The following is a 72,089-nucleotide window of genomic DNA, read 5'->3' as shown; positions in this document are numbered from 1 at the left end:
TATAGTCCGACGGGGCAAATACGTGCCGTGTTGGTTAGGTCCACCTTGCAAGGTTAAATCGGATCGATTCGCCGTGTCTCGCGGTTATGAGGGCCTTGGTCTCTTTGTCACACCGTAGCAAAAATATAGAATGTGAGTTAGGTATGTTTATATAAAATATTGATCTCATTGAATTATTTTGCTTGCATCACCATGATTGCTATAGTAGGTCTATGCAAATATTAGATGAGGGTTAATTTATATAGAACCTGAAGCTAAAATAATGAAAGTAAGGAATTACTTTAGTTGCTTTTTCTGCAAAATAAACCACCAGCCAAATGCCTTGCATGTCTAGATATGTGGGCTAAGTATACCCAAACGTCGGGTAAGTCTTGCTGAGTATTAGTTGCTCAGGGTTTGTTGTTTACCCTATTTCAGGTTTATGAGCTAACTAGGTGTCATATCGGTGGGCTCGATGTGGCGCCTTGTCTTCACGTCTCGGTAGTTCTAGAATTATTTAGTTCGTTTTATTGGTCCTCTAGCAAAAATACTCTGTAGGTTAGATTCTCTTCCGCTGCTATCTTTTCTATTGTAAATTTTAAATTTAAGCTGCTTTGTAAAAGTCTTGCTATTATTTTCTATTTTTGTAATATTGTTATTTTTGCTGGTACCTTCTGCGCTCGCCTTCGTGCGGGACTTCTGGTGTGTTTCGATCGGCCTGTGGGTTGGAAACAGCCTGTCAAGTTACACTTAATTAAGCTAATGCGCCAGTGATGGCGGTTACGCTTAATTAAGCGCTTTAACTCGGCGGGTCTGTCACATCATCAGCTTTAGTTGCAACCAAGGATCTACCTAATCTAATGACTAATGATCTATTAGTATCCAACAAGACATGTTAGTAGCATTAGCACGGGCACACTTACTAGTGTGGGTATAATGTATGTGTGTACGTATGTAGGGAACGTATCTGGTGGAAACCACAACTTTCATGAAAACCCGTGCAAACTACGACAAAAAAATCATCTAAATTCACGAAAAAAATCACATATGTAGATGTTTAATTACATTAGCAGAGTATCCTTGCGTTGCTACGGATAATATAAATAATACATATGTGTGACACAATCACACAACCTTTGCCCCTGATGGTGTAAGAGGTATTAATTGTACGGTTGTTGGTTGAGATTCGGATTGATTTGATTGGATTCCGGTTAGAATTTTGACTGATTTATCTGGATTTCTATAAGTATTTGGCTGACGGATCTTGCTTTAAAAATAGTAGAGATATTATTTGACTTATATAGATGCTTATAATTTGGAGCGGAGTGTATTTTCTTTCGATTTTCATACAAATAGAATTGGCCAGGAAGGGTAACAACCGCGAATCGAGAAAGAGATTCAAGTGAATGGAATATTCTTAGAATAATTGACATCTTTGACTGTTACTTGAGAAACATTGACAAAATTGTTAAGTGAGAAAAGTACCACTACTTCTGTTAGGGCATGCACAACGCTGAGTTTTGAGTTGTTTGCAAGCCGTACATTTTGCAGAAAACACCCCACCGACACGCTCGTGCGGCGTAGGCGTGGGTTCGTTCCCCGACACGAGAAGACAATCTCGGCGCCCCGTTGTACGCTGTGCTGTGGCTCATCGACGACGACCATGAATCGAGTGTGGATGACCACGATTTGGGCGGGAAGGGCGTATCGGCGGGATGGGTGTATGAAGCGTCCCCCTCATAAGAGAAGACTTAAATGTAATACAATATCAGTCCCAGAAGGCTACTAACACATTTATTACATCAGATGGTACATCACCGTACAACTCTACGTGGTAATGGGTAGTGAAGCGCCACTATCGCGAGGATAACAACTAAAACCCACACAATGATATTAACTACGAAGAGGTCATCAGAGTCTTGCGCCATACGGAGCTTCCTGCGGGCGACCCTATCCACAGGCAAGGTTGGGTGCAGAACGGAACCCCTATTCAACGTCTTTGGGAACGAAGTCTGGATCTTCCTCTATAAAAATTTGGACAGGGGTGAGTACATATGTACTCAGCAAGTCCAACCACACCCACGGAGCGGGTATAAACAGAATATAATGCACAGGATAAATCAAGGATAAGGCTAGGGCTTAATTTGCAGAAAGCTAATTTTTATGCATGGGTTCATTTGAGAGAAAAGGATTTTCATAGCAACTTTCTCGCACCGAGTAACACGTAGGGTTGATCCACACATGATACAAGTTTTAAATTTGCTACCGGACTCCTCATCCACCGTAGCACACGGCACAACTGCCGGACACTTTTCCAAAACAACTCACGCCAACCCATCCATTCCCAGAAGAAACACTAGTTGTGTGACCAAACCGTAACTCGCCCCAGTACCGTGGGCACGACTATTTGAATAGATTTTAACTCTGCAGAGGTGTGCAACTTTACCCACAAACGGGGTACCACAGCACGATCACTTTAGTGTCGGTGCAGATCCCAACAAAGCCATTACCCACATTAGTTAGACCTGACTAGCCAACACGGGATCCACCAAGGGGCCATTGACCCATCACTGAGGTTTAACCAGGGCATAAGTCACACAGAGCTTATCCCTTTTCCTTGATCACCCGCTGCTCTCAGCTCTCCTGATGTCTATCAGACTAACTAGTGGGATTTATGCTAAGCCGTTGCCACATACAACGGTCGAGTGGTTTGCACGATAGTGGAGTTAGGCAAGATGACACACCAACTCGGTCCTTAATTGTGACAAGATGGATATCTCCCAACCTTGCTCAACCACACAGGTACGAGCACACCATTCGGCAATTCACACAGAAGTGCCATCCATCCCGTCCAAACTCATCTTTCAAAAATTCCACATTTTCCCTTCCCACACACTCACATATTTTCTTTTTATAAAACAAGTGGTACCGTGTTCGAGGTCCTAAGCGTTCTAGCAGCGATTAACATCCAAATAGAATAAATCATATTCAGACATTAATCTAGGTGGTCAAGGAATGGTTATAATAAATCAAGGGGTGGCTATCCAAACCATGTTTTTGGCAGCAAAACAATATGCAGTTTTGTAAAATAGGCCAATAGGTTGTGTTTATAACACTGGGACAAAATATGCATCAAAGGATGAGATTGAACTTGCCGTTCTCAAAGCCTTCTGGGAAGTCTTGATCGAGGTACTGTCCTTCGGGTTCGGGGTCGCGGAACTGGTCCTCATTCCCTTGCTCGCGGTACTGCTCGTTGACGGGTTCTCCTTCGTTCACACCGTGATCTACGGCGCACACAAGCAAGCACACAATCAAGAAAAAAGAATAAAGGTTTTATCGTTGAGCTCGAATCGGGAACAATTAAGATATGAAGATAGGAGTGATATTTTTGGACGGTTTTCTAATGGTACGGCCAAATTTATGTTGGGAATGGCGTGGTAAAGTTTCGGGGTGATTGGAAGATTTTTGGTGCATGAAATGATAGGTTAACGGGGGGTCTAGGGTCTAAACAAGGATCCAAGGGCCTATTTGTAAATAGTTTTTGAAAGAAAAGGACTTGATTATAATATTTGGAAATATCAGGGTTACTCTTGGAAAGGGTAAGGATCTATTCATAATTATTTCTATATGGCAGAGGGACTAATCCTTAATTAGGGAGAACATGGGGGGTTCATTTGAAAAAACATAAAAGGGGGCCGTGGCGGGCAGGAGGCGGCCGTGGGTGGCGTGGCAGGGGCGGCCAGGGGCAAGCGCCTGTGGGGGAAAAGGGAGGGGGAGGGCCAGGGCGCCTACATCGATCCTTGGCTCGAGTGGGGAGGTGGCAGGGCGGGCCGGCCACGGGATGTAGGTGCGGCGGGCGGAGGCGCTAGCGGCGGCGACGATGCATGGCCGGGAATGGGGCGTGTGGTGGCTTAGCGGCTTGCGGAGCTCGGGGGCATCACGGAGGGCCTACTTATAGGCGAGGAAAGGCGGTGGAGGAGGGGGCACGATGGCCGACAGGGTAAGCTCCGAGGGCGGCATTAATGGTGTGGGGGCGGGTGCTGCCAGAACGGTCGCGTCATCGGGGTGGTGCAGCACTGACACAGCGAGTGTGCCGAGGCAGCAACAGGGCGTCAGGACAGCTCGGGCAGGCGTGGCTGCACGACGGGTGGCGCGGCGAGGAGCGCGGCTGCGTGGTGCACGTGGGAGCAGTGCGCGTGTGTGCGGCCGGCGGCGATGGCGGGGCGCTGTGCGCGGCTCTGCTCTCGCGAGCTCTTGCGCCAAGGCGGCACTGACGGCAGCGGCGAGCGGTGCGGCGGGCGTCGTGGCCGCGTGGAGCGCGTGGGGCGGTGGTGAGCAGGGGCGCGCGGCGCCGAGCAGCACGCGGGAGGTCGTGGCAGAGAAGAGAGGGAGGAAGGAGAGAGAGAGGGGGGGGGGAAGAAAAAAGAAAAGTGAAAAAGAAAAGAAGAAAAAAGGGAAGAGAAAAAAAAAGAGAGAGAGAAAGGGAGATTGCGCCGGCGGATTTCGCGGCGGCGACCGCGGCCGATGTTGCGCGGAACGAGGGAAAGAAAAGGATGGGACGGCAATTGAAATCGGGTGTCAGGACAGAGATTCGATGGGAAAGGTTTCGGAAAATTTGGGGAGCTCAGCGACGAACCAAAATTTTGAAATTCAATTTTAGCGAGCAATTTATTCGGGTGAATTTTTTGGATGTCACAAACCTACCCCACTTAAAATGAATCTCGTCCTTGAGATTCGGCTGGCTTCTAAAGAGGTGGGGAAACTCCTTCCTCAGAGCATCTTCGCGTTCCCACATAGCTTCCTCTACTCCGTGTCTGCTCCATTGCACTCTGCAAATCCGTACTTCTGAGTTCTTTGTTCTCTTAGTGACAGTGTCCAGAATTTTGACCGGTATCTCCTGATATCGCAGGTCTGGCTGCAAATCTATTGCCTCGACTGGCACATGCTCTGTCTCGGGTACCCTCAAACACCTTCTTAACTGTGAGACATGGAACACCGGGTGTATGTCTGACATTCCTTCTGGTAGCTCCAAACGGTATGCTACGGCTCCGACTTTCTTCAGAACTTGGTACGGTCCAATGTACCGAGGGGCCAACTTTCCTTGTACCTGAAATCTTCGAGTTCCCTGAATAGGGAAAACCTTAAGATAGACGAACTCTCCCGGGTTGAAGCTTATTTCTCGTCTCTTGTTGTCTGCGTAGCTCTTCTGTCGAGACTGGGCGGCCTTCAGTTTTTCTCTGATCTCGACCACTCTTTCTTCCGCTTCCTTTATGAGTGCGGGTCTAACCAGGGCATGTTCTCCAACTTCTGACCACATCAGAGGAGTTCTGTATTTTCTCCCATAAAGAGCTTCGAATGGTGACATGCCCAAGCTTGCTTGATAACCATTGTTGTATGAAAATTCCGCATAGGGCAAACTCTGCTCCCAATCCTTGCCATAGGTAAAGACACATGCTCTCAACATATCCTCCATAATCTGATTTACCCTTTCTATTTGGCCATCCGTTTGTGGGTGATAGGCGGAGTTGAAATTCAATTTGGTGCCCATGGCTTTATGCAAACTTTTCCAGAACCTAGAGGTGAATTGGGTCCCTCTATCTGAAACAATTATGCTAGGCACAACATGCAACTTTACTATATTTTCCGCATAAAGCTTAGCTAGCTTTTCTCCACCGTAATTGGTCCGCACGGGTATGAAATGAGCCGCTTTAGTGAGTCGGTCCACTATTACCCATATGGAGTCATGTCCTTTCTATGTTCTGGGTAAACCCACAACTAAGTCCATTCCTGTCTCATCCCATTTCCAAACTGGGATAGGTAGGGGTTGTAACAATCCTGTTGGCTTCTGATTTTCGGCCTTGATCCTTTGACAAGTATCACAATGGGCGACAAACCGTGCAATATCCGCCTTCATTCCCTTCCATCAATATTTTTGTTTTAAATCCATATGCATCTTGGTGGATCCTGGGTGGATGGAGTAGGCCGAGTTATGGGCTTCATCCATAATTTTCTGCCAGAAGTCTCCTTCCTCGGGCACACAAATCCTATTTTTATACCATAAAGTTCCCTCATTATCCACTCTAAAGTCCGGTGCCTTATTTTCTCCAGTATGCATTCGGATTTTCATCAAGTCCTTGTCCGAACTTTGGGCCTTTCTGATTTTATCCTCCAGAGTGGGTTGAATGCTCATCTTGCGAATGGAACCTCGAGGGACAATGTGCACATTCAATCGTGCCATTTCTTTCTACAGATGGGCATCCTTGGGTCCATAAGATTTTCGGCTTAAGGCATCAGCTACCACATTAGCTTTGCCAGGGTGGTAATGAATTTCCACATTATAATCTTTAACCAGTTCTAACCACCTTCTTTGCCTTAAGTTCAAATTTGGCTGGGTGAAAATATACTTCAAACTCTTATGGTCGGTGTAGATCTCACACTTATTTCCAATTAAATAATGTCTCCAAATCTTGAGAGCATGCACTACGGCTGCAAACTCCAGATCATGTGTTGGGTAATTCCGCTCATGAGGCCTGAGTTGGCGGGAAGCATAAGCTACTACCTTCCCGTCTTGCATGAGGACTGTTCACGGTGCTTAAGTGCCATTTTCAACCGTCAACTATACTCGATAATAAAGGAAAACTACATGCCTTACTCACATATTTGTATCACTAACCTCGCTCCATAGTTGTTTTCGAGTTTTGTACATTTCAGATGAGCAAGAGCGGAATATGACGAAAACACGCGGCAGACGCCACACAACTACGTAGAATATCGCATTCGGCGTCACACCCTTACAAAGAGGGCCCACATGTCAGAGGAAATGGGGCCTCCACGCAAGATGCACTAGAGGATAAGGATAAGGATCAAAGAATATACCATCCAGCAGAAGATCAGGCCGAGAGGCTGCCAGGTGGGGTCGGCCGACCCCTGGGTCGGCCGAACCTGGCCTGGTTCCCGTCTAGGTGCACTTCGAGGAGGAGTGGCTGCCAAGGCACCTGATCACCTTCCATATGTGCGTTGGTGGGAAACCGACCTCTAGAGCTATAAATAGGGCCTCTCTCCACCCCCCTCAACACACACACACACACACACACACACACACACACACACACACACACTTCATTCCATTCTCTCCAAGAAGGCTCTCCTCTCTCTTGCTCTCTTAGCTAGGTAGTGGACCTAGGCTTGTTTTCTTTAGCGAGCAAGTCGTCCTCGGGGTCGTTGAGCAATCCTCGGCTCCTGGTATGGCTTTGTATCCAACTTATCAGACTTCTATTCATAATATAGAGTTCTGCCATGGTTGCTTTACTATCTTGATAGTTTATCAATCCATGCTTAGATCATTCATAAGTTATGCTACGGTCTTGGTTAGGCCAGATGATCCGGGTACGGATAAAGGTTTGTTGTGCTTTTGGGCTTGCTCTACTATTTTACTCGTCCATCCGAAGGGTGGGAGACCTGGGGGCACTAGAGTAGTGACTTCATACACGAGCGTGGTGCTCGGGTATGCGGGATCCTTCGGATATGACCGTGCTCCACGGTGTGACTGGGGTAGATGGCAGGTGGTGACAGCTTTGTTTGTCCGGCATAACAGAGGTGTTGCGTTTAGCGTACTCCCCGATGTTCGGGATCGGTGTAGGAGTTCATGCAAAGAGGTGATGGAACTGGACATTCTCCAGTGCGGGACCTTCTCCCCGTTATCCCATTTTCCTGGCACCTGTAGTCCTAACCATGATCTAACATGACCCCAGCTTTGGATAGAAGCACTAGGACACCTAACCTAGCCTAAGCTCCAGCTGACTTGACGTAGGATAGAGTAGTTCCTTGTTTTATAGTTTCTCTCCTTTATTCCTTCCTCTTGGAGTGTGGATGTGTGCTGTGTCACATTACCCTTGCTTATTCTTTATCTGGACTTACCCCTGTTAGAGCATTGCCTATTACCTGAGGCACAATGTCATGGTTAATGTTGAGTACAATACCTTTGCCACTGCCGTCCTTTGGGACACAAATAAATGACGATACCCTTACTCTCCGAGTGAAATGCTACAACGGTATATCCGTGTGCTTGCGGATCCATCTGTAATCGTATTGATTATACCACGAGAGTGGCACCCCTTGGGTGCTGTTGCTAGGATGGGTTCGGCGCCCTCATTTTTAGTGATTGCACTAAGGACCGCCAGCAGGCATTTCTGGTGCCGTTGCTGGGAATTAACCATTCCTAGTGATTGCGCTAAGAAATGTCAACAAGCATTTCTGGCGCCGTTGCCGGGGATTAACCATTTCTAGTGATTGCGCTAAGAAATGTCAACAAGCATTTCTGGCGTCGTTGCCGGGGACGACATGTGAACAAAGATATTGTATTGATTTTAACTTAGGCCTTGTACTCAGGATATAGTCTTTACTCTTTCAGGCTAATGTCACTTTATGTCTTCTTCTATTTTTGATTTGAAAGAAGGCAGGATTATTGTATGACCGGTTTCTCCCTGCCGGAAAACTACACAGACAATCCAGAGAGGCTCATGAGAAGGGCACGACCTCGCGTCATTCCTCCTGTCGCTATCCTCGCGGCATAGGAACCCATTTCGGAAGCAGCACTCATTCTTGAGGCTATGGCTGAAAAGACTCTCTGCGAGTTCTCCGTCCCTTCCACCGACAATGTGGCCACTGGCCCCAACATCAATGTCGGGGACATGAACTTCGAGCTCAAATCAAGCCTCATCAACATGGTGCAAGCTAGCCCATTCTATGGCAAGCCGAACGAGGACACAAATGCACATTTGCAGAACTTTTTGGAGCTCTGCGACACCATTGTCATACGGGGTGTCGCCGCCGACGTTGTCAAGCTTCGTCTGTTTCCCTTTTCCCTCTTGGGAAAGGCGAAACAATGGTTTTATAAAGAAAATGACATCGACACTTGGGCCAAATGCTCCAAGGCGTTCCTCGCAAAATTCTTCCCGCTGAGCAAAACAAATGCCCTGCGCGGGAAAATTTCAAGTTTCCAGCAGACGGGGATGGAATCCATCCCAGAAGCTTGGGAGAGGCTGCAGGATTGCAGGAATACATCCTGGCCTGTCCACATCACGGCATGGACGAGTGGCTCGTCCTGCAAAGCTTCTACAACGGGCTCACAACGACATCTCGAGCCAATATTGATGCAGCTGCTGGAGGAGCCTTCCTCGACCTGACCATAGCCAAATCCAAAGCATTGGTCGAGAAGATGGTCTCCAATCAAGGGTGGAGCGATGAACGAATCCAACCCCGCACCAAAGGCATGCATACCATCAAAGAGGCGGATATGATTGCCGCGAAGCTGGACCTCCTAATCAAGAAGATGGAGGAAGGGAGCAAACAACCGATCCATGCTCCCGTTTACGCCATGGGTTCGCCCTCCACGTGCGAAGTCTGTGGTAATGATGGACACTCAGGGAACGACTGCCCCGAAACCCGTGAAGATTGCGCCTACCTCAGCAACAACAACGGGTATTGTCCACAACAAGGAGGCCAGGGGTGGAACCAGCCACGTCCACCTTTTCAGGGAGGTAATAACTACAATCCTTCTTTTAATTCGAATTTCAATTCAAACCAACCTCCCTTGAGAGAACTTGTTCTTGGCCAAGTTAAAATCAATGAAAATATAAATAAAAAGCTCTTGGCCAATGACAAAACCCTGGAAAGTTTAAATGTCAAGCTTGAAACTTTGTCTTCAACTCTTAAAAACCAGTTAAGTTTCAACAAAATGATCGAAACCCAGCTTGCGCAAATTGTTGCTGCTTTACCTGCTGTTGAGAGCGGGAAGATCCCGGGGCAACCCGAGTCTCCCGTTGAAAATGTCAGCATGGTGTCTACCGGATGAGGTAACTCGTCCCGGAGGCCACCACGCAATAACCATGCAGGTAGGTACTATCCCCCAAGGAACGATGTTTGGGATGGCATGGTGGCAGCGGTGCAAGAGGATCCAGGGGTCCCCATGACCAGCTGCTCGATCTACATCAAACACTTCGAGCGATGCCTATGCGATCTGGGGGCAAGCATGAATATAATGCCCAAGGTAATATATGAAGCATTTGAATATCCTTTTTTTTCCCCAACAACTATGCTCGTACAGCTTGCAGATTTAACCATTCGGTATCCCGAAGGGATAGCCGAACACGTTTTCGTACGAGTATGAGACTCCTTCGTCCTTGCCGACTTTGTGGTAATGGATATGGAGGGTGACCTCGGAGTCGACCTCGTACTTGGGCGACCTTTTCTAAGGTCTGCCAATGCAAGGATCGATGTCGGAAAGGGAGAAATCCGTTTCCGTGTCGGACAGGAGGACATGTTTTTCAGGTTTAAGAAGAGGGAAGAGCAGCGCTTCATGATCCAACAAGACAGTGAAGGGCAAGCACTCTGGGGTGCACCAGAACCCCAGCCAGAATAACGACCCTCCGCACCTAAAAGAAAGAAGAAGGAAAAGAAGGTGTGGCGGAAGGTCGAGAGTTCGGCCTCGTCCAGTTCTCCAGGACGAGCCGACGAATGGTAAGAACGATGGAGAAGAGTCATGCACGTCGGACTTTAAACGACGCGCCCTTGCCAAAAGTAAATTGGTATTTATCTCATATTTATTTCATCCGCTTTTCAACATTTTCTTTGCACCTTATTTGTTTTTCTCCACTGCATGTTTGAAATTTTCAAAAAAAAATTTCTGCATGCTGGAATTTTTCTAGCATTTTTCCCTTTTTACAAAAAGACCAAAAATATTTTTTGAGTTTTAAAATCCTTTGGAAAAAAAATAATTTGAACATCTTTTCGAGCAAACTTTTGGTCGTGCACCATATTTTCAAAGTTTACGACCATTGAGGAATCACCTGGCCAAAGGGGGGCGCCAGGGCCCATCCTGGGGCCGGCCGACCCCACAGGTCGGCCGACCCAGGGCCAACGGCTCCTAGGCCCCACCTTCTCCAACGGCTTCCTGACTGTTGTGCCTGGCTCCTCCTCGGGTGCACTCACCCAGATTCTTTAAATAGAGGCCGAGAGAGGGGTGATGAGCTCTCATGCTCACTCTCTCCACTCGCACTCCCTCTCACACATTCTTACTCGGGTTTCCTTTGGATTTTGACTCAAGTTTGATTGCAAGAACACTCTTTCTCTCATTTCTTTGCTGCAAGATTGATCACATATTTGGAGGAACAACTTTCGGGTAAGAGTTTCATTTTCATTTCACTAACGTAACCCGAATCGAGTTGTTCTTATTCGTTCTTGTTCGTTCTTGTTGCAAGCATGAGAGGTGCAGGACGGAAAATTTCTGGAGCTCTCAAGAGGATGACGAGGTTGGGCTCATCCTGTTCACAGGGCGAGTCGAGCTCTCATCATTCCTCTGAACCTGCACCAACACCGACCATGATGGACTATGAGCAAGACGAACAAGAAGAACTATTCGAGGAGCAAGCTGCAGAACCGCAAGCCGAGGACATGGGAATAGATGAAGATGATGCACCGTACCTCGACTTACAAGATGACCGCGAGCGTCAAGCCTACGCCATGATCAAGAATCGAAGCTTTGGTCATACCAGAGCCTTCGATCCGGACCTTCTCGAGAAAACAGGTATGGATGTTGACTTCGCTCGTGTTTGGCATGCGGTTGGATGGGATGGTTTTGTGCCCATTGAGGAGAATGGTTCTCGTCTCCTCACCATCCAGTTTCTTTGCACTCTTCGGGAGGTGGACGATGGTGCTTCTTTCCTACTTTTTGGAGTTGAACGCTATTTTAGTTGGAGAAATTTCAGTCACCTCCTTGGTTTTAGCGCGCGCTTGCCAGTTTCCCTTGTAAAAGCTTGCCGCGGTTTTGATCGACATGAGTTTTGGGGTTTGATTTCGGGTCAAGTTGTTCATGGCAAGTTTGCACCTCGGTGCAATGACATTCAAAACCCGACTCTTCGTTTGATGCACAAGTGGTTGGCTATCACTCTCTTTCCAAGAGATGATCCACGACCAGTGCGCAACGATGAGTTGATGATATTATACGCCATGGTCAACAAGATCTGAATCTCCCCCGCACAAGCAATGGTTAAGCAATGGCTCACAAATTTTCGGATGACGGGTCCTATTGAATGCACTTCTTTGGTTACCCGCATCGCATCAAACATGAGAATCTTAGACGGGAACCCCGTTCCTTTCATTGAGGAGCCCCATGTTATGATCGATGAGGCGTACTTGGTTCAAGGCCACACGCTCAAGAAAGGCCCGGATGACTCCTTGATTTTCTTTTCGCTTGGTTATGCAAATAAAATCCCGTTGCCAAATGCGGGGTATCATTTGTATAACTGCCGTTCGCTAACCATCCCTCTTGTTCCACAAGAGGAGAGCCACCGGCATAGTGTTTCTGGTCTTTCTGGCAGGGTTACAAGAAGTAGGGCCAGAAGGGAGGAATTCATGCAGCAGCAACCTCAGCCGCAACCACAACAATATGAAGCTGGAGGGTCGTCATGGCAGAGTGCCAGCTCCACTGAGTGGTCATGGCAGGACTCAGGGCACCGGTCCACCAGTTCTAGCTCCAGTGGTCCCCCGCGACGTACAACTACGTCCAGAGGCTTCGCCACTCTGACTCGGCAGATGGGCGAGCTGAACGTGCGCACCACCAACATCGACGAGTCACTGGGCCAGCACATCGAGTCAACACAGAACTGGCAGCAATACACAGGCGAGAGGATCTGCAATCTGGAGCAGCAACAACAGCAATCCCAGGAGGAGTGGAGGTCCTACTACCGTTGGGCTGGGTTTAACCCCAACCAGCAGCAGTGACCCTGAAGCTAGCTTGGGGGAGGACCCCCATGAGAGGTACCTTGTATCAAACTCTACCTTTACCGCTTTCCAAAACCTTGCATGAAACCAAACAAAAATTTGCAAAATTATGAAAATCCATGAAATTTGCATAACTAAAATCAAATAAAAATTGACAAAACCTTTAAAAACCCAAAAATATTTACTTGCTTTCCAGTATGTGTAGTAAGCATGTGTAGTTTTTCTTTGTTGAGATGATGAATATTTGCTCTGTTAGTTCCTTTCATATGCCTAGTTACAACCTTGTGCTCTCCCTAAGTTTTGAGTTTGGTGGCTAGATGTTTAAACCTTAAGCTTGAAACTTGTGGTAGTGAAAAGCAGAATTCGAAACTAGGTTGTTGTGGGTTATGATATGGCTGAAAAGAGTTGCTATGATCTTCCCCTACGTGATGCTTGATATCCGGAGTATTTCTTTTCAAAAATACAAAAATAGAATAAAGTTCCTCAGTGATATGCAATTCCTAACCAGAGCCATATGAGTTACAAGTTTGAACAGTCTTTCCACATATGTAATTTGTCTTCTCATTGAGCTATGTCAAATTGTTGTGACCCTGTGTGAGAATCACTTCATACGCCCATGATCAAGATCACGTACACATCCACTCACATGCTATACTTCTACACCTGTAAGATAGCAAGTACATCCCCCATTCATCCACAAATAAAACTCCATGTTGTACCATATTTATCTCTCTCTAAAGTTATCATCATGATGTATAGGCTATACAAAAAGAAATAAAAGATGCATACCCAAAGAAGGTATGCCACATGCCCACAAGGCATGTCAAAAAAAAGAAAGAGAGAAAAGATGCATACCCAAAGAAGGTATGCCACATGCCACAAGGCATGTCAAAAAAAAAGAAGAAAAAGAAAATATAGCCCATACCAAAAATATTACAACGGAGAGAGAAATCATATAAAGGAGTTTCATCCACCAGCCACCAAAAATATCCACACACTTGCACATCTTGATCAAGGCTTATGACTTGTTTCTCCTTTGGATCCGGTCTTTGACTTAGCGAAATATGAGAATCAAGCTTGCCATTATATCCTCCATACCAACAGATCCACCAAAAAGAGCCATTAGAAGTAGGATGGAAAAACAAAGGCACATAAAAAGGCCTTGGTGAGGAAAGAAACACATTTGAGTGATCCGAGAGATCATCCGAGGAACTACAATATTTCTTTTCAGAAACTTTATAAAAACCTCCGGATTGACGGTTGAACAAAGGAGTGGTAAGTGGTACTATACAAGCCGTTCTGACCCTCGACCGCCAAAGATGAGGATGATGCTATAAGCCCCACAGGAGTAAGGTAAAAGGTGCGAACAAGGCCAACTTATTCAGAATAAAGGTAAGAACACTCGGTTGTGCCTTGGGCATAAGTCAGGAATGTGACATTGTAGCAACTCCTGATCAACAACCTAAGTCTAAAACTTTGCTCGGGACGAGCAAAGGGCTAGCTTGGGGGAGTTGTTGATGGTGCTTAAGTGCCATTTTCACCCATCAACTATACTCAATAATAAAGGAAAACTACATGCCTTACTCACATATCTGTATCACTAACCTCGCTCCATAGTTGTTTTCGAGTTTTGTACATTTCAGATGAGCAAGAGCGGAATAAGACGAAAACACGCAGCAGACGCCCCACAACTACGCAGAATATCGCATCCGGCGTCACTGTTGGCGCTCCTTAAGTACCCCCTTTATCCCTTGTTTATCCTTGATAATGGCATGAATTTAATATCAAAATCACTAACCGTCCTAACCCGGCCTAATTATTGGTCATTTTCACACTTGCACATATATTTTGGAGGAACTTCGTTTTTGCAGGTTTTTGGCCTATTTTGGAGCATGAAATGACGAGGCCCGTGATCGAGCGCTAACACGAAGAAAGACGAAGGCCAAGGACCAAAGGAAGGACCAAAGCCCATTTTGATTCGAAGCCCATTCATGCACATCCATCCTCCAAGAGAGCCCAAAGGACCAAGCCCACAAAGATGAGATCAAGATACTTCGGGATTAAACAAAGCAAATGAAGATTTAAGGAAGGATTCCCTATCCTATCCTTTCCTCGAAGATATCTACAGGATAACGACGTCCAAAGGGGTGCAATCGTGAAGGACATAAACTCTAGAAGATGCGAGGAGTCTGCACGCAAAAGATGAGACCGAGGCGAGCCCAAAAGGGGGTAGGCCGGCCGGCCTAGGCCCATGGGGCCGGCCGGCCTAGCCCATTTCTGATGCGGTTCGGCCTCCCCTTTGACCGATGACTTCCTCGGCTTATAAATAGCTCGCACCTTATTCAACTCGGAGCATCCATCCACCCAGAACTCGACGAAAACCTAGGGCCAAGACCGGAGGGAGACGACGGCCGCCGCAAGTCTTCGAAGTTGTCTACGAGATGGCTTAGGCCACCCCTAGCTGCCATGGCCTCCCTGCGTGGTTGTGCCATGGTGGAGTTCATGAGCTAGTTGGAGTCGTCAATGGTATATACTCGGTGGTGACGATCCAAACGAATCTATTATGTGAGTAATGATAATCATGTCTTCCAAATCTATTAGCGATCATGTTCTCTCTTTCGATTTCGTTCTTTTCTTTGGGTTTGCTTCATCTTAGATCTATTATCGATATAGATCTCTTAGCATGATCTTGTAGTCATGGTGGCTAGAGGTTAATGGCGGAACTACCAAAGGGGGTTCGACTTGCTTCAGGGTACTTTTGTCCAAAGGGGGGTGTCGTGACAGGGCGCTGCCACTGAGTAGGTGGGGGTATCGAAGGATCGGATTGGAGATTTTGATTTAAAGATGCCATTGATTGAGATGCATGATTTGTTTGCTCGTTAGCTTGAACTACAACTAGACGATAATAGGCCTAGTCATGTCTTTGGTTTAGCTATGGTTACGCCTATATTCATGGATGAGATCAACCTTTACATAACACTCATATCTATTAAAGGTTTTCTCTATATGTGCAATTCATGCTTCATGTTAGGATAGATCCGTTAGATTAGATGGAAAACCTTGGGTAGTTCTTTGTCGATCCACGGATTGATAAACCTTGGGAGAATACTCTAAGGGAAAAGCTACACGATCCCCGTGCGCTTGCAGTATATAAATTGGGGCGCTAAGGAGCGTCAACAGTCACACCCTTACAAAGAGGGCCCACATGTCAGAGGAAATGGGGCCTCCACACAAGATGCACCAGAGGATAAGGATAAGGATCAAAGAATATACCATCCAGCAGAAGATCAGGCCGAGAGGCTGCTAGGTTACCTCTAGAGCTATAAATAGGGCCTCTCTCCACCCCCCTCAACACACACACACGCACGCACACACACACACACACGCACGCTTCATTCCATTATCTCCAAGAAGGTTTTCCTCTCTCTTGCTCTCTTAGCTAGGTAGTGGAGCTAGGCTAGTTCTCTTTAGCGAGCAAGTCGTCCTCGGGGTCGTTGAGCAATCCTCGGCTCCTGGTATGACTTTGTATCCGACTTGTTAGACTTCTATTCACAATATAGAGTTCTGCCATGGTTGCTTTACTATCTTGATAGTTTATCAATCCATGCTTAGATCGTTCATAAGTTATGCTACGGTCTTGGTTAGGCCAGATGATCCGGGTATGGATAGAGGTTCGTTGTGCTTTCGGGCTTGCTCTAGTGTTTTACTCATCCACCCGACGGGTGGGAGACCTGGGGGCACAAGAGTAGTGACTTCATACACAAGCGTGATGCTCGGGTATGCGGGATCCTTCGGATATGACCGTGCTCCACGGTGTGACTGGGGTAGACGGCAGGTGGTGATAGCCCTGTCTGTCCGGCGTAACAGCGGTGTTGCATTTAGCGTACTCCCCGACGTTCGGGTTCGGTGTAGGAGTTCCTGCAAAGAGGTAACAGAACTGGACGTTCTCCAGTGCGGTACCTTCTCCCCGCTATCCCAGTTTCCTGGCACCTGCAGTACTAACCATGATCTAACATGACCCCGGCTTTGGATAGAAGCACTAGGACACCTAACCTAGCCTAAGCTCCAGCTGACTTGACGTAGGATAGAGTAGTTCCTTGTTTTATAGTTTCTCTCCTTTATTCCTTCCTCTTGGAGTGTGGATGTGTGCTGTGTCACATTACCCTTGCTTATTCTTTATCTGGACTTACCCCTGTTAGAGCATTGCCTATTACTTGAGGCACAATGTCATGGTTAATGTTGAGTACAATACCTTTGCCACTGCCATCCTTTGGGACACAAATAAATGACGATACCCTTACTCTCCGGGTGAAATGCTACAATGGTATATCCGTGCACTTGCAGATCCATCTGTAATTGTATTAATTATACCACGAGAGTGGCACCCCTTGGGTGCAGTTGCTAGGATGGGTTCGGCGCCCTCATTTCTAGTGATTGCACTAAGGACCACCAACAGGCATTTCTGGTGCCGTTGCTGGGAATTAACCATTCCTAGTGATTGCGCTAAGAAATGTCAACAAGCATTTCTGGCGCCGTTGCTGGGGATTAACCATTCCCATTGATTGCGCTAAGAAATGTCAACAAGGACACATCCTAATCCTTGTCGGGATACATCACAATAAATGATAAAATCTCGATGAATATCCGGTAGGTTCAGCACTGTGGCAGTTGTCAACCTATTCTTCAATTCTTGAAAACTTCTTTCACACGACTCTGTCCAGGTGAATTTCTTATCCTTCTTGAGCAGCTTTGTCATGGGCCGAGCTATCTTGGAAAATTCTTCAATGAATCTCCGATAATACCCAGCTAATCCAAGAAAGCTTCTGATTTCACTAACATTGATCGGTTGCTGCCAGTTGGAGACTGCTTCGACCTTCTTAGGGTCCACTGCTACTCCTTCTGCAGTCAGAATATGACCAAGGAAAGCTACTTTATCAAGCCAGAATTCACACTTGCTGAATTTGTCATATAGCTTATGTACTCTCAGCTTTTCCAATACTACCCGCAGATGTTGCTCGTGTTCCTGGACACTCTTGGAGTAAATAAGTATGTCGTCGATAAAGACTACAACAAACTTATCTAACTCGCCCATAAACACCTTGTTCATGAGATTCATGAAATAAGCAGGTGCATTGGTGAGTCCAAAAGACATCATCGTAAACTCAAACTGCCCGTAACGGGTGACAAAAGCTGTCTTTGGGATGTCGCTTTCTCTAACTTGAGCTGAAAATATCCTGACCTCAGATCAATCTTGGAGAAGTACTTGGCTCCTTTTAGCTGATAAAAAAGATCATCAATCCTGGGGAGGGGGTACTTATTCTTGATGCTAACCTCATTCAGTGCACAGTAATCTACACACAACCTCATACTCCCATCCTTCTTCTTGACAAATAGGACTGGGGCTCCCCAAGGCGACGAGCTTGGTCTGATGAAGCCAATTCGTTGTAGTTCTTCTAGCTGCTTCTTTAATTCTGCCAATTCAGAGGCTGCCATCCTATAGGGTCTCTTGGCTATAGGAGAGCTTCCAGGGACAAGGTCGATGACAAACTCTATATCCCTATCTGGTGGCATTTCGGGAAGTTCTTCAGGAAAAACATCTGGGTACTCATTTACTACTGGGACTTTTTCCAAGGACTTAGCTTCCATGCTAAAAACCATTGGGTCTGGTCCACTCCCCTGGGTATGGCAGGTCACTCGTACTCCTTCTGGGTTCGTTAGGTGTACCACCTTGTCAGTACAACCTATGAGACCATTGTGTAGGCTTAACCAGTCCATTCCAAGGATCACGTCTATTCCCTTAGACTTAAGTACTACTAGGTCTGCTAGAAATTCTACCCCACTCAAATTGATCCTTACCCATAGACAACCTAGTTGACACTTGATGTCACCTCCAAGCGTCTGGATTAATAGGGGTGTTTTTAGTAGTACTGTAGGTATTTTATGCTTATCCACAAAGCTTGATGATATGAATGAGTGTGATGCTCCAAAATTAAATAATACTATTGCCAGATTTGAGCTGACTAGGAACTCACCAAGTACCACTCCTTGTACACCTTGGGCCTCCTGTGCGTTGATGTGGTTGACGCGGGCTCGTCCATAAGGCTGCTGGTTGTTGTTGTTGCCCTTGTTGTTGCTGCCGATGGGAACACGGTTGGCTCCGGACACCGGTGGCCTAGGCCCATTCACCGTGTTGGAGAAGGCTGATGCAACAAACTTGTTTTTGGCATATGGGCAGTTGGCAATATAATGTCCTATCTCACAGAAGTTGAAACAGGCCCTAGCATTATTGTTGTTGGTGGTGACTTGGCTGGCATTGCTCTGCGGGACCTTCATGGTGTTTTGGCTTCTGAACTGTGTGTTAGGGGCTTGGGATCCTGTCACTTGTGACTGGGTCCTATACTACATTGGAGCCTGAGATCTTGGTGCCGTATAGCTGGAGTTCCTTGGTTTATGGAAGCGGTCCTGCTGGCGGGCCTTACTTTCCAGGAACTTACGCTTATTTTCCATCCTTTCTTCAGCTTTGGCCCTTTCTGTGAGGATGGCCATGTTCATCAGAGTATTGAAGTCTGGGTATATATGAGGGGTAAGCAAAGTTCGGAGTTCTGGACTCAGTCCCTTCTTGAACATGTCCTGCTTCTTTTCATCCTTGTCTACTTCTGGTGCATAGCGGGCAAGCTCCATGAACTGGTAGGTGTACTCTTCCACAGACATGCTCCCTTGCTGCAGTGCACAGAACTCATCCGCCTTGCGCTTCATGGTGGTTGTGGGGATATGGTAGCGACGGAACTCTTTCACAAACTCATCCCAAGTGATGGTGGTGGCATCTTCGACAGCGGCACAATAATTCTCCCACCAAGCTAAGGCAGTTCCGGTGAGTTGGTGAGCTGCCAGGAGAACTTTGTCTCGGTCTTGGCATTCGAACGGCTCGAGCTACCTTTGGATCACACGCAGCCAGTCATCTGCCTCCAAGGGGTTGCTGGATCCTGCAAAGGTGGGTGGCTTGGTCCTCAAGAAAGCTGTCAGCTTGTCATTCATGGTCTGCTCTTGTTGCCGCTTATTGATGAGGGCATTGGCCAGGGCTTCCAGTATGATGGTCTGATTGCTTATTGCCTGTGCCAGGTCCCCGAAAGGTGGGGGTGGTGGTAGTGGCACTTCTCCTTGATTTCCTCCTCCGTTTTGGCTCACTTCTTGTTCGATCTGAAGAGGGTTCTATCCATTAGGCTGTCCTCCCGCGCCAGCGGCTGCAGGGGTGCGGTTGTGGGAGGCCCTCGTACCACTTCGGGAAGCCATCTGTAGATTGGGTAGAGTCTTTGTGAGATTGGGATTAGGATTAAGTGATGTTTAAGTTATTTAATTCGTATTTTTGAAAAGGCAGAATCTACCTTCCGTCGAAAAGCACACAAACTAACAACTAGCACACAAACTAGAAAACAACAAGCACAAATAACTTTATTACTACAAGGGAGTACACACTGGGACAAGGCCAAACACATACTACACATCCGGGTATAGGGTCACACTTAAGGGTACAACTTAAGCCAGAGGGACTGGGGGGCTTCTCCTAGGGTGGCTTCGGTATAAGCTACTCGCGGGGCGAGCCTTCTTCTGGGGCGGAGTGTGCGAGTAGTCCTTGCTCGCCGTCCTCTAGGTTCCCGTTTTCAGGGGTTGCCCAGCAGCTTCCCCTTCTTCGGCGGCGGTAGACCCTTCAGGGTTCTCGGGCGGGGCTTGTGGGTTTCCCAACAGTGGTCCCCATCCTATGACGGGCGTTCCAAGTAGGACATAGTCTTCCCCAATTGCCGGGACTGGCGTTCCACTTCTGGTCCATTCTTGCATACGCCGGTCCCGGGGCTGCCTGAGGCTCTCCTAGGCAACCGCTTCGCTGCTGACCACGGCTGCGGCTCTTGCCTCAGCTTGGGCTTCCCGGATCTATTACAGTCTTACCGCGAGCTCTGCTTGCTTGGCTCGATGGGTCTGCTCCCTAGGATGCTGGCTTGCTCATCAAAGAGCTGATCCAAGGAGGCTAGGTAGGTAGCCACTTGGTACAGGGGGTCTTCTTCATGGCGGCACCGTTCCAGGCTTCTAATATGAGCTTCCCAAACTAGGGTTCTGATGGCCGGAGGGAAGAACCTCATTGGTGTGGGGGCTAGGTGTCCTTCAAAAATCCGACACAGATAACAGAGTGCCTTCCTGACGGCCAAGGGATAGATGTCTTATTGCCTAAACCCTGTGGTGGTCACTCGCCATGGTTGGATGTCGGGGTAGCGGTCACTTCTGGCGATGACCAGGATCACCCTGCAGCAGAGGGTACCATGGTGCTCGTACTCTCTGCTGTAGTACCTTAGGCGTTCCGTAACGCCAAGGCTTTCCAGGGCATTGATCAAGAGACTGGGGAAGCCAGGTGCAGCTTGGCAATTGCCCTGGGTCCATCCTTCCTCAGCCATCTGAAAACAAAGATAGGGTGAGTAGGCTTTGCACAAATATTTGGGTACAAAGGGGATAGATGGCACTTATTATTACAACATGGTGGGGTACAGTTTCCATGGATACACGATTATTAGGATAGGGGTTCTAGCTTAGGTGTGCTACTCTCGTATTATGGGGACTCTTCCTCGATCTGAATAGGGCGCTTCTTTGGTGGAAGACACTGCTCTATCACATCATCTTCGGTCTGAGTACCCCTATCCCAATGGGTCTCTTCGGGTTCTTCCTCTATCCACCCACCTACTCCTCTGTGAGCCTCGTGGTTTTGCCATTGGGCTTGGAGAGTGGCTAGGGAATTCTCAGCTCGTACAACTCTTATCCATTGTTCCTCCATTTCTTGGATTGCCTTTTCTGCCCTGCAGATTTGGTGCTTCAGTTGTTCCGCCTGTTCGCGATAGAGTTCATCCAAGCCGGTGAGGTAGATGGATAGGTGGGAGACCGTATCTTCTAGGTCTTCTTCTTCTCTCCCAAGTCCTCTCATCCGGGCAATCCATGAGCGTCCTCTTCCTCCAGTAGGCGGGAAAAATCCCATAGGAGTCCGCTGAAGATGATGCTTGTTGACCACACGCAGACATCGCAGGGCTTTTCGGGCGGCTTTTCGGTAGGTGTCTGGGAAGCGAAAGCCAGTGGTGGAGATGAACCAGGGTTCCACATCAGGATAGCGGGCGCTTTTTCCCACGAAGATCATCATGTCGCACCGGAGAGTGCCCCTGGAGTCGTACTCCCGGTAGACATACTCTGGTGGGTCCGCAACTCCGACGCGTTCCAGGCTGAGTAGCAATAACTTAGGAAGGCCGGGCTCTGCGTGACAAATTCTACCACTCCATCCATTGTCAGCCATCTGGAACAGGGCAAGAATCAGCGGTGAGTGTTTGAGTGGAAAAAGGATTAAGCAAGGAAAAGTCCTAATGTGAAAAGGCCTGAAAAAGGGTCTCGCACCTAGGGTCACGTCCTACGGCCAACCTACGGCTCTGATACCACCTGAAGCATTTTCTCATAAGAGAAGATTTAAATGTGAGACAATATCAGTCCCAGGAGGCTAATAACACATTTATTACATCAGACGGTACATCACCGTACAACTCTATGTGGTAATGGGCAGTGAAGCGCCACTATCGCGAGAATAATAACTAAAACCCACACAATGATATTAACTACGAAGAGGTCATCAGAGTCTTGCGCCATACGGAGCTTCCTGCGGGTGACCCTATCCACAGGCAAGGTTGGGTGCAGAACGGAACCCCTATTCAGCGTCTTCGGGAACGAAGTCTGGATCTTCCTCTGTAAAAATTGGAAAGGGGTGAGTACATACATACTCAGCAAGTCCAACCACACCCACGTAGGGGGTATAAACAGAATATAATGCACATGGTAAATCAAGGATAAGGCCAGGGCTTAATTTGCGGAAAGCTAATTTTTATGCAGGGGTTCATTTGAGAGAAAAGGATTTTCAAAGCAACTTTCTCGCACCGAGTAACATGTAGGGTTGATCCACACATGATATAAGTTTTAAATTTGCTACCGGACTCCTCATCCGCCGTAGCACACGGCACAACTGCCGGACACTTTTCCAAAACAACTCACGCCAACCCATCCATTCCCAGAAGAAATACTAGTTGTGTGACCAAACCGTAACTCGCCCAGTACCATGGGCATGTCTATTCGAATAGATTTTAACTCTGCAGAGGTGTGCAACTTTACCCACAAGCGGGGTATGTGACAGACCCGCCGAGTTAAAACGCTTAATTAAGCGTAACTGCCATCACCTGGTGCATTAGCTTAATTGAGTGTAACTTGACAGACAAGCCGATCGAAACACACCAGAAGTCTCGCACGAAGGCGAGCGCAGTTGGTACCAGCACGATATAACTTGCAAAAATAGTAAATTATATTAAGACTTTTACAAAACAGCTTTAAATTTAAAAATTTCAAACAGAAAAGACAGCACGGAAGAGAATCTAACTTACAGAGCATTTTTACTGGAGAATAAATAGAACACACTAAATAAATCGAGAACTACTGAGACGTGAAGACAAGGCGCCACATCGAGCCCACCGATGGGAACCATAGGTAGCTCCTATACCTGAAACAGGGTAAACAACAAACCCTGAGTATACTAATACTCAGCAAGACTTACCCGACCAATGGGTATAACTTAGCCCACATATCTAGACATGCAAGGCATTTGGCTGGTGGTTTATTTTGCAGAAAAAACATCTAAAAGGTGGATCCTTATTTTCAATATTTTAGCTCCAGGTTCTATATAGATTAACTATAATCTACTATTTGCCTAAACCAACTAGAGCACACATGGTAGAGCAAACATACTATAATTCAATGTAACCATCATCATAAATGTATAATCTAAATTCCATATTGTATCTCTACGATGTGGTGCTGCGATCAAGGTGCTCATATCCGAGAGTGACTGACGGCGAATCGATTCGATTTAACCTTGCAAGGTGGACCTAACCAACACGGCACGCAAAAGCCCTGTCGGACCCCACGCACCAACCTTTCCCCTCCCCGCCTCGAACTACAGGAACCAGCCCAACGACATATGGTCAGCCGAGCTCAACGTGAGACCACCAAAAGTAAACATATGCATCCCAATTCTCCACGACTACTCGACTCGCCCCAGGAGTTGGGTGCGGGTTCCTGTACTTTCGAAGCAAAGCAGTACTCGGTTTACCGGTTTCGACTACCTCCTACTCCCGGTATGCGGTTAGTACTGTTCAAACTCAATCACAGGGCCAGACAACGAACGGTCCTTAACCGACACAGACGGGGCTAAACCTTCCCCGCCCGGTCTCCAATTCCTTTCCTTTCCTACCTCTTCCAATATTCTATATATTCAATTTATAGGGACATCCTATATCTCACGAGTAACAGAAAATTACTCGACTCTAAAATATCCTATATCTCGCGAGTATCAGGATATCACTCGACTTCTACCGAGGCCTATTAAGCATAGCAGTGCTACCGACCTACACATACTAGTATAAGGCCCAGGAAAACCTAGGGATCATGCAACTAAGGTTTCGATCAACTCCTGACACGTAATGCACAAGTAATAAGCATACATAGTGATTCATAAATTGAAATAGTAGGACATGCACCGGGGCTTGCCTGAGGGTAACACTAAGTCAGTGTTAATGCTATCAAGGCCTTGGGCCCTTCCGACCTTGGGCCGGGTCTTCAGTTGCGCCAGCTGGTCCTTCTATTTTTAGGATACATCCACCAAACACCATCTTGGGGTTTGGCTCCAACATCGCGTGCTTCACGCTTACGCACTGTACATCTAGCGCATCTACATGAGATGCATATGACATGAGAATGTATGCAAATACGATATGCAACAACAATCTTTGAAATGCTCAAGTAGAAACACTACAAATTTATCCCAATTTACTCAATTCTACATCCAACAGTTCTAATAAGACCTGGAATATCCGGATTCATATCCGGAGTATCCGGACTCCGAAGTCCGGAGTTTCCGGGCCTATATCCGGAGTTTCCCCCGGAGTATCCCAAACCCGGAGTATCCGGGCTTATACCCGGAGTTTCGCCCGGAGTGTTCAAAAACCCGGAGTATCCGGGCTTATACCTGGAGTCTCCGGACCTGACAGCATTTTCGCCCCAAAAACTGAAATCTTGATTTTGGCAAAACCAACACACCAAAATCAAAACCCTTTTAGATCCTAGTTGAGGGATGCATATAGAGTTGATTGACCAAAAGAAATCACTTAGAACCTCCTAGAAACATAGATCGGGGCGGCACAAGTTGAATACCTAGGATGAGCTTTTTCTTGAATGTGGAACTTGAAATCCAAGGCACCCTTGGGAGGAACTCGTGGGGAGGAAGGTTCCCCACCCGATTTGATTCTTCCTTGGCTTTGAAATCACGTTTAGATGGGGGATTTGCACCCTAGGGCCTCATGGAGGGGGAGAGCTTGTGAGGGAGAGGGAGAGTTCATGAGGGAGTGAAAGGAAGAGAGTGAACGTGAGGGAGAGTGAGCTGTGAGGGAGAGAGAGAGAGAGAGAGAGAGAGAGTGTGTGTGTGTTTATTATATTTGTGGGACCCAGATGACCAAATTAGGGAAATAGAAACTCCACGCCCGGAGTATCCAGGCCAATGGCCGGAGTATCCGGGTAATTCCGGAATATCCGGGTTTTCCCAGGCTCCAGAAAATTGGACTGAACTTGAGTTGATTTTGGTGACTCGATTTGTACCCGAAGGATTAGGTCTCTAATTAACTAGTTAAGCCCATGATTAATCTTGATTATAGGTGATTAACACCTGGGGTGTTACAATCCTACCCCCTTAAAGAAATCTCGTCCCGAGATTTAAAGGGAAAGGAAAGGCCGAAAATGGACTTCTAAGAACCGTACATGGCCATGAAATCTTACATACTTGCTTAAGCTCCATGCTAGATATTCCAATTGAGGTCAAGAAAACAGTGGGAAAAAGAAGGACTCGAGGAATTTCCGACTTGGGTTGGAACAGAAATCCTTACTTATACATCATGAGTTTCAAGGAGCTCCTGAAATCCCTGAAGAAAGGGCATCAAGGAAAGTTTGTATTCAAGAGCATTCTTGCTCAACTTTATTTATTAATTAAGTTACATGATGCAAAAATTACATGATGCAAAAATGCACATGTTGCTATGCAGATTAATAGATTACGATCCCCAGAAATTCAAACATCAAACAACCCGTTAGCATACTCTCCAAGAGCCTACCCCCTTAAAGAACAAACGCAGAAGAAATAAATTCCAAACATTGCACAAAAAGGAATGATGGTGTAGTTTCATCCACACGCACTTAAGCACCGGCGTGCTCCCAGGAGCACAATCGCGTGGCGGCCGCACACGCGAGGCCCTAGGTCCCGTCGCGGCGCTATGGTTCGTGGGACAAATCTCCACTATATAAGAACCACATAACACGATTGAATACAAAGAGATTAAAGAGGCAAGCAGCCAGAAATACGTTCAAAGGCATGAATCCGTATGGTCCGTTAAACTACCACCAAAGTTTCCCTAACCTTGCATAACCCAACAATGCAACATGATGTGATGCAATAGTGTGGTTGCCATGCAACAAATATGGAACCCTACTAGTGCTGGATGACTATACTGAATGTGATCAAGTTTCTAATTTATTTATATTTATTTGAGCAAGAATGCAAGCGGAACCATTTTAGGTACAGGAATCAAGGCGATTAGAAATAACGAATACTCATACTAGATTAAGCCCGTGATTAATCTTGATTATAGGTGATTAACACCTGGGGTGTTACAGGGTACCACAACACGATCACCTTAGTATCGGTGCAGATCGAATCGGGAACAATTAAGATATGAAGATAGGAGTGATATTTTTGGGCGGTTTTCTAATTGTACGACCGAATTTATGTTGGGAATGGCGTGGTAAAGTTTTGGGGCGATTGGAAGATTTTTGGTGCATGAAATGATAGGTTAACGGGGTGTTTAGGGTCTAAACAAGGATCCAAGGGCCTATTTGTAAATAGTTTTTGAAAGGAAAGGACATGATTATAATATTTGGAAATATCAGGGTTACTCTCGGAAAGGGTAAGGATCTATTCATAATTATTTCTATATGGCAGAGGGACTAATCCTTAATTAGGGAGAACATGGGGGCTTCATTTGAAAAAACATAAAAGGGGGCTCTTTAAAGATTTGAGGGAAGGGAAGGGGCTTTGGGCAATTTTTCCCCTCCTTCTTCTACCTCCCGATGGGGCAAAATAGAGTAGGGGGCCAAGGGGCGCCAGCGGCCATGGGCTCGTGGCCTAGGGGGCATGGCGGCGGCCGAGGATAGGGGGAAAGGGGCAGGGCGACGCCGGGATTCGATTCCCCTCCTCAATTTCAGGGGAGGGGGCCCGCAGGGAGGGGCGCGACGGCCATGACCGTGGCGGGCATGCGGCGGCCGTGGGCGGCATGGCAGGGGCGGCCAGGGGTGAGCGCCTGTGGGGGAAAAGGGAGAGGGAGTGCCAGGGCGCCTACCTCGGTCCTTGGCTCGAGCGGGGAGGTGGCAGGGTGGGCCGGCCATGGGAAGCAGGTGAGGTGGGCGCAGGCGCTAGCGGCGGCGGCGATGCAGGGACGGGAAGGGGGCGTGTTGTGGCTGAGCGGCTTGCGAAGCTCGGGGGCGTCACGGAGGGCCTACTTATAGGCGAGGAAATGCGGTGGAGGAGGGGGCACGATGGCCGGCGGGGTAAGCTCCGAGGGCGGCGTTAATGGTGTGGGGGCGGGTGCTGCCGGAGCGGTCAAGTCATCGGGGTGGTGCAGCGCTGACGCGGCAAGTGTACCGAAGCGGCCACAGGGTGACGAGACAGCTCGGGCAGGCGCGGCTGCACAAAGGGCGGCGCGGCGAGCGGCGCGGCCGCGTGGTACACATGGGAGCAGTGCGCGCACGTGCGGCCGGCGTCGATGGCGGGGCGCTGTGCGCGGCTCTGCTCTCGCGAGCTCGGGCGCCAAGGCGGCACTGGCGGCAGCGGCGAGCGGCGCGGCGGGCGTCGCAGCCGCGTGGAGCGCGTGGGGCGGTGGCGAGCAGGGGCGCGCAACGCCGAGCAGCACGCGGGAGGGCATGACAGAGAGGAGAGGGAGGAAGGAGAGAGAGAGGGAAAAAGAAAAAATAAAAGGGAAAAATAAAAGAAGAAGAAAAAAAAGGGAAGAGAAAAAAAAGAGAGGGAAAGAGAGAGAGAGAAAGGGAGATCGCACCAGTCGATTTTGCGGCGGCGACTGCGGTCGAACGAGCACGCGCGCCTATCGGCGGCGCGCAGCACGTTGCGCAGAACGAGGGAAAGAAAAGGATGGGACGGCGATTGAAATCGGGTGTCGAGACAGAGATTCGATGGGAAAGGTTTCGTGGAATTTGGGGGCTCAGCGACGAACTAAAATTTTGAAATTCAATTTTAGCGAGCAATTTATTCGGGTGAATTTTTCGGATGTCACAGTGTATCGTTGTGCTCGACGCGCCACCCGCATTGCCGCCCGCCTTGCTACCCGTGCCGCCAAGCCTGCTGCAGAGGAGGGAGAGGAGTTGGGCCTCTCACGCTGGTAGTGGAGGAGGCGGCACGCCGGGCGCAGCCGGGTGGAGCCCCCATAGGGCAGCACGTCGGGCGCGGATCTAGCTAGCGACGAGGAGCAGATGACAGTCGATGTGCCAGTGGAGCAGGCAGGGTTGGTAGTGGCTATGCGGACGGAGCTCGATAGCGCGCCGTCGGTGGAGTGGTGCCTGCTTCCTCTAGCCGTTCGTCAGCCACGCCGTGTTGCTCGCTGGCCATGCCGCGCGCACTGCTCGCCGGCGTGCTACCCTGCTCACCCGCACTGAGCCGTCCTACTCGCCGCACCGAGCCACCGTACATGCCTCCGCATGCGCCCGCACGCCGGCGAGCAAAGAGAGTGAGGCAACAGAGAGAGCAGAGAGAGTGAGGCAGTGAGCAGACAGCGAGAAAGCCATACGAAAGGGATAAGGTTGGAGGCATATTTTGGTTTTTATTTTTTATTTTCTATTAGTCTATATAAGTCTATAAATTTATATATATAATGTATATATATTTTCTCAAGCAAGTAACAATTATCACAAGGAAGCAACATTGTAGCATACAAAGATAAAAGGCACATTTAGTCACCATGATTTTATTTGCAGTTTTGCACATATAAGCATTAAATAGTATAGATACAACTACATAGATGATGGGTTGTATGTGCTGTCTATTCAGCCATCTTTATGTATTGTGACATCATCGTATAGACAACTTGCTGTGTGTGGATTGTACATGTCCTTATTAGAAAAAAAAACTTTTAAATTTTAGCATGTCATGTATATCTAACTACCTGTACAGTTATTAGCAAAATTAATTCTAAACCCAAATTTACTATAAATTTGGTCAAATTTGAACTTGTTTGACCAGCATGGATCCCATAGTGAATTCTTGTGGAGGAAGTGATTCCTCCATCCCACAAAGACTATTCTTTTAGAAAATTTTGAATATATTACTAGTAGTGCAAAATGATCATGTTATTCCTAATTAACTATAGCAGTTGTGATTGAAGATCGCGCTATTTATTTGATTCTCTAGATCCTCAATAATTGTAAATGCATTGGAACTAAAGAAAAGTTATATATATTTAAGAATTCGATTGGCTACATACCCTTTTCTATACAATTATTTTTTGATATTTGATATTACATTATTGAGATTGATTTTACTACAGTCTAAACAAACAGTTTTTGTGAAATAAAATTTAAAGACTAAATAAATCTCTGTAGAACGAAGGAAGTAGATAGCATCGTACCAACCCCTCAAGCTCAGAAGAGTTCCTCCGTCTCTAAGCTAGCAGTAGGAGCAGGATTGGATGGTAGCATCCACGTCCTCCACGGCGTCGTCAACTCCGATCCCCATGGGAGGAGGAGGAGGAGGCCGCCGCCAGCCTCCTCGTGCCCTCTCCGTACCCGTGCGCTCCAGCCGGCGCCGCTCTCTTTACGCCTCCACCTCCGGCGACCCTGATCGTTCCGGCGTGCCCGTGCCATCCTCCCGCGATCCCATATCGCTACCCCATAAGATCATATTCCTACCACCCCACCTCATGGATGAAGTTTATAGATCTAGAAATATACTTTTATATTTATTGACCTAAGTGACACAAATTACAAGTTTATGGACCTAAAAATGTACTTTTAGAGTTTATGTACCTATGTTTCAAAGTTTATGGACCTAAGTGACACAAATTACAAGTTGATGGACCTAAAAATGCACTTTTGGAGTTCTTGGACCTAAATGACACACCCTTACAAGTTGGTGGACCTCTGATACATTTTACTCTTGATGATGCAATCAAAAAGTTAATGGTCACTGTTAATCTTGCTACGTACACAAGACATATGCGACGTTGGCACCTTTTGACAATTGCTACTAGAAAGTATCAAGCTCAACCTTCTTTTCTTTTCCAAATCATCATGAACTCGTGCAGGTCAACTTCATGGAAAGAACCTCCACAGCTTTTAGAATTTATTTAGATGATGGACGGATGGACGGATGATTTCTCACTTGGATCAGATCCCACCCATCTCCAGAGTTGAAAGCATCGACACTAGACCTAGAGGCGGGGGGGGGGGGGGGGGGTGAATAGGCCTGGTTAAAAATTTCCTAAAAAACTTGGCAGGAAAATGCCAGGTCCAGATGATCCGGCCTTACGTCGGATCTTCCGGTCCTTCTCAGGCCCGGATGATCCTGCGTAGGGTCGGATGATCGGACAGCAAGAAAGAATCTTGTACGAGATTTGAAATCTACTTAGCTTTTGATGATTCTCTTTGAATACAAAGTTGACAAATGAAGTAAACAAGCCTGGGAACAAGTTCTACACAAGAGATATGCTACTAAAAAGTAGATCGGGTCAAAACGAGCTCAAGAACAATATGAAGAACAAAAGTAAAGGGGACACAAGATTTAAACCGAAGTTCACTCCACGAAGGAGCTACGTCTCTGTTGAGGTGCTCACAAAGAGTAGGGTTGCCCTATAACCCTTTTTCCTCGCCCAATCAGCCACGTAGGAGGATTGAGTCACTTACTATTGTTCTCACGAAGAGAAGGGGTAATACAAACTTCCGGAGGCTCAACCACAAAGAAATGGGAGCTCACCAGCACCTCTAACCGTCTAGGAGCAAAGCTCCAAGCGTAAAGAACGCGAATCGACGAATCAAAGGTTGCTTCAAGTGCTTCTTGAGATGAACAAGTGCTAGCTCGCGAAGTGCTCACACACCAACTCCCAAATCTTACTTCCTCTCAATCCCTAGGTGAATCCTTGCAAGAATCAAGCTTTTGGATTGAGGAGAGTGGAGGAATCAATGCTTTTGGAGCTGGGTTGGTCGTGAGTGGAGAGAGGAGTAAATGAGCGGGGGGGGGGGTGAGGGGGTATTTATACCCCCACCCCCGCAGGTGACCGTTATGTGTGTTTTATGTGAGTTCCGGATCATCCGGGGTAACCTCGGATCATTCGAGTTGGCAACAGAATAGGCTAAAACACACTCGAAAACTCTCAGGTTCGGATCATCCGGCTTAGGTCCGGATCATCCGTTTCACTCAAAATTCTTTTATTTTAGATAGAAGAAATGTACAGAAAATTCCAGGTCCGGATCATCCGGGATAGGGCCGGATCATCTGGTCTTGGACAGAGAGGTTCGGGCGCTCACAAACAGCAGGGGCCGGATCATCCGGCCATGACAAGAGCCGAACAGGCTGTGCAGGCCGGATCATTCGGCCTAGGGCCGGATCATTCGGCTAGTGAAGAAATATTTGTGCAACTTGTTTTTGTGAGTATAAAACGTGTCTCTCAAGTGTATAAGTCATCACAGTAAATCACTTTAATGACCTAGATCAATCAAACGCATCCCTCTTGATAGTACGGTGGTTCTATACTCAATTTCAAATCGAAAAATAGAATTAAATCTCCGATAGAATCCACCATACAATGAATTTGAATTGGGGGCCTTCTTTTCATCTTCTTCTTGATTATTTTCATTTATTACTGCACACATCTTATTGAAAGCATCATATCCCAAATTGTGATTGTCAAGAATCACCAAAATCAATTTAGGGGCCTAGATGCACTTTCAGTCTCCCTCTTTTTGGTGATTGATGACAATACCAATTTGGGCTCATAAAAGGAGGAATAAAATGCGTGAATTGTAAATCAAGAGATAGGATGGCTCCCCCTAAATATGTGCATGAATATCTCAAAGTGGCCTCAAATGCCAATGCACATATTTAAGTAAACTCCCCCTAAAGCATTGCAAACATGTGCTTTAGTGTGAGAACATATCCGTGATGCATATGATAAGATCAACACACAAATAAAATGAAAAATAATATTACATCATCCATCCATAGGCATCACACAATAGATAGATATCAAGTTCAACATCACACTACCAATTAAGTCTTACAAATTAAAATGGTTCATGTGGCACACACCACACATAACACCAACACATAGTTCCTTAGATGTCCATACATGAATAAAAGCGATACACGATAAAGATAGATAATGGGAGGTCTACAAGAACCAAATTCACTCCCTCTTTGGCATCAAGCGCTAAAAAAAGAGCTACTCATCATTGTCACCATCGCCATCTCCATCGGACTCGGTCGCATTATCATCACCTCCTGCTTCATGTTCTTCATCATCGCAACCCGGAATTTCTTGACCGCCGTAGTCAAGCTCAATATCATCATCACCAAGAGGATTTTGTGTTGGCATAAAGTCATCCCAAGGGTTGTAAATTCTAGGAGGAGTGGGATAGTCCCAAGGCTCACGAACTGGGGAGTGAGGAAGGTCAATTTTGGTGATAATCTCTTTTTGCCTCCTTTCCAACTAGAGGAGTTCCTCATCCAAACGCCTCCTCTGCTCACGTATCTCCTGCGCATTCTGGCGACACATATTGAAGCAAGCAAACACACCTTGAACAATCATGGTCAACTTGCTTTTCTTTGCTTTGGAAGCCTTACGACCCCCGTGAAGTAGAAGGACCCGCAGGAGGAGAAGAAGGAGCAGCCCGAGAAGATGAAGCACCTAGAGCACCGGGAGCAAAAGAAGATGGATAGGCACAAACTCTCCCAACGGCTCGATCCCAGTGCTGTGAGTCCCATATGGAGTGCTTTCTCAATCTTGCCTTTGCTTGTACGATATGGTGTATGAAGGTTACTATGCAAGATGTTGAGCTGTGTCACTGTCTTGATCATATGAAAGATATACGGAGCATAGTGACAAGCACTTGTAGAATCATATAAGCATTCCAAGATTTCATTCCAAACAAACTCCATAACAGCAAACTTGGGCTTCCCTGGAGCCATCTGAGCCAGCAGGTTCTTTGCCCTATGGGAGATGTTGTCAGAATCACCCCCTCTTGGAGTGAGAGTGAACCGAAACAAAGTGTTGAACAGTCTATAATAAGGAATGAGTCCCTTGACCTGTCCATAGACTATATCCCCATAGGCTCTATCATACATGAAATGCATCTTGGAAGGTTCAAGCTTATTACCTTCATGCAAGTCTAACTTGGAGTCATCGCGGTTCACAATATAGTTACCACCAAAGAAGACAGAGTTTCCAGTATGCCCAAACAAGATACTGAAATCAGCCATATTGTATGTAAACCATTTTCCTCCAAGATGCAATGAATAATTCTCCCATTTTCCTCAATAAAGAGTGTGGCATAGAATTGTGCCACCACCTCCTCATTCCAATGACACTGGAAGCTCATGATATCCACCAAATCCAACTCCTGACAACGAGTATATACTGCATCAACCATATCTTTGACAGGAGCATCCAACCTTCTCAAGTAATTCCAATCAATCCACTTCATTTCTGTGGTGACATGCTTTATGGTCATGATGACTGTATCATACCAATCAGCCTGATGAGGAAACCAAAAGCGAGCATCACCAAAGAAACTCCGCTCTTCCTCCCTAGGGTCCTCACTGTATCTCAGATTCTCAACAGAATTCCCACCCCTCTTGTAGTTGACCATAGTAGGATCACGACGATCACGAGTGGCACTACTACAGAATTTATTTTCGGAGGCGGTTGTTTTAGATTTTTGGAGGCGGGCATAGGAAACCGCCTCCAGCTTACCGTCACGGTTAATCATCAGCTCCGGAGGCGGTTAGAACGCCCGCCTCCGTTAATCGAACAGAAAAAATAAAAAAAGAAAACCCATGGACAGGCCCGCCGAGCCCATCCATGGGCCCGTCGAGCCCATCCATTATTGATTGGACAAAATGTTAGCTGCACTGACAAGCACGTCAGGATATTTACAGTTGCACGGTCCCAGACGTACAACAATCTCGTGGAGATGAAATGAACGTACAATCTGGCAACACACAACTCGTCAAGAGCATGGTTGGTCCATGTCCACACATTGCTATCACTTTGCCAAACTTCTGTATGACTGACTTCACCTTCTTGTAACCTCCCACATTCCTTGTAGAACGCACCAAAAGAGCCAAGACACATTCATCAAAAACACATGAAGCACAATATTCTATGGGGATTAGAGTGAATCAGGAGCTAATAAAAAGGATGCGTCTGCTAAAAAGACCACATAATAGAGAGATCCACAGCTGTGCAATACAAAAAGGATAAGGTGCTAACATACGAGGCGGCGCATGGTTTACTCTAACATCTAATAATTCAACAAAAGCTAACTCTGATACCAAGCACACTACCAGGCATGTATCTGCAGAAAGCCTAAAATTTGCTCACCCACTCAGTGACTAATGTGACCTGGTCAGTGGGCAATCCTAACTCTAGGTCAGGTACACCAATTAATGCTCCATTGCTCCAGGCTTCATGGTGCATTTCCTGAATTCACACCATGCAAATTTGATAAGCAAAAGAATCAGGAAATATAGTTGGCATCAGTCAAAGAACATGTACCTCTGAATTGCAGCATATCAAGTTCAGACCGCAGCACTTAAGAAACCTGAGGCGCAGATGGCAAGTATTGAATTTCATACGTGAGAAGCGATGGACCAAATGCACTGTACTTTCCCGAACTGCTAAATGCCCGCTCTGCATCATCACGCCTAGAGAAAACTACTTTTGCAATCTTCGACTTCTTAGTGACCTCAGTCTCACTCTCCACGATAGGTCCATGTATGCGGAATATGCTATTGATGTCATCCACAGAAGGGATAGCTTCTGGACTGCTAAAATGTAAAATCAAGGCTGCTGGGCCATCTGCAGGTTTCACATCCATCGGACAATCTGCAGAAGCCGGATGATTTGCATCTGCCGGAGGATGATCTGTAGATGCCTCATCTTGAGGTGCCTCCTCCTGCTTCATCTTCTTATTGACACTCCTGTTAGTGTTGTGAGGGTGGCGCTTCCTCTTGCGCCCTTCATAATCACTATCTCCATCATCAAAATCGCTGATGATGATATCACACCAGTATGAGTCCTCAGCCTTCCTAGCTGAGTACAAGCTCCCCGCGGACTTCCTTCGGCCCCTCTGACCATCCGCAGCGATCAGATGGTTGTCGGCTTCTGGCTTTGTAGCTGGGCACATGCTCCCAGCTGAGTTTTTCCTACCCTGCTTGCAACCGAAAGTCTGGAGCAGCTCTTTATCTTCATAAACACTGGGCGCTTCGGAGTCCTTGTGCTTTGAGAAGAAGCTAACGATGACAGGAACAGAGCCATGGCTACCGTTGACAGGATCAGCGGCAACGGAGAGAAGCTGAAGCAGCATGTCAGCAGCAGGCGGATACGGGAGTCTGTCTTCCATCTCGTAATCCATGAGGTGCGTGTCCCTGCAGGCATCGGTTTTCCTGGGCCTCCCTCGTGGCCTTCCACGAGGCGCAGCAGCGCTCCTGCCCCTGGAGCCTCTCTTGCGGTCGGAACCGAGGTCGGATTCAGAGTCAGTGCCCCCCTTCTTCCTGGGGTCCCAGTCCTCATCGGAGTCATCCCTGACAGCTTCGTGCTTCCTCCTCCTGCCCCTCCTGGACGCGGCGGCAGCGGAGTCGTCATTAGCATCCGTGGTGGTGGATTTGGTAGGCGTGAGGGGGAGCAGGCCGAGCTCCATGGTGTAGTTGGGGGGGTCCGGCAGAGCCCTGAAGGCATCGAATGCCCTGAGATGCGCCTTAGCGATGGCCGCCTGCACCCTGTTGGTGAAGCTGGTGCGATCGGCGGCCAGGTCGTGAAGCGAGGCGAGGAAATCGGCGGGGACAAAGGGGCGGGCGGGGGTGGCGAGGGCGTCCTGGACGCGGCGGGAGAACTCGTCGAGGGAGGCCTCGACGGCGGCGTGGAAGTCGTCGCCGCCGTCGTCGTAGAGCTCGGCGACTGGGAAGTAGGGCTCGTAGGGCCTGAGCTCGGCGGCGTCGCACCAGGCGAAGGCCTTGTCGCCAAAGTAGGAGACGAGGAGCTGGCCGTGGTGGCCGGTGCCGTTGCCGCCGGCGGAGTAGACGAGGCCGGGCCATGCGGCATGGGTGAGCTTCTTACCCCAGACCATGTCACCCGGCGCGAAGCCGCCGACCCTGGGGGCGTCGGGATCCGGGGGCCGCGGGCGGGCGGGGGCCGGGGGATTCTTGCGGGGGCGGCCGCGGCCGCGCTTGGGCGGCGGCAGGGCTTCGGAGGAGGAGTTGTTGAGGTCGATGTGGGCGGACATGGTGGCGGGGGTAGGGTTAGGGTTAGGGTTAGGGTTGGGGTTGGAGGAGGGGGAAGGGGGGCGAATCGTTTCGATTTGGAACGGAGAGCTCTCGTCCCTTGGAACGAACGGGAAGGAGGGGAGTGGAGTGATGATGAAGCGAGGCGACGAGACGAGGCAAGACGAGAGAGAGAGAATCAGAGAGAAATTTGGCTCCCTCGAGAACTCGAGAAGAAAACAAGCACTGTGGGTGTGTACATACTCTAAAGTTTATGAAGCATCACTTGTGAGCCTCACCAAATAAACGAAAAAAATTGTTCAAAAATAGTAAAGAATGACAGATGAGTACATATAAAAAAGTAGATTTTTTTTATTTGTTTACTTCATGGGAATCAATGCCTCTACATGCACCGCTCCCATCTTTTTTTTGGTACTAGCATCACTCAAGATTGGTAGTTGTAGTGTATGAAGTGATGCTTAGATCTTCTCTCTATTTGAAACATCACTCAAAGCTCACACTGCGGAAGGCCTAATAAAATATCCAAACATCACAGACAATTCCACTTCACTCCATCAAAAATTGACTACTCCGTTTTCGGGAGCTCCTCAAGAGGTGCTCCACCAATTCTTGGAGTTGGTGAAGTTGGATAAAATTACCCACCACTGCCACTCATTAGAAAAAATGTTTCAATATGTTCTATTCTTGGTCAACACACGCGTCGCCTCAGCGGTACACAGGGGCGAAGCCACGGCTGTTTGTCGAATGTCAGCTGACAACGATAATTTCTTCCAAAATCAGTGGCAAATTACTGTTACATCCTGTTCATCAAGCGACCCGACAACAGTTCTTAATGGAGCTGACACAAGTGATTCTTTTGGCTGCCTCCGCCCTTCGGCACGCCACCACCCGAGCTCGTGTCTCGTGGCCACTCCCGCCGCCGAACGCCATTGCAGCCTGCCCAATCCCCTCCCATTGTCGCCGTGACACTCATTCACGTGGCTGGCCTGGGGTGGGCGTGAGGTGCGGCCGCCGCGGCTGCCTCCCCGCCGCGGCCTTGGTCCTCCCTCCTCCCCGTGCCGCCGCCCCGAAGTGCGCTGGTGGTGACCTCAGCGCGGGCGAGGGGCACATCAGCGGTGGCCTCTGCCATGCCTAGCTCTACATCGTGCCCGCCCTGGCCCTCGGGGCACACATGGGAGGAGGGAGGAAGAACAGGAAGGGTGGAGGGGGAGGTAGAAGATAACATACAAGTGGGGCATGCAAGGAAGTGAGTGGAGTTTAGATGTGATGAGCTAGGCCGCTGCTTGCTCATTAGGCCGGTGAGGTAGACGGAACTAGGCCCTGAAATTTGTGGAGTGAAGCTCTCCCAAATAGAATGGATTACAAGTGGTGGGGTGGAGTGGAGTGGAGTGGTGGTTTTGAAAGTGGAGTGCTCCCAAATAGGCCCTAGGTGCGTCTGGTTGAGGAGCGGACGAGGATGGTCCCGTTCCGTCATGCGTTTGGTTAAAGAGCGGGTCGAATGGAGCGGCTCTAGTGAAGAATATATCCTCACATACCAGGACGACCTCGCTACACAAAATCGACCGAACGCATTCATCCCACTTGGACGGTGTTAGCTCCATCACAGGCGCTGATGAGGAGTAGGCCCGATCTTCCGAGAGGTAAGGGTACGTTCAATTGGTGGAGATCTCGACGTTGACAATCCGGCTTCAAATCAGCAAGATTCGAACCCTGCAACCGCTACACCACTGCTCCGTTGGTTATCAACCAAGCACAACTTGATTGACCTCGCCGAAAAGGTTTTTCCTGCAAGCGAATCGAAGAACAGAAGCAAGAAGATGTAAACACGCAATCTGATATTGCAAATATGGATGAAGCGAATCGAAAGAGGGGTTCAAGAACTCAATTCCAAAGGACTAATCGACACAGTGGAGGAGATCAAGAACGGGGGGCCTGAATTAATGTATAAGGACTTGTCGCCATAGATACAACGATGCAATGTCTGTTCCTCGAAGGAAAATACAAGACTAAACAAAACCCCATCATTATAGGCGGCGGCTACTAAGCTTATACCCTAAGGGACGTCCTAGAGTTGCTGGTGGTGGCCAAGGGGGCGCCCACCACTTGGGCCACTTGGCCCGACACGATACATGGGACAACAGCCCAAAAGACGGCGGCGCAGCGCCCTGGCAGATTCTAGACATCATATTGTTTTGATGATTCCCATTGATACCTAATGAATTTGGGCCTGAATCTGGTGCCATTGGAAGATCCTTGAAATTATCTTTCCATCCATATAAAGAACGTCCAAAACAGACTCTGTATGCGACCTGGACGTCATTTTTGGTGCGGGCTGCTCCTGGACTCCGAGGTGGACTCGAACTTGAGTTGTTTTGGGCCTCCACCTTGGGGACTCGAACCAGATAAGCTTTGGGTCTTCTTCTCGACTTGGAAAACCTTGTTGGTCTCCTTCATCTTCACACCATTCACCATATTTGGCCGTATGCATACTTGTCATGTCCTCATCAGGCGCCTACCCTCCCCCCATGCTGCATCGAGGCCGCCACCCCTGCAATGCCAATGGCGCGGGCCCTCAGCAGCATGGGCCCGCGTGGATCTCAGCGGCGCTCCTGCAACGCCGGTGGCGTGGGCCCTAGATGGCGAAGCCGAAGCGCATGGAGCCACCGCCCGTCCCTCTACCCCTCGGCGTCGCGGCCAGAGCACATGGAGCAAGACGCGGGCGCGCATGGAGCTCTGCGACGCAGCCAGAGCGCGTGGAGCGTAGCTGCAGGTGAAGCTTCCGCGGAGCATGGAGGGGATGGAGGGCCAGAGCTCGGGTTCCCGCGTGGCATATGCGAAGCTCGGGTGGCGCGGGGTGGAGCTCGGGCTCCCGCCAAGGTGAAGCTTGAGCGGCGTTGGGGTGGGAGAAGGCGGCCGATGTGTGAAGGGAGAAGAGGGTGCAAGAGAGGAGGGGATAGGATTGGGCGACCGATATGTGGACCCCATGTAATCGTGCTTGACGGAGTGATGATAGTTGGATCCTAGTTCCTTCAGCCTTACAAGAAATGGAGCTATTCCATTCCTCCAATTAAACATATAGTATGGAGAAAGCTATCGGTGTTTAACCGCCAAGCTCTCCGAGGTATATGCCCCAAGGAGATTGATTGTAAGCAGGGACTTGCCAAGATCAAAACGCGATGGTGCAAGAAACATAAATATTTAGACAGGTTCTGTGTGGTTATTTGTATTGCCTTAGGTGTCAATATTTTTATGGAGGGGTCCCTGCCCGCCCTTATATAGTCTGGGGTGACTGGGTTACATGGAAAGTCATAGCCGAGTACTACTAGAGTCTAACTCCAACAAGATTGGGTAGTTTCCTTGTACATTAACTAGTCCTACTGCTGTTCGAGTAGTTACAAGAGAGGTAAGGTACATCCGTGCTGAAAGAGTATCTAGGCCATAGTGGGTTTTGGTGTATTGATTGACAACACGATTAACGGACTAACTTGTTTGCATGAGATTATGAGCAAGGATTTAATTTGTGGAATGATATAGCTCATGTATTGCAAGCAAATGTGTATGTCCCATTGGTAATCATTAAATGTGACAAGCTAGAATGAGAAAGAAAAATGAATTAGTAAGGTATTCATGGTTGATATGAAGGCTCAAATATCTATTAAAGGCTTGTTCGACTTATGATGGAATTCATATGACAAGCAAAAGTTATGTGAATAAGACATAATATGTTGTTGTATAGTCTCAAGTTGGGATGACTTGTCATATGAAAAAAAATATTGTTGTCAAGGGAAGCAAGCAAGAGAAAAGTGAATGAGACCTGAGTTAATGTGTATATGTTGTCTCAAATTGGAAGGCTTGCATATGAAATTAAAATGGTGAATTTATGTTGATAAAGAAGATTTCATGCATGACACAAATCAATGTGAAGTTCAAAATGGACGGCTAGAATAAAGGTAGAGAGGACCAAGAGGCGTGTTTCAAGAGGCTACGCAAGCATCGGCTTGGGGGGAGCAAGGAAACCGATACGGGTCAAAATGCTGGAGATCCTAGAGTCATGGAGAGCTCTATGTTGAAGAGTGTCATTATTTAGAAAATGGAAGTGACTTGAGAATCAAAGATGGATTTCATTCTTATATGAAGGAAGATTCAAAGTCACTAGCTCAAGAAGGCATGCTCACTGAATTTAAGGATGTTGACGATATCAAGATATTGATTGAAGAAGTTCGGCTTGATCAAGACATAAAAACTCAAGTGTTGTGTGTGTCATTTTGTGTGAACTTGAGTATAGGATGTCGTACTATCAAGGGGGATGCAACATCAGTGGTTTTACATAACCAAAAGTGCTCATAGCTATCCCATGTGAGAAAAATCAGAGAGAAACACTTGGGAGCAGAAAACCTTCTGTGACCGGTCTGACCGGTCTAACCGGTCTAACACTGACAGAACAATGGCTAGTTTTTGAGAGAGGAGTATTTATACCCCACACCCTCACCCATTCGTCGTTGCTGATGCCATTGTGATTCTGAGCCATCTCTGAGCTGTGAGAGCACTTGAGAAGTCATCCCCAACCTCTCTTTGTGAGATTTGAGTGAATCAAGATTAGATCCTTGAGTTGGGTTGAGTGAAACCTTTGCAAAAGAGAGCATTTGAGCAGTGAGAGCATTAGCCCTAGCTTGAGCACTTGCGGTTTCGTCGCCAACTTGTTGAAGCATTTGTTACTCTTGGAGGTGAAGCCTCCTAGACGGCTAGGCGTTGCCGGCTACCTCCCAAGCTTGTGGTGAGTAGCGGTAGGTTTGTTGCAGTAGCGATTGTGTGTCACGAGGGCACATGATCATATAGTGGAAAGGAGGAGATAGCTTGACCTTGTGGTCGCCATAAGCTTCCTCAACGGAGAGTAGGATTAACACGTGGTGAACATGGTGAATCCGAATTTCGGTGAAACAAATCATTGTGTCTTTTTTGCATCATCTTCATTTGATTTGCCTCACATTTTGTGTTCTAGCTTTATTTGTGCTTCCACTTCGATCTACTCGGTTGTGCTATTTCTGTGTGTGCAGGGTTGTGGAATATATTCATTGACACCTACAGAAGCACTACAACCAGTTGTATTTGTGCTAGAGCTAAAAAAGGAGAGAATTAACTTTGTTCCTGCAGGTTCTGCGTTGAACCGGTCTGACCGGTTTGCTCAACCGGTCTGACTAGTGTGAATGTTGGCTTCCCATTTCTAAGTCTAGGACCGGTCTGATCGGTCTGTCCTACCGGTTTGACCGGTTGGTGGCTGACATTTGTGTTAAGTGTTTTAATCTGCAGGATTTGTTTATAATGCCTATTCACCCCCCTCTAGGCGATATCACGCGATTAAGGTCCTTTCACATGCGCTATCCATTACTCTATAATATTCCACGCATGTGAGCAGTTCTGCTACCCCGGGTCTGACACAAGCTCATCCCTAAAATGAAGAATGGAATCACTCCATTCCACCTCACTCTTTGTTGAGGATAAAAATAATAGGTAACCCTAACACCGTCCGTCAAAGTGCCTAACCACCTGGGTCACAGCTCAAGAGGGAGCACGGGGTAGTTGGGCTCAGGTCAAGGCCCAGCGATCTGGGGCGGCCCGACACGAAGGGGGCAGCCCACACCTCTCCTAAGGATCCCGCCTCGCCCGACCCCGACCTCCGCGAAGGAGTTACGCCTCGCCCGACCTCTCCGGAGGAGTTCCATTTCACCTGACCCTCGCAAGAGGAGACCGTCTCCCCCTGGAGGGGCCCGCTAGACCCCCTGGAGGGGCCCGCTAGACCTGCGACAACAAGTCTCCGTGAAAGGGGCCTCCCCCAGTCAAAAGGCGGTCAACAAACGTGACCCCGGGAAATCAGGGACGACGTGGCCGTCCCACTCCCCTGTACGGACCGGGGTGGGCGACAAGTCAACCCGAATCATTCGGACACACACGCACACACTCACTCGCAGCAGGAGGCTTGGGACCCCCGTTTCCTCTCTCGCCCAATTGTAATCCCTACTGCAAACTTGAGTGCAAGAGCACGAGAGCTCGAACTGAATGTAGAGACATTCCGCCCGAACCAGTATAAATCTTGTATCTCATTCTTACATTACCATTCGATCCTGTGACGCATATACAAGTTTACTAGCCGGTGATTTTGGAACACCGGCACTCTTCGACGAAACACTACCTTAGTCCGGTAGCGGTACTGAGCCACCCGACCCGACGACCCTGATCCGATCTCCGAAGAAACCTGACCCACACTGTCCCGACAAATGTATGGGTTTGACTCGAGCTGAAATTTTCTAGCCAAAATGGAAAACTTTGATCCAAAAGTTATACATGAAAAATTGGATTTTACCCGATCACGTGCTGTCAGCCGAGCTCGGGATGAAAAATCCAATCGCATGATTCTTTCAACCCGACTCAAACCCGACCCGACCCGACGGACGATCAGGTGTAGTACTGCATGGTGCAGTTAGGTTATTGACATGTGGACCTATCCTCACACATTAATGACACTGCGCTGCTGTAGAGGAATCACTTTCAACTTAGTTGGGGCAGACGGGCCGACTGACATTGTTTAAGCCCACTTTAGTGTAGTATATGGCCCAACACTGTCGGTGGGTGAATATCCCAAGCAGGAATTCGTAGAACGCCCGTTTAGAGATTCGGCCTGGGGCTGAACACGCCGATCTCTTGTATAGCACAAGTGGTGAGCACACATAGATTTTACCCAGGTTCAGGCCTCCTGAAGGATAGCAGCTCTACGTCCTACTTATCTATATATTTTGTGGTTGTGTATTAATATGAGAATATATAGGGAGAGAACTTGTCGGTGTTTTTTTTGCCACCTGCTAGTGATTCTCGTGGTTTGCGCATTCAATGCGGATGGTATGAAAGAAGACACAAGGATTATACTAGTCCGGATAGAATGTCCCTAATCTAGTTTGCTGTTGCTTGTGTATCTTGCACTGGTTTATAGTAGGGGATACAAATGGTCGAGAGAGGGATGGGGGTCCCAAGTCTTTGATGTGTATGTCTGTGTTCGTGCTCTTGCTCTTGGGCCTCAGCTGGCGATGCTGGGAAATGAGAGTTTGGCGTGCAAGTGTGTGGAAGTGATCTCAAAATTCTTCCCCGCGCGGAGGGCGCTCTTTTCCCTTTTATATGTCAAGGGAAAGGACCGATGTACAACATGTAGAGAGAGAAAGAGAGAGAAAGTGTCTTCATGTCTTTATGCAAAAGGGATCTCCTCTGGAGCTTCTGGATTTGGGGGCCCACTTCTCCTGTTGGCGCCAAGGGCGGACCTACAAGGTGATCCATATGGGCCTTGGCATACTCTAAAAATTAGGCTAGGTCCATGTAAAAAAATCTCTATATATCTTCAAGCCCATTAGCCCATGTATTTGCAGCTTTGAGTTTAGTCAAAACCAAGAAGAGAAATAAGATTGATGATAGTGTTTTGGATAATTGGCTTGTCACATTAATTGAGCGGGATATTTTCTTTGAAGTGGAAGAAGATGATATAATGGAGACTTTTATGGCTATTAGACATTGTAGGCTAGATAAGACAAGTAGTATTAAGTAATATTGTAATCTTCTTTAGTTATGTGGCCTTAGTAGTACTTCTCAGGTCCTGGGTTCGACCACTAGTGGGAGCAAAATTCAGTTTGAGATTAAAAAAATTCTCTCGCTTGCGTGAGACTCGGGGCTTGCGTGAGAGATCTTCTTACATTAACGCTCTGGGGGCGACTTGCCTCTCACAGGTCGAGTTTTTTTCTTTTAATTGTTGAATTCAAGATAATATGTTATTTCTTATTTGTGTCTCGAAATGCTTGGTGAATTTTACTATCCTTTACCGAATTAGAAAATGGAATATACCATTTTGTTTGTGAAAATTTTGGCACGACATACCCCATATCGAAAACCTAGGTCCGCCATTGTCCATTGTAGGCCCCATTGGGCTTGTCGTCGCTGCCCTCCTCCTCCGTGGGCGGGTCCGTCCCGTGCGCGTTCTGCGGGGCAAGATACGTGGAAGCCCATATTGGCGTGGAACGTCCCTACCCTACGATCTGTCACTCTGTAGGCTTCGGTTGGCAAGCGCGCACTATAGTAGTGTTAGTGCATGTCCCATCGCCTGTTCGTCCACTCCCCTCGTCAGTAAGTGGACACGGGTCGTTGTGGGCCCTGGTCAAAGGTCGGGCGAGGTAGAGCCCTCTCAGAGAGGTCGCGCCGGGCCGACTTGATGCCCCGGCCTTCCGGATTGACCCAGGCTCATGCCTACTTATGCCGTGCTTTGGGTATTGCTAATATTGATACCTGACAGAGCTCATGCTTGACCTGTGGAATCTAAGGAGGGAAGAAGAAGCCCCCTTCCCCCTGCCCCAGGTTTCATCCCTCATAATCCAAGAGGGATCCCCACATTGGGACATATGTAGATAATAGGTGAGATGACCTCCACGAGGCCACGTGCCCTTCATGCATGGGCTTCCTTCTTCAATGCATGCAGGTGCATCTATCTACCGCATACTTCCATCCAGCATATGCATGCATGCACTATTCTTCACGTGTGCTTATGCGTGGGAGGAGCCCACTCTCACCTTGTTGGAGCCCATGCAGCAAGTGGACAAAATCGAGAGAGATAGCTTTTAATATGTATGTACCCTTTTTAATGGGCATACATCTCGGGATGCATGCATACTTGCTCCATTGATGTTGGTCGGTGGTCCTTGTCTTGGGACATGCATGCATGCACGTCAGGATTAGGTAGTAGGTGCATGCATGTCAGGATAAGATAGGAGGTGGTAGGCTTGCATGTCCTTCCATCTTTATTTTAAGATTTGGACAGTTCTACCAGCCTATCATGCTGCGATGCACCACCCCGTCAACCATCAGTCTGGGACTAGTCTCAGACTGATGGTTGATGGGGTAATAATACCTCTGTCCTGAGCATTAAAGAACCCCAAAACTCACTTCCCTTTGCTTCTAAGTGAGATTTAGTAAGGGGCTTAAAGGGAAACTTGTGGGAGAGCAAGTGACTGTGCTAGCAAGCTGATTTCCCATCTCTTAAGCACCTCGTTCTTTGTCAAGCTGGTGGATTTCGTGTTTGTTACTCTTAGAGCTTCAAGCTCCTAGCCGGCTAGGCATTTTCCATCGAGCACCCAAGCTTGTGGTGTGTCCCGAGAAGTTTGTACAACCCCGACATTGAGTAAGAGCCCTTAGTGACCTTAGTTACTAAGGTGAGGCAAGATAGCCCAAGAAGTAAGTGTACTTCTTGGGTGCCTCAGCAGATACGTGTATGTTCTTTGGAAACGAACTTCAGTAAACAAATCATTGAGTTCTTGTATTTATTTCTTGTGATTTGTTGGAGTACTTGTTTCAAACTTGTTCCTTTTAGGGTTTGCTCTTGATCTACTCTTTGGCAAGGTTTTGTCTGCAGATATCTGAAGAGAAGTAGCGGAAAAACACCCATAAAGCATGGGAATTTGCTGATCTCCAGACATTTCTTTGAAATCTCCGGAGCAGGAAACTCCGAAGGTTACTGACAAAATTGTTTCAAGAGTTGAATTTTTTCAGTTTTGACTATTCACCCCCCTCTAGTCGACATCAGGGACCTTTCAGAGCACTCCCCCCGCGCGAGCAAGCTCTTGCTCGATCTAAAAAGGGAACAAAGAGAATGAAAATGTGAGGGGGTGAACTGGGCGGCGCCGGTACCAATGGAGGGTACAAACTGGGGGCAGTGCAAATTTGAGTGATCTTGAGGAAGGGGCGACCACGGAGGAGGGGGCAGGAGGAGGGGTAGCCACGGAGGTGAGCGCCGAAGGATCTGAGTGGGGGTGGGGAGGTGAGCAACGAGAGGAGGGAGATAGAAATGGCTAGGGTTTCGAAGGGGTACTGTCCGGTACACATGTTATATATAAATCTTAGGATCAATCTAGATCATTGTTTTAAAGATGAACGAGCAGCAGGAGTCGGGCCTTAGCATAAAATGGTCCAAGATAGGGCTTTTTGCCCCCGTTGACAAAATTGTTAACATTTTTTATCATTTAAATTGAGATATATTTAAATTCAAAAACTTATGAAGTTGGATGCAAATCGAATTATGTCTTATATTCCAAACATTTTTTACATGAAACAGACTGCATATACCTTGTTGTGTAGGAGTTTCACATTTTATGGAATTGATTCTCTATTTTCTACCGTTTAAATGAATTTCTTGATGCTTATCGAAAGTAATTCAAAACTAAACTACGTGTATCTCGAATAGGATTTAAAAAACTATATAAAACCTTATTTAGCCTTATATGTTCCGTTATAACCCATATTGTAGAGCTAGATCAATAGTTCAATTGATTCCTATGTATAATTCGTACTTCTATCTCCAAGTTGCCATAGAATAATTATAATAATATGTTAGTTTGGTCAGAAAATTCTACAATTTAAACTAACAACGCATTTTGTTATGTTAGCTTGCCATAAAAAATTCAAGTAGTTCTAAGAGTGTGGAGCTATACATTGTTCACAAATGAATATCTGTATCACATAATTTCATATAACTCAACTCAAACTTTAAGATTTGAATACCTTATAACACGTTTTGAGCAGACTCAAATTTGGATACAATCTTATATTTACCATCATGCTAGAAAAAATGAAGTTACATCACTAATAGTTATGCATGGACATATTTTTTTCTATTCTCTACTCAGGTGAAAGAAAACAATAATTAGCATACAAACAAACATTATTAAATGAAATATCATGATTTTAGAAATATTTGGAGAAAAACTATCAAATTTGAACTTCATCCGAGGGAGACATGCAATTACAAATCTAGTTCTAGATTAAAAAGAAAAAGATCGACCATAAATGTTTGAGTATAGCTGTCCGTATGTTTATTTTATATTCGTTTGTCGCTTTCATTTAACTATACGATGCTGCAGCCTGCAGCTTAGTTTTGTTTGTTGTTTTTGTTGAGGAGAAGGTTGTGGGTTCGAACTCCATTTTCTCAATTTTAGCTCTGCTTCATCATAGTAAAAAGGAAAGATTGAACCCAAGAGCTAGCACAAAAAGGGAGCTGTGATGAAAGGATTCGGCATTGTTCCTCAATACCATCAAGTCACTGCTTCGAATCCATTCTAGAGCTTTTTTAAATTTTTTTTCCATTTTGAATCCTTTCTAACTTCATTTTTTGTTTTTTTTGTTTTCTGACATAAAACTCAAGTTCAATCCTCTCTAGCGCCAAGATTTTTTTTTTCTTTTGCATCCATGTTTGAGTGCCACCACTACGCGTCTACGCCCATGTTCGACTGTCATACGCGTGTGAGTAAACATAACAACATACAAACACTTGTATATATTTAGGTGAAAATAAGCAAGATGTGTAACATTTTCTTGGCCACCAACTGCCAAAAAACATATCATTTCCTTTGCTGCTCAATAAGACGGTTAACAAAATGCTCAATTTTTTTGGCGGTCTAGAAAAATGCTGAGGAAATGAGCAAATTTCTTGGCATCATCCGCTAAGAAATATATATTTCCTAGGTTACTCAACACACTACCATCAACAAAATCATATTTTTTTTGTCGGCTTCATTTCGGTCACGAAGAAAAATCATGGCCGCTAAGGTAATTCCAATTTGGTACAGTAGTGGGTTTGGACTCGTCATCGTGCAGTGGCCGCAAATATATAATGAATCTCAGTGTATATATATATATATATATATATATATATATATATATATATATATATATATATCTCAGTCGATCGATCCGATCCGATGCTCATTGATTTTAAGCAAAGCAAGCACAAGCATGGCGTCGCCCAAGCACCACAATAATACAAAGCCGCTGCAGCCACCGTCGTCGTCGGCTACTAGTAATAATAAGAAGAAGCGCCCCCTGCTGCTCCGCCGTGCGATGCTGCATTCCTGCCTCTGCTTCCTGCTCGGTCTCCTCACCGGCCTCGCCCCTCCGACTGGGCCGACGCTGCCTCCCGCGCCGCCGCCGACGCCGCCAACGCCCAGGTCTTCCGGGCAGTCCGCGCCATCAACGGTCAACCACACAGCAGCCCTGCTGCAGCTCAAGACGACGACGCGCCACCAGCACCAGCACCTGGAAGAAGAGCCGCACCACCCCCAGCTGCTGCTGGTGGTGACGACGACGACGGGGCTGTCGCCGGAGCGCGAGCGGCGGTCGGCGGCACTGACACGCACCGCGCACGCGCTGCGGCTGGTGTCTCCGCCCGTGCTGTGGCTGGTGGTGGAGGCCGCGCGGGAGGCGCCTCCCACGGCCACCCTGCTGCGCCGCACGGGGGTCGTCTACCGCCACCTCACCTACGCCCACAACTTGACGTCCGATGCCTGGGAGGAGGAGCGCCACCACCAGCGGAATGTCGCGTTGGGGCACATCGAGCAGCACCGCCTGCGCGGCGTCGTCTTCTTCGCGGGCCTCGCCGACGTCTTCGACCTCCGCCTTCTCGAGCAGCTCCGGCGGATCAGGTGGCAATTATTACAAGCAAGTGTGTGTATATATCTATCTATCTATCTATCTATCTATCTATATATATATATATATATGTAACATATGTATTATATTAATTAATTCTGGGACTATCATATACTACTGGATCTTCAATAATTCATTCTCGATCGCTCGATCTGCTTTGATACAATAATTTGTTTATAGCCAAATAAATTCTAATTTGATGAAGAGAGATGAGAGTTTGGCTCATGCACCAAGCTGGGTACAAAGGTATATGCTGGTGGGTTATTAATTGAATGAATGTGAGGAGGACTAGAAAAAAGATGGAATATGAAATAAAAAGTTTCTTATAGATAAATAAAAGACTTTATTGTATAGCTTGGTTTTAATAATTTATCTAATAGTCAAGCACTTTATTATTAAACTTGCAGTCTAGTACACAGTTTTATGGTGCATTTACCAAAACTGTAAACTAGGTAACTGTACTAGATGAGTTTCTCTCATAAAACTCTTTTTTTAATCAAATTGTCATGTCAGCAAAATTGATGATGTGGCATATGATTTAATGTCCTAAAACTCTCTATAAAACTAACCATTAAGACTAGCCTTATTAGTTTGTTGATGCAACCAACTGTTTTGTCGGTGGAGCTGCAAAACCAAGCTCGTGCATGAATGAATGGATAGAGACTTGAGTCCAGCACCAGCAGTGAAGTTAATAATTCGTGTCGGCAGGCCGCAGGGCATGGTCCATGAACTACTATGCTAGATGCATGACATGAATTTATATCACTAGAACATTTGGTGCGCGATTCGCGCCCTACAATTTGAACAATCAAATACTAACTGGTAAAAAGCGACAATTAAATTATATGCATTTTAATATGAAAACATTATATCTAGGAGGAAGCACATCATCAACATATTAATATAAGTGTCTATTCGGCATATGAATCATAAATATTACAGCACATCCGAGCACCAAGCTACCTTAGCCATCAGATGTGTATCCGGCATCTGAATATGAATATTACAAGACATCCGATCACCAGGCTCCCCTACGCACTGCATGTTTGTCCGGCATCTCAATAAACATCACCAGCAGTGACTTGAAGAAAAGAAATTATTTACATTTGTCTAGCACGTCTCCATAAATTAATCTGATAACGTACGCTCCATTAGTTTGCCATCAAACTTTATGACTATCAAAATACCTTGGGCAACAGATTAGAAGTATGATCCGAATGTAGGTTCATAATGCTCAAGACAAAAGAACGAAAAACTAAACAGTTCGCAACCATAAGGTTCTCAAAAGACAACCAATCATCACAGTGGCAAGTATTTTCTCAAAAATATTACTTACTAAATATGGATAGAGAAGTTGGCTATTACAGTGATCTCCATTTGAGCATCCATCAATACTAACAATGGAAAATATCTTTCGGAAGCACATTTCAGAGAACACCTGAATTGACAAAGCATCTAAAGTTCTACCAGTAATGAAAAGAATCCTTTGATTCCTTGTCCTTAGGATCAGGAAATACACTCCTTAGCATCCAAGTCTTCGAGCTGCAACCATTAGAATGATACATTAAGGATCTCTAAGAAAAGAGCACAAGCAAGATTTTATTTAGCAGAGGTGGAAATAAATGAACAAATGAGGCACGCACTGTGGTAGTAACACCAATGCTTAAACACAGGTGAGTAACTGATACTAACTGACAATATCAGACCTGAAGCACCGATAGAAACCAGACTGGAAGAGAAAATTAGGAAGACAATACCAATGATAAATAATCACAACCAGTGCCCATTAGGCAGAGAGACGTGATTTGGATGAAGAACAAACGACATGGGCAAAAGCACTGTACATCTCAAGTTCAATCAAATATCTAGTTAGCACATCACCTCATAAAAGGTATTTGTCTAAAATTGGGACCATCCTATCTCCACTCGATAATTTGTATGGTTCATCTAACTCAACCTGCTTGCTGTGCTGCAAGCAAAAAATTCAAGTTTCCTGTAGCTTGTTACCAGCAAGAAGCAACCACGCTGATCAAATAGCCCAAACATGAGGGTGCAGCCACAGGATAATTCTTCACATATATCATGTGGGTGCTGTTTTGTCCTTGATATCTTACTAAGGTGTTTACAGGACTATGCACATCAGATTAAGCAAGGAGATTATTATTAGTATTACCTCATGGTGGCAGTTAAACAATTAACATTGGCCAAGTGGTTAACAGCTACCAGAATTCTGCTTAAATATTTTTCATTGAAAAAAATTGCTTCAAATTAGTCAAATGGTTTCACTTTGCCTTAACTACAAAACTGTACCCTACATTGCAATTCTACTTGAGTGAAAATATTAAGCAGAATAACATATATATATGAACCACATGGGCATTGGTAAACATAGGATTCTTAAAATAAAAAATGGAACAGTTATGCATTAGCACGAGTCAAGATAGAAACTATGAACAACTGATGTATTACCAGCTTCCACGGTGAGGACAGCAAACATTATTTAGCTACATTCCAATAGCACTGTCCAACCATGTCACTGGATATCGTATATGAGGGAATAAAAATTCCACAGCTAATCTATTAAGCAGTTTATTTGAATAAACAGAGCAATGGAAGAGTGCCTACATTAAAAAAAATGCATTGACCTAAGATAAAAAAAATATGCATGACATCCTAAAAAATTAATTGAAAGAATAACAGTCAGTAACACACCTGTACAGGAAATAGAACATAAGCTATGGAGGGATCGCAGGAAGTGGAGGGGATGAGAGAAGATGGGATGGTGTGTTGAGGGCACATGAGAGAAATACAGGATCTCCTTGCCACCATACATCCAAGAATGCAGCAATGCAGATCCTTATCCAGAATGCAGCAATGCAAATACCACTAATCATCACAGATCGAGGGGGCAAAGCCAGGCCAAGGCCATATTTCTCGCTGAGATATGATTTTGCCGAACACCAGATCCCCACCCCCATCGATGTCTGATCCTTCATGGCCATGGCAAAGAAGGCCGGAGCCGAGGGTGCCACTATGTCGAGATCTCGTGGACGCCGAGATCCTCACGAATCAATAGCACGTCCACACCATGGATCCATCTAAAGCTGCACCCCCCCTGGGGCGCCACCATGCTTGACCTCGGCGGGGGCGCCGGAGCCGCGTCCCAAGCCTCCTAGCAGCAGAGAGAGATGGAGTGGAAAGTGAGAAGGGGGGAAAAAGAGACGGGAGATAGAGAGTCACGGAGGGGGAGGAGATGAGGCTACCTCAGGGAGCGCCACGCAGTAGGTGGATGGAGGAGCGCTCCAGCAACTGCGGCGAGCTCGTGGGGCACCCCACGGCCCACGCACCAATGACGGCGGCGAGTAGGGAGGCGAGCGCAGCGAGCACCATGGTGCGGCGGCGGCGGGGAGAGAGAAAGAGGAGAGATGCGATGGGAAATTGTGCTAGGGTTGGGTACGCTGGTGCGGGGGTTCTCTGCCACGACTCCTCCGGTAGCTCCACCGGCGGCGACGCCGGCATGGACGCGATGTCGCTGGACCTGCTCGCGCACGCGCTGCCGAGCACGCGCGACCCGCGGGACTGCAAGTCGGGCCGCCTTGCTAGCCGCGCCTTCGGGCGTGCCGAGGCCGAGTCGCACAGCGCGGCGCATCCGCTCCGCCGCAAGCCGCTGCCCAGGTCCTGCTTACCTTCCTGGCCCTCACTGCGCTCGACCTCTCAGCCTGCGCAGCGCTCGACGACGCCTCTCTCACCGCTGCGCCCTCCGTTGCCGTCGGCAGAATTGAGCTCGAGCAGCAGTAGAAATTTGAGTGACGGTAAAGAGGAGAGAGCAGCCGGGGGAGGGAGAACGGAGGAGAGGGATGAGAAGAGATAAGGTGGGGCCTACCATGTGCCTCTGAGGTGCGGGGAGCCTCACCTTCCAGTGCTCCCTTGCACTCTCTCGCCGCGACCGTGACGCGCTGATCGACACACGTCCGTTTTTGGCGCGTGAGACGCGGGGAGAGGAGGGCAGATTAGTAGATTTTAACTATTCCGATTGGTGGCCACTCCTCCGATCCAATAATGTTGTACAGTACAGTACAGTACAGTACTAATGCGCAGTAATAATGCAGGACCCTTGGTGCGTGGCCCGTGGCGACAGTGTGGGAGCAGGAGAGGAGGGTGGCCATCCAAGGGCCCCTCTGCAGCAGCGGTGGCGCTGCTGCATCTGGGTGGTTCTCCGCCCCCACCACCACCTCCTCCGATGCCGGCGGGGGGAGCAGGTTCACAACCAGGCCAACGCCATCGCTCACGTCAGATGACTCTGTTCACAGCTTCGCCTTCGCCAGTAACCTGCTCTGGGACCCTGCCAGGTGGGACCGCTTCCCGACCACCGAGCCCGACCAATCGCAGGTACGGTATCCCATGCATATTGTGTAGAGATGGCAGCGGATCGGATTTGGTGCGGGTATCCGTGAGTTTTGGTTTTTCAGGTTTCGGGTTTGGTGTTGGTTTTTCGCCCATGGTTTTCAGGTTCGGGTTTGGGTTTGGTTTCGGGTTCGGTTTTGGGTTTTGGTTTTCACCCGTGGATATCTAATGGATATTCGAAATAAATCATTTGGAATTAAAACTCATGTTTTATAATATTTTAATGATAACTTGTTTACTTAGACTATTAAATTTATTGAAAGTTGACTCATGAAAATATTTATTATTTGTTCCTTCTTGTTTATACATGTGAATATGTGTATATTTATCCGCGGATTTCGGGTATCCATTCGGGTTTCGGGTATCTGCGGGTTTGGTTTTGGTGATGGATTTCCACCCGAATCGGTTTCGGGTTCGGGTTCGGGTTTCGGTTTTGGGTGCTCGGAGACTCCACCCGATCCGAACCCGACCCGTTGCCATCCTTAATATTGTGTGTGTTGAGAGAGAAACAAATAGCAAAACTGAGCATAATTACTAAACAATTTTTTAATATAGTTCAGTAATCGACGGGCTATTACTGAATATTTTTTAATAATTGATGATATTTTAACGATTATTTTTACTAGTAATAAAAGGTGTATGTAATATAATGTGATTATTTATTATGACCGATTTATATTGCGTGGTTGTTCTTGTTCAGGATTCCATCAAGTTTGTGCAACGTCTGATGATGGAGGATTACAGCAAAACAAAGCCCATCCCTGATTACTCCAACTGTTCACAAGTCATGGTCTGGCGTGTCGAGACTACGTTCCTGCTCTTCTAGATCGTCACCACTAGATATAGCTTCATTAGATGCGCTAGAACTCGATGCGCACTTCGCGCACCCCCTCATAAGGTGCATTTACGGTCTACGTCAATATTATCTGAGATGGTACAATGCAAGGAATACTAAAATGAATGTTTTGAATGATAAATTTATAATAATATCTCATACAAATATCTTAATAGTATTAATATTACCAACTGAATGACATCCATGGCGTAGATTCTGTCTAGTCATATATTACCACTACTAAAAAAATAATTTATAGGAACACCCCGATTTTTTTCAGAGGCGGACCAAAATTTCACACGTTGCCACAAATAGAACGGGGTTACTGTACCATCCGACCCGCCCCTAAAAAAAGCATTTTTAGGGGCGGGTCACCCCCTCACCCGCCTCTAAAAATGAGCGTCATATTCAGAGGCAGTTCATGGCGTCACCACCCCTAAAAAGAGCATTTGTAGGGGGCCGGTGATGTCATAAACCGCCCCTAAAAATAGTGGCATTTGTAGGGGCGGGTCATGGCCTCATCCGTTCCTACAAATGCATTTTTAAGGGCGGGTGATGGCATGGCCCGCCCCTACAAATGGTTTCTCGCAAAAAAAATCATAGCTTTTTCATATGATCTCGGATGAAGTCAAATTTTATATCAAAATTGTAGAGAATGACGAGATCTAGAACTTTGTAGTTGATAACTTTTTCATTTAAGGTCATCTAGTGGTCCAAAAAAATTATTATAAGTTCTCTAATAGCTATAACTATATAGTATCTCGTATAACTCAAGTTATACTTTGAGGTTTCTACAATCTTAACCTTTATATACACTGAAATATACTTGACATATTTTTTTCTACTTCTATAGTTCACAATAACTATAGTGTAGAAGTTTCATATTTTTTAATTTATTTTGCTATATGTAAACAATTAAATGAATTTTCAGATAAAATAGAAAAATATTTTTAGGGGCGGGTGATGGCGTCACCAGCCCCTAGAAATGCATTTGTAGGGGCGGGTGATGGCCAGGGTTAAATAAACCGACCTGTCTGGTCAAACCGGCGTGGTCTGGTAGCGGTTTACTGGACCGGTTTGACCGGAAACCGGTGGAAACTGATGGCGTCACCCGCCCCTATAAATCAATTTCGGAGATAATATAAAAGACCAGCATACCTTATAGAGTCACAAGTGCTTGTGTAGTGTAGTGGTAAGGAAGGTCCGCACGAGGCTGGAGGTAGGCGCTTCGAATCCCAGGTGATGCAAGTGTGTATATTTTGTCAAAAAAGACACTATAGGGCTAGTGGTGGTGGTTGGTTGGCTAGGATAATTTTTTTTCTTTTTTCATTTGCTGTTTTCGATTTTTTTGAACCTTTTTTGATTTTCTAGACAAGGATTTGTTGGGGCGGGCCATGGCATGACCCGCCCCTAGAAATCGATTTTTTGGGACGGGCCATGCCGTGACCCGCCCCTAAAAATCATTTTTAGGGGGTGGGTGCATTACTCGCCCCTGAAAATAGTATTTTTTAGATGCGAAAACTAGAGGCGGGTACAACATTCGCCCCTAAAAATACGTTTTTACCCGCCCCTAAAATTTTTTTTGCAGTAGTGTACATTTGTCTATTAATATTAATATCTACCAAATATTTTATTAGGTAGATTAAAATACTGATCCAAATAAGAGTGAAGTACTTAAACCAGTCTGACAGACACTAAACTAGGAGGTAGGAGATAAAACAGTTTGCAATCAGGTTATGGAATAAAAAAAGATGGCATTGTCATCAGATATAGCTTAAAGTGTGGTAAAGGGCCTTAAAATTTTGTCTAGATAATCCAAGGGCCGGGAACTATCAGTGTTTCGTACCACTGACTAGTGAATTTAGGATTGTGTGTCTGTCTTAGATGTTATGCAAAGTTGACACAAAGATGTATACCAGTTCGGTTCGGATGTCCCTACGTCTAGTGGGGCTGCTTGTGTACTTGCACTTGTTTGTAGTAGGGTTACAAACAACCGAGAGGAGACATGAGAGGATCCTGAGATCTCACCATCTTCCTCCTCTGTACATGTGGGCCCCGTTTGCCTTGTAAACGACTACGGGGACGTTCCTGCGCCACCTCCCATTGTGGTGGACGATGCACGACCCAACAAGATAGATGGCATGGCCCCTGGCGTGTCGGGTGGCGCGAGCCCCCAGCGCGGCGGGTGATGTGCACTCTAGCGTGGTGCCTCGGCGTGACAGGAGAGGCGTGTCTTGCGGCTTAATCCTCGGTGCGGCGCGTGGCGGGAGCTGGTTTGGCCTGTCACCTCCATGGGTCATGTCGAGGTGTGCCCTCGCCTTTTCTTGTGTCAGAAGTTTGACCCCTCGCAGGACCTTTCTACTCTGCGGGACCCTGAGGGCCCCCGTCCTTGAGGCGGGCAAGGTTGAGTCTATACCCTAGGGGTCGGGCGAGTGAGGCGGGTTGTCCCCTTGGGGGTTGGGTAAAGCCGAGTCCGTACCATTTCAGGATGCAAGTTAGAAACAAGGAGAAAACACATTGCAGACGCAGACGAACTACACAAAAGATCCCATCCTGCATCACACTTACCAGAAGGGCCCACTACCGACATACAAAGACGACAAACACCTAAAGGACAAGGTCTAGGCCTACTGCCCTAGCCAATGGCGGTGGCTAGTGGGGCCAACAGGGGGTCGGCCGACCCTACCCTAGTTCCCATCTAGGTGCATTAATTTTGGCGGGATGCTTGATCCTATCCTCTAGAAGTCGGTTTGGGACATTTCCATCTTTAACTCGGCTGGGAACCGCGCTTGGAAGAGTATAAAAATAGGAGAAAGAGCCCTATCAACACACACCACACTTGAAGCCTCTCTCCCTCTCTACACTTATCACTTGTACTCCTTAGATTAGTAAAGCTAGATTAGTTATCTTCCGAGTCACTGAGCAATCATCGGCTCTCGGTATGGCTTTGTATTCTACATATCGGTATTCTGCTCTCTCTTAATAGAGTTGATTCATGGTATTCTTTCTATCTTGATAGTATGCTATGCCATGCCTTATGCTTACTTGAGTTATATACTCTTGTTTAGCTTAGTCTTAAGCCTCAATATCAGTTTTACAAAAAATTTGTTGATCCATGATGATTAAATTTCGTCACAGATCACTAAAAAATTGTCATAAAATAGTATCTATGACGATTTCAAATTTCATCATGTATTGAGCGTCACAAATTACACCTCGTAACATTCCTTAAAAAATCGTCACGAATTGCTTTATTCATGATGTCTTGAAACTGCCATAGAATGTCCTCGGGCCCCAGAAGCCAACCCATGCCCATTTTTATGACAAAAATAAATGTCACGAATAGTGTAATATTCATCATAAACTCAACTGCCATGTCACACATTGATGACATGGAGGATGACATGGCTATTGACATGGCGATGATGTGGATGGTAATGATGACATGTAAAATAATGTGGTCGATGACATGGCTGCAGACATGGCAATGACAAGAAAAATGGTGCTGACTAGGCAGTTTTCAAAAGTGGGCCAGTAATTTTGGCCCAATCTTGATTCAAAAATGGACCACTCTTTTATTGTTGGTGTCCTGACCCGGCGGTCCGGACCCAACCAGTGATGATGCTGCGTGTTCCTCGTCCCAGATGTTGATGCAAGAGGCAACACAGTAACGCACGGGTTTATCCTGGTTCCGGCCATGGGGCCGTACGTCCAGCAAAGGGGTGTGCGAGAGCACTGTACTGTCTTGCACCGGGGGTGCCTGTAGTAGGGGGTACAAGCGAGGCGAGAGAGGGAGGGAAGCTCCCAAGTCTTTGCTAGAGGGGGAGTTGATTGAGGCGAGTGCCAATATCGGGGCTCAGAAGGGCGTATGTGCTTTGTGAGTAGTGCTAAGCGTTGTGTTCTACCGAATGGGCCGACCCCCTTAAGGGAAAGCCCGCCTCCTCCTTTTATAGACACAAGGAGGGACGGTGTACATGCACAGGGGATCTTTGAAGTCGTCGTCTTCTCCCCGAATCGTGGGGGTGCAGTGGTTGAGCACTGTGGGGTATGGCGCCGGGCGTGGCAGTCGTCCTGGGCTTCGTCCTTGGTCTTGCGGAGATCGCGCTGGCATCCTGGCGGCTCCAGCGGGCGGCATGGTCGTTGCTGTGGGGGGTACCGTCCTCCAGGCGTGGCGTGGCGGCGTTCCGAGGGTCCTACAGGCCAGGGTCCTGCCCTGGTCAAGGCCGGAGATGCTTCCGAGGGTCGTGCCCATGCCGTTCGAGGGCTCCGCGGAAGGGAAAGTACGAAGGAGGTATGGGGAGTTAGCAGTATAGTAGCTGGAGCAGTGCCGAGCACGTCTTGCACTGCGTCGCAGGTTCCCACAGTGTCGTCACAGCATCCGGAATGGCGGAGCAGTGATCGGAGTTGGCGGACGAGACTCCGGTCCCAGCCACTGTGGGGAATGGCGGCCTGACGCCGTCTGACCCGGGCGTTGTGGAAGAGTGGTTGGCATTAATGCCTCCGTACGGCGGGCGGATGAGTGGAAGGGCCGTTTGTCCCTTCCGTTGAGGGGTGGCCTCGAGCGAGGCGGAGATGATTCGCCCCTCCGAGGGTAGGCTCGCTACCCTCGAGAGAGTCGGAGGTGCGGGGCGCTGTCGAGGGCTTTGGCGGGGAGCCCTCGAGCGAGGCGGAGATTACCCCGCGGGTCCGAGGGGGGTGCGGATGGGCCGCACTACGTACGTGGGCCGCGTGTTGGGCTTCTTTGAGTCCTTTCCTTTCTTCCAGATTGGAAGGAGGCTATAGGCCTTCGTGGACCCGGTTGCCCAGCATTTGTTTGCGTTTTTAGGGCAATTTTAGTCCCCTGATTAGGGTGCCCCTAATCATGGTACCTGACAGTAGCCCCTGAGCCTTTGGTCGAGTCAGGGGATTCGGCCAAAGGGTATTTCGGCAATTTTACCCCTTGATGTGATCGATGGGCGCTGCGCTCCTGTTGGCGCTCCTTAAGTACCCATTTTATCCCTTGTTTATCCTTGATAATGGCATGAATTCAATATCAAAATCACTAACCGTCCTAACCCCGACCTAATTATTGGTCATTTTCACATATGCACATATATTTTGGAGGAACTTCGTTTTTGCAGGTTTTTGGCCTATTTTGGATCATGAAATGACGAGGCCCGTGATCGAGCGCTAACACGGAGAAAGACGAAGGCCAAAGCCCAAAGGAAGGACCAAAGCCCATGTTGATTCGAAGCACATTCATGCACATCCATCCTCCAAGAGAACCCAAAGGACCAAGCCCACGAAGATGAGATCAAGATACTTCGGGATTAAGCAAAGCAAATGAAGATTTAAGGAAGGATTCCCTATCCTATCCTTTCCTCGAAGATATCTCCAAGATAACAACGTCCAAAGGGGTGCAATCGTGAAGGACAGAAACTCTAGAAGATGCGAGGAGTCTACACGCCAAAAATGAGACCGAGGCGAGCCCGAAAAGGGGTAGGCCGGCCGGCCTAGGCCCATGGGGCCGGCCGGCCCAGCCCTTTTCTGAGGCGGTTTGCCTTCCCCTTCGACCGGTGGCTTCCTCGGCTTATAAATAGCTCGCACCTTATTCAACTCGAAGCATCCATCCAACCAAAACTCGACGAAAATCTAGGGCCAAGACCGGAGGGAGACGACGGCCGCCGCAAGTCTTCGAAGTTGTTTAGGAGATGGCTTAGGCCATCCCTAGCCGCCATGGCCTCCCTGCGTGGTTGTGTCATGGTGGAGTTCATGAGCTAGTTGGAGTCGTCAATGGTGTATACGCAGTGGTGGCGATCCAAACGAATCTATTATGTGAGTAATGTCTTCATGTCATCCGATCTATTTAGCGATCATGTCTCTCCTCTTTCGATTTCGTTCTTGCTTTGGGTGCGCTTATTCCTAGATCTATTCTCGAGATAGATTGCATGGGGTGTTCTTGTAGCTATGGTGGCTAGGAGTTCATACCGGATCTACCCAAAGGGGGTTCGACTTGCTTCAGGGTATCCCGTTGAAAGGGGTGACGTCGTGACAGGCCGTTGCCACTAAGTAGGTTGGGTATCGAGGGATCGGATTGGAGGTTTTGATTTAAAGAGGCTTTGGATGAGATGCATGTTGATCTTACTCGTTTAGCTAGAACTACAACTAGAATGCGTGTGATAGGTTTAGTCATGCCTTCGGTCATGCTTTATCCTTACCGATATTCATGGATGAGATCAACCTTCGTACATCACTCATATCTATCAAAGGTTCACCTTTTATATGCAATTAATGCTTCATGTTAGGATAGATCCGTTAGATTAGATGGAAAACCCTAGTAAGTTCATTGTCGATTCACGGATTGATAAACCTTGGGGGAATACTCTAAGGGAAAAGCTACCACGAACCGTGCGTTTGCGGTATACAAATCGGGGGCGTTAGTGAACGTCAACAAGCTTTTCTGGCGCCGTTGCCGGGGATCGGCAACTCGAACCCTAGGGCGATCTATCTAATTTTTTGGGCTAACCCTAAATTTTATTATTGCATATACCCTTGTTTTCTTGTTCGTGTCCTTGAAAGCAGGTGGAAAAAGCTAGACACCAAACTTGGGCTTCGAGAAGTCCACAACCCGCTCCAACAAACTTCGACAATCGACGACAAGATGATCGTGGAGTTCTCGACATCAACATCGAAAACCCTAGATCCACTTCGACAGGATGTGAATAACATCAAGTTTCGCTCTTTAGTGGTAGGTGCTAACTTTTGTTAGTGGCCCAGCATCCGCTATCGAGTCCCCACTCCCTAAAGCAAAAGATGATAAATAAGGTATGCCGCCGTGTCAATTGATTTTAAAGACTAATGTTTTTGGGAAGATTTGTTTGCTCAAGCAATAGGTATGAAGCATGTCCGAAAAGAAAATCGTGCGATTGGATCATCATCATCTATGAAGTGTCGCTGTTGTGATGAGTTTTTCGTCCAAGATCAGATATGTGCCATGAGGAAATAATAGATTATTATGAAGTTCCGTCAAGTCTTCTTTCCAACGCATCAAAAATCGTTAATTTTGGAGATCGGTGTGAAGAGTTATGGAAAGATCTTTCAACGCTGCGCGTTCTGAAATCTCTCGGGACGAAGCGTAGCGCCGGAGTAAAACAAGCATAACTTTTTCATCCGAGGTCCAATTTGGGTAAATAACCACTTGTTGGAAACATGATTTGATACACCTCACAATGAGCTTGGAGTTTGGTACATGTTCTGCACTGGACAAAGGAGCAATTCAATGAAGAAAGGTGCAGCAGCATACAACAGAGAAAGTGATGACGATGTCAAAGGATGATTGGAAGGCCGAGTGCACAAAAGATGATGATTTGAAGTTGACCAAAGCTGGAAGCAACAAGATTAGAAGAATCATGATACCACCTATCTTCTCCAGTGGGATGCTCGATATACTTCTAGTCGAGTGATGCTATCAAGGAAGAAAACCGCTTAGATCATCAACACAAAGCACGGGAGCCTCCACTAATCCCGATACCTTGGGTAAAGCAAGAATCATGGAGAAGACACATCATTGAAGCCATGATATGTGCTGGTAAATCAATGGTGATGACCTTGAAGCCAAGGACGCACGACAAGATGCTCCAAAGACCACATGATTGAGATCATTGACATCTTCGGATGAATTCACAAGAAGATACTATTCTCATCAATATTCTGCTCGACCTCAGAAGAAAATTGCAGCATATTTCTGGATATTCAAAAGCCCCATGAAGTTTCGGTTCCAACGAATCAAGAATGAAGTCAATCGAAGTTTCCTACAAGGAATTATGGCCAAAACATCGAAGGGCACTCTGAAATTTTCTGGACAGCACGCAACGCTAAAGTAAAACGGTCATAACTCTCTCGGTTGGACTCCGATTAAAGCGAATGACCACTTGTTGGAAAGGTAATTTCATAAACATTTCAATAGATCTATATTTTGGTATATGTCCTGTTGAGTATACAGGAGATATTATACGAAGAAGAGGCAGGAGCAACGCGATGAGAACGAGATAAAGAAGATGACGATGACAACAATGAAGGGGAGCTTGGGCAATGTTTTCATCAAGCGTACATAATAAAATTCAGAGGCTTGGAGCAGAGGAAGAACCCCAATGACATTGGCAAATGAAGACACAAGCGGTCGACTTTCGACAAACGAAGATGTTGCAAACAAACCACGATGGATTACAAGAGCGCAACAATCAACACATGGAGACGTGAGAAACAAATCACGACGGACCACGAGGAGTGCATCAAGATGACATCTCACACAAAGCACCACGACTCCAATGAGTATGAAAAAGCTCCGAGGCTAAGGTATACAGTGAATTCTCAAGCTTCTATTGGTTTTGTTGATAATCTTTAAAAATCTCATGCTCGAACCGATAGTCGGAATGAAAGTTTAAATTCTATGCCTTGTTCTTTTCATGATGATAGGCTAGAGTTTCTTGAGAAGGTTGATTTCATGCTTAAAGAACTTTTGCCTAATAATGAGCTCCGCGCTATGCAAGAAACACATGCTGCATTTAATTACACCATGTCTTGTTGATGAAAATTAATTGAGGATGTGATTATGTTGCATATGTTTACAAATAATTGCAAATCTCGATCTTGCTTTGCGCTTGGTCAAGCTCATGACCCTAAAAGAGCACATGTCGGGAGAAGCCCCGAATTTCACTAACCATGCAGGACAAGAAACTCAAATGATGAGGAGGGAAACCGTGCCCAAAATTTTGAATACCATCATCAACATCTTCAAGTTTCAAGAACGGAGGTCGCTAAGCCTCATCAATTTTGTGCACAAGTCCAGAGATTTGCAATGCAAGAAAGTTGAATATTCAGGATCTCCATCAAGTCCTCGGTTCAACGCATCCATGATCGATACAATTGAAAACCCACGGGAGGAGCTATGTCTCAAACATCGGAGATGCACGTGCTGAAATCAGCACGAGGCAGATTGCAGTAACGGGGAAAAAGGGGCATAACTCCCTCAATTGGAATGCGTTTTGGGTAAATGAAGACTTGTTGGAAAGAAGATTTCGTGCACCTTGCATTGAATCAATTGGTTGGTGCAACTTCCAATCTGAACAGAGAGGAAAATCCGTGAAAAGAAAGGTAGCGATGAAGGACAACAAAGAAGGAGGTGACCATGATGTGAGAGACGATTGGGCAAGTTTTCCATTAAGCGTGATTGATCATGTCCAACATGGGAAGTGGAATAAGAGCTGCATGGAATACCTTCACCTCTTGCATGAAGGACCATGGCTTCGCATCAATGAGAAGGTATGTAAGAAAGTCGAGCTCTATGACTTTAAATGAAGCGCTTTGCGGGAGGCAACCCGATCTTTTATTTTATATATTAATATGACCGTCTACATTGCACTCTTTAATCGGAATATCAAGTAACATTGTACCATTGCTCTAACAAAAACCACAACTTCATGTTGTTCATTCTAAATATTATTGAGGGAGCACTTTGTTATTTGATCTTCGGAAATATGTAGACCTTTTTGTGTGCCTATTAGTGTTTAGAGTCTTTTTCTTTGTGTCCCTTTTAGAGAGATTTATGAAGCATTGCACCACCCTTTGATTCTAAACTTGTGGCTAGTTAACTTAGGCTAACTTTTTGTTTTGTTTTAGACCACCTCATCATGTCATATCATTTTGTTCACCCACCCCGTGTTGCATTGCATACCTTGTTGTTCATCTCACTCTTGCATTGCATTGCATGTTGCATTTAAAAAAAAACCTTTTCTAAAAACATTGACTAGCCTCACTTTTGAGATCCTAAAACCCTTAGGAAAACCACTCATAGAGCAATCCCAAAACCATAGGGTATGTTTTTCATTCAAAAAAAAATCTAACTTTTGTTTCTCTCTAGTTTTTTGAAACCACCTTAGATAGAATTTCTATACCCAACACTCTCTCTCTTCAAAATTTTTGTTTTAAGCCAAAAATATAGGAAACCCATAAACCTACTTCTAAAACCTTGTTAGCTCGGTTGCTTGATCCTTTTTCGATAAATAACCTTTTCATTGACAAAAGCCTCACTTCTTATGAAGTGCCGCGAAGGCTTTTTGTCACTCTTAGCAGTTGTTTTTGAATAAGCTAGTTGCGGAACAACATCGAAAGGTCCTTTCAACCCTGCTAACACTTGTTTTGACTAACTTTGCATTTGCACTTTGCGTCCATTCCATTGTTCATGCACTCATTTTGTTAGCTTGGTCTCAACTTTATTAATGAAAGCTTTCATATCCATGTTAATGCTTCACGTGAGCATTTTCCTTTTTGCAATCTTGTGTAAACATGGTGTTTAGACATGATTGAAGACCATCATCATTTAGTTACCAAGCTATGATGTTGCATTTGGTTGGTTTATAAGCTTTGCAATACGCTTTATTTTTTTCTTGTGCTATGAAGGCCTTCTGATCTTGGGATAGACATGGTGTTTTGACCTTGGTTAAATAAGTCTTTGTGGCTATGGAGAAGTTCGGCAATCTAGTTGTAAACATGGTGTTTAGAACTAGGTGTAAACATTGTCTTTGTTTATATACCTTGTTTATGTCCAATTTCAAGAAGTTGTAGTGGCATGGATCCAACTGACCCTTGTTTATATACCTTCCTCTCATTTGCATTTACACTAGCACACACGTACACTCACTAGTTTCGCTAAGCTAACTTTGCCACAATTTGAGATTTTAGGAATGGTAGGTTTGTTGGCATTTGTTTCTACTCCCAACCGTCACCCCGGGGTAGTGTGTGTTTAAAATGTTGTGCAGGTATGAAGAAGCGCTCCCATGAATTCAAGACCAAAAGAATTTCAATCAAGATCGTCAACATCGTCGAAACCCGAGAAGGACGCAGCTGTTTTCATCAATTTGAGAACATGTTCAGAGCTGTACAAGAAGCAAAAAGTTGATATTCAGAAGCTCCATCAAATTCCCATTCCAACGCATTCAAGATCAATGAATTTGAAGACCCGTACAAGGAGATATGGCAAGAACATTGGACGTTGCGCGTTCTGAAATTCGTCGGGACAGATTGCAACGCTTGGATAAAATGAACATAACTCTCTTGTTCGGAATCAATTTTGGGCGAATAAGGACTCGTTGGAAAGAAAAATTCGTGCACTTCGCAATGGAGCAATGTTTTAGTACAGGTTCTGTTCTGAAAATTGAAAGAAAAATTCGTGAAGATGCGGCAACAATGAGACAACAAGGAATTGAAGGTGGCGACGACGACGTGAAGCAATGATTGGGACCATGACTTAGTACAAGAAGAAGTTGAAGGAAATTGAGGCAACAAAGGTGAAGACACATTGAAGATGATATTCATACACATGAGGGAAGGACTTCAACAATTTCAAGATGGTCCATCTTCTCCTTCCACGCCTAGTATCATGCTAAGCATGGGGGAGGATTTCGTGGACAAGAAAGAAAGACCTCATGAAGTAAGATAATCACAGTTGCCACAAGATGCTCATGATTCTTCTTCCATGCTTAGCACAATGCTTAAGTATGGGGGAGGCCGCGCTACACTTCATTACGAGCATCGAGAAGGACGGTAATTCTTCCTCAACTCTCTCTTTTTCTAAATGCTTGTACATATATGCCTTCAACCATAGATGCAACCTTTGTATATATCTCTCAACATATCACATGGCTTCTAGGAGGACAACCTAGTTTCGTTTTTGTTTTCAATAAGTGTAGGGTTGCCATCACTTTGAGCTCACCACAATGATACATTTTGGCAATGCCTTATGCTTATGGAAAAATGATGAAAGTTGCTGCTTTGTTTTACTTACGCTATGTTGTATATGACTTGACCATTTGCTCTCAATTCAATGGAATTAAAATGATTAAATACCGGCTCTTTTATTTGTGGAGGTTAAATGACTAAATTCTAAACCCACATATTCTATGTTGCTCTTTGATTTAAGTCTACCGATGACCTTACACCTTGTGTTGTTTAATTTGAAAACTTAATTCCTATGCTATCTACATTTGTGAATCTCTTGCAAAGTTCTACCTACCAAAGCCTATAGAAGCATATTCTTTCATGATGAAACCTTTAGATTGCAAACTTATATTTTGATGAGTTGGATTAAGATTGATTTCTTTGGTATGAGGCTAAGAAGCTGGTCATTCCGTTTTTTTGTGTAACCTCCTTTTTGCTAGCCTATTTATCCATGCATTGTGAGTTTCTACTTCGGGAATTTTACAAACCTCGCTGGATATCCACCCTAAACCAAAAATATCTTTTTGTGATTACCTCCTTGACCACAACCCAATTTGAGTATGGATTATCATTTCGACGGAATCAAAAGAATCAAGGGCACCATATAAAGAAAAGTTTTGGGAGACAAGGCTCCCCGGAGATACTTTGATGCCTAATAGAATCGCGACTTGGCTTTGGGTTTGCTTTGCTCTTGCATGGTTTACCTAGAGTACATCAACTATCGTGTTCTTGTTGTTCGTTACCGATTATCCTCGTGTAGTGACAGTATGCGGGAGGGAAAGGTTTTGATCCTGAAACACACCTTCAAGCGGTTTTACGAAGAAGGTGAATTTGAGATACTTACCCTAGCTAGTTGGTTCTCCCACTATTCATACTCGAGGACGAGCATTCGTTCAAGCATGGGGGGATGGCTGGGTAAGTATTCTATGTTATCAAAAGTTCTAAGGAGCAAAAAGAAAGAAAGAAAAAAAAAGAAAAATGAAAAAAGGGGAGAAAAGAAAAAAAAGAGAAGAATAAAATGCTCCTTAGGTCTTTTTGGTTTCATTAATTTTCCAAGTTACTTTGAAGAATTATTCCATACTCAAATCTTCTAACCATGTGCAATCCGATAACGAGAACTTCATTTGTGTCTCGGGATCATCCATTTGCCACTTGCACATGTCCACCTATCTAAATGTGTGTGTTTCATCTTTCTCCCTGTCCAACATTATTTTCCAATGGCCTTTTTGACTAGTCTCGGTAATCCCATTAGATCTCTCTCTTAGTTTGACAATATTTTAGATATAATGTTTTGCTAGGATTGTTTTTACCTACCAAGCTCCACATAAGCCTTCCACTTTTATATATGAGTAGAATAGGTTGAAAACAATCTAATGTAGGCTTGAGCGACTTGATGAGATGAGTATTTCCATGATCTTTTGCAAGAGAACCTCACTTATGTTTGATATGCATTCTTTTGAAAACTCTTCACGATGAAACAAGGTAAAGGTTTGAAGTTCGCTTAAGTTTGAGAGCATTGCATTTATTTATTATTGTGGCTTGTTCTTTAATTGCTAGTCTATCTTCCATAATGAAGAAGTAGCCAATCACAACATGAACTTAAATGCTAAATACTTGAGAGAGCAATATGTCTTGTTATGTATGACTAAGTGTAGAGAGGACATTGAGGGGCAACGCTGATTTCTTTGTAAGCAAAGCTCCTGGACTTACTCGAGGACGAGCAAGGTTTAAGCATGGGGGGAATGTTGGTGCTCCTTAAGTACCCATTTTATCCCTTGTTTATCCTTGATAATGGCATGAATTCAATATCAAAATCACTAACCGTCCTAACCCCGGCCTAATTATTGGTCATTTTCACATATGCACATATATTTTGGAGGAACTTCGTTTTTGCAGGTTTTTGGCCTATTTTGGAGCATGAAATGACGAGGCCCATGATCGAGCGCTAACACGGAGAAAGACGAAGGCCAAAGCCCAAAGGAAGGACCAAAGCCCATGTTGATTCGAAGCACATTCATGCACATCCATCCTCCAAGAGAGTCCAAAGGACCAAGCCCACGAAGATGAGATCAAGATACTTCGGGATTAAGCAAAGCAAATGAAGATTTAAGGAAGGATTCCCTATCTTATCCTTTCCTCGAAGATATCTCCAAGATAACAACGTCCAAAGGGGTGCAATCGTGAAGGACAGAAACTCTAGAAGATGCGAGGAGTCTACACGCCAAAAATGAGACCGAGGCGAGCCCGAAAAGGGGTAGGCCGGCCGGCCTAGGCCCATGGGGCTGGCCGGCCCAGCCCTTTTCTGAGGCGGTTTGCCTTCCCCTTCGACCGGTGGCTTCCTCGGCTTATAAATAGCTCGCACCTTATTCAACTCGAAGCATCCATCCAACCAGAACTCGACGAAAATCTAGGGCCAAGACCGGAGGGAGACGACGGCCGCCGCAAGTCTTCGAAGTTGTTTAGGAGATGGCTTAGGCCATCCCTATCCGCCATGGCCTCCTTGCATGGTTGTGTCATGGTGGAGTTCATGAGCTAGTTGGAGTCGTCAATGGTGTATACGCGGTGGTGGCGATCCAAACAAATCTATTATGTGAGTAATGTCTTCATGTCATCCGATCTATTTAGCGATCATGTCTCTCCTCTTTCGATTTCGTTCTTGCTTTGGGTGCGCTTATTCCTAGATCTATTCTCGAGATAGATTGCATGGGGTGTTCTTGTAGCTATGGTGGCTAGGAGTTCATACCGGATCTACCCAAAGGGGGTTCGACTTGCTTCAGGGTATCCCGTTGAAAGGGGTGGCGTCGTGACAAGCCGTTGCCACTAAGTAGGTTGGGTATCGAGGGATCGAATTGGAGGTTTTGATTTAAAGAGGCTTTGGATGAGATGCATGTTGATCTTACTTGTTTAGCTAGAACTACAACTAGAATGCGTGTGATAGGTTTAGTCATGCCTTCGGTCATGCTTTATCCTTACCGATATTCATGGATGAGATCAACCTTCGTACATCACTCATATCTATCAAAGGTTCACCTTTTATATGCAATTAATGCTTCATGTTAGGATAGATCCGTTAGATTAGATGGAAAACCCTAGTAAGTTCATTGTCGATCCACGGATTGATAAACCTTGGGGGAATACTCTAAGGGAAAAGCTACCACGAACCGTGCGCTTGCGGTATACAAATCGGGGGCGTTAGTGAACGTCAACAGCTCCCGCCAGGCGCATCTGGGTGCTGGCCTGGCGGACGCGACAACTCGTCGGTCGGGGCAGTGCGTCTGCAGAAAAAGTCCTCCAAGGCGCGCGCCCTTCTTGTCTTGTTTTGGTGACGAGACGCGTCAGCGCGCTGAGCAGGCCAGGGCCATGATGGCTCATGCTGCTCTGCAGCTGGTGCTATTGCCGCGTTGTCCCGCGCTCAGGGTCTCAGCCCTGCTTTCCCTAGTCGCCTCGCGATGCGCCGTTCGAGGGCAGTCGGCCAGCGCTGATGCTGCGCTGCTCAGCGTCCAGGGACTCGGCTTTGCCCTGTCCAGTCACATCTCGGCATGGTAACCGAGGGCATCTTTCGCTCGTGGGGTGCCGCACCGTCTCGGGCGGTCCAAGCCTTCCCCTTGCGACAGGCTTAAAGCTTGGCGCCCAACGCAGCTATAAATAGGGGGTCGTGGGACTCCTTTTCCTCTCCAACTTCCCTGCTCTTACTTCTAGCATCGCCTAAGTCTAGTAATGTTTCCCTTTTCCTTTCACGGTCGTCCCCCGGACGGGGTGGCCTGGCTTCTTTAGGCTTTGATGCTAGAAGAATGCTTGTGAGCGGTGGCGGAAAGCTGGAGAGGGCGCGCTCACTGTCCCTCAGCTTCAGTGGGATTAGCAGAAGAACATTGGGCCTATGGGGCCCTGCCTCTCGTCAGCACCAGGTTTTGTGGCCATTCTTCGCATTGTCCCTCTTGGCGACAATGTCGCTCTCGGGGAGATGGTGCAGAGGGTGCTGTCCGCCAGCTTGACCCCCCACGAGGTCTTCGGTGAAGGAGACGCTAGAAGAAAGCTTGCGAGGAGGGCATCCCACCGGACCCGTGCGGTCTGGGGGCTGCTCCTCACAATCCCGAGCAGCCTGGTCATGATGTCGGCCAAGGACTCGGTGTTCTTCATCGGCACTCGCTCCTCTCCAAGACAGGGAAAATTGCCACGCAGGTGGCAATATGTTTGTACTTTTCGACGGCTTCGAGCCTGTAACCCTTTGTAATCTTTGTTTGCAAAGAGCAATGAAGTCTCCTTCTTCCTCGCGGAGAGGATGACCGAGGGTGTAAAGGTGTGTATCAGCCCCGCAGAGGCTTAACCCTTCGAGGGTGTGGCTCAAGTACTGACCGCGGCGGCCTTAGTTTGCCCGGCGGGGGCGCAACTGCGCTCCGGGGAGCATTGTTGGAGGAGTCTGATCCAGGGTCGGGGTTTGTTGCTGGATAAACAGTGAGGTGGCCACTCCGAGTTGCCTATATAGATCATGGTCGCCTGGAATACCATGGTGCCGCCGCTGGGCATGTCAACGTCGTGCTGCTGAGCGCGTTCGAGCAAGCCTGCAGAGGATTTTGGTCCTCGAATGTGTGAAGTTTCCTCCGTGGGGGCGCACTAGCACACCCGCGGGTGTAGCCCCCGAGGCCTTGGAGGAGTGTTTGCACTCGTCCAAGGGCTATAAACGTCGCCCTGCTTGGTTGCTTTACTGGGGTGGCCGTCCAGCGTCTTTTTCAGCCAGCATCAGCTTTCCTTTTAGCCGGCCTCGGCGTTTTTCGTGCTGGCGCAGCGACTCAGGGTCCTGCTGAACCATCTGTCTGGCGCGCGTTAAGAGTGGGGTTTTGGTTAAACACGTGAAACTTCATAATCGACGGTTGTCGATCCATTCGAGGGTGCAGCCTGAGCCGTGGTGTGCGAGGAGCCCCCAAGCCCTGGCCCGCATGAAGGCGTTCAGGGGACCCTCGACTTTTTATTACGACCCTCATCGCCCTTCCGTAGGGAGGAGGGGTGAAGCGCACCATGCTACCCATGCCCGGGCCGCGAGCTATGGCTATTTCAGTGAGCTGTTATCGGGTGGTTCAAGTGGACGTCCGTGCCCCGTTCGATAAGGGTCGGCTCGTAGTCCGTGGACACATCACATAAAGCACTCGCAAAGGTTCGCTAGGCGGGGCTCGGACCCATTCGATAGGGTCCGAGGGCTCGATGCTCTCCCTCGATGGGATCCCCCTGTTAGGCACCCTCGACTGGCCTTGAACACTGCGTAGGTTGTCTCGAACTCCGCGTTCGAGGTTAGCTTGTACGACACGTCCATGCAGTCCTTGACTCTGGTGATCTGGGGCGCCTGTCAAACCCTCGACGGTCCAGGCTTCAAACCCCTGATCAGTAAGGCCTCGGAATAAGGTTCCTTCGTGGGTGAAGTGCCCCCGAAGGGAATATTCTGTCACGGTTTGCAGACGGCGTGGAGTCGTAGGTCATGTGTGCGGGTCTTCCGCTGGTCGTGGGCAACGTGTCCCGGTACGTGCGGTGCAGTGCGGGCGCGCCTTTTCAGGCGGCTGCCTCGGGTAGATGAAGAAGCGTGGGCGGCGGCTGACAAATGGAATAGTGCTACATTTGTGTCGCGCCCGTCGATTACCGCGCCGTAATTATTGCCAATTGCGCGCGTGGGAGACTCCGCGGTCGTGGGGCCCAGCCGTCAGCGATAGCAAAATCTACGGCATTCAATGCGGTGGGTTCGGGTTGTGTCGGCAAATCCGCCCATCTTGATGGATAAAAACAGTGAAGGGGGATTTGTTTGGGCTCACCTGGCCACTTTGCCTTCATCTCCCCTGCCTTCTCCGCCTCCCCTACATCCTGAGCCCATAGCCGAGAGCGAGAGGAGGAAGAAGGAGAGAGCGAGAGCGCACCTTAGCCACCGTAGAGCTTGCCTTCCCGCATCACTCAGCAGTTCGAAGCGATGTCGGATGTCCAGGAGCCGTTGTGTGGGGGAAGTCCACCGCTACCGCGGTAGTTTTGGAGCAGCTGGTCACCGACAGGCTACTGCCGGTGAACATCAACTTGGAGTGGCCGGCGTGGATTCCCCTGCGGCCGGAGCAGACCGAACCAAATCCCCCCGAGGGCTACATCATGAGCCTCGTGCGACTCCACGAGTGGGGATTCGGTGTCCCCGTCGACAGA

General features: G+C 47.0%; 1 protein-coding gene, 1 long non-coding RNA gene and 1 pseudogene across 4 annotated transcripts; 1 reads left to right on the top strand and 2 right to left on the bottom strand.

The window, feature by feature from the left end:
• Positions 1-34,074: 34,074 nt before the first annotated feature.
• Positions 34,075-36,627, bottom strand: LOC120694942. 2 transcript variants are annotated; one of them, XR_005683708.1, is made up of 3 exons: positions 34,701-36,520; positions 34,527-34,625; positions 34,075-34,244 (listed from the first exon to the last, which is right to left on the bottom strand). XR_005683708.1 is itself a non-coding variant. In XM_039978275.1 (2 exons), the coding sequence occupies exon 1, from the start codon at positions 36,424-36,426 to the stop codon at positions 34,738-34,740; it is 1,689 nt and encodes a 562-aa protein (XP_039834209.1). In that variant the 5' UTR covers positions 36,427-36,627; the 3' UTR covers positions 34,309-34,625; positions 34,701-34,737. The 2 variants fall into 2 exon arrangements, 1 of the variants encoding a protein (XP_039834209.1); XM_039978275.1 differs by lacking the exon at positions 34,075-34,244 and having other exon boundaries at positions 34,309-34,625; positions 34,701-36,627.
• An 11,575-nt stretch (positions 36,628-48,202) lies between these two features.
• Positions 48,203-54,287, top strand: LOC120694940 (annotated as a pseudogene).
• LOC120694941 lies at positions 50,232-52,805 on the bottom strand. 2 transcript variants are annotated; one of them, XR_005683706.1, is made up of 2 exons: positions 52,192-52,805; positions 50,232-52,100 (listed from the first exon to the last, which is right to left on the bottom strand). It is a non-coding gene; the product is annotated as an uncharacterized LOC120694941 (long non-coding RNA). The 2 variants fall into 2 exon arrangements; XR_005683707.1 differs by having other exon boundaries at positions 50,232-52,097.
• Positions 54,288-72,089: the final 17,802 nt, after the last annotated feature.

The sequence above is a fragment of the Panicum virgatum genome, chromosome 2K (assembly GCF_016808335.1).
Source record: "Panicum virgatum strain AP13 chromosome 2K, P.virgatum_v5, whole genome shotgun sequence".
Lineage (NCBI taxonomy): Eukaryota > Viridiplantae > Streptophyta > Magnoliopsida > Poales > Poaceae > Panicum > Panicum virgatum.
The sequence above is the reverse complement of the archived record's forward strand: the minus strand, read 5'-3'. Positions and strand labels throughout refer to the sequence as shown.

What these genes read in the sequence shown, in the direction of transcription:
- LOC120694942 (XM_039978275.1), bottom strand. Translation starts at nt 36,426, where the DNA reads ATGTCCGCCCACATCGACCTCAACAACTCCTCCTCCGAAGCCCTGCCG.